The 61964-nt window shown below is 34.1% G+C and overlaps 3 protein-coding genes and 1 long non-coding RNA gene across 4 annotated transcripts; 1 reads left to right on the top strand and 3 right to left on the bottom strand.

The window, feature by feature from the left end:
• Positions 1-19691: 19691 nt before the first annotated feature.
• LOC145638725 (uncharacterized) lies at positions 19692-23322 on the bottom strand. Its single transcript, XR_014114694.1, has 3 exons — positions 23208-23322; positions 20067-20200; positions 19692-19915 (listed from the first exon to the last, which is right to left on the bottom strand). It is a non-coding gene; the product is annotated as an uncharacterized LOC145638725 (long non-coding RNA).
• A 71-nt stretch (positions 23323-23393) lies between these two features.
• On the top strand, positions 23394-25020 carry LOC145638724 (transcription initiation factor TFIID subunit 8-like). Its single transcript, XM_081689722.1, has one exon. The coding sequence runs from the start codon at positions 23581-23583 to the stop codon at positions 24727-24729; it is 1149 nt and encodes a 382-aa protein (XP_081545848.1). The 5' UTR covers positions 23394-23580; the 3' UTR covers positions 24730-25020.
• A 194-nt stretch (positions 25021-25214) lies between these two features.
• Positions 25215-29994, bottom strand: LOC145638723 (membrane magnesium transporter-like). Its single transcript, XM_081689721.1, has 4 exons — positions 29803-29994; positions 29659-29711; positions 29456-29556; positions 25215-25584 (listed from the first exon to the last, which is right to left on the bottom strand). The coding sequence occupies exons 1-4, from the start codon at positions 29873-29875 to the stop codon at positions 25491-25493; spliced, it is 321 nt and encodes a 106-aa protein (XP_081545847.1). The 5' UTR covers positions 29876-29994; the 3' UTR covers positions 25215-25490.
• Positions 29995-43763: 13769 nt separating this feature from the next.
• Positions 43764-48312, bottom strand: LOC145639797 (phosphatidylinositol 4-phosphate 5-kinase 1-like). The gene is made up of 8 exons (XM_081691125.1): positions 46960-48312; positions 46701-46865; positions 46434-46599; positions 46123-46233; positions 45831-46024; positions 45613-45740; positions 45432-45525; positions 43764-44795 (listed from the first exon to the last, which is right to left on the bottom strand). Exons 1-8 carry the CDS (start codon positions 47994-47996, stop codon positions 44486-44488), a joined length of 2205 nt encoding a protein of 734 aa, XP_081547251.1. The 5' UTR covers positions 47997-48312; the 3' UTR covers positions 43764-44485.
• Between the last annotated feature and the right edge of the window lie 13652 nt (positions 48313-61964).

The raw sequence follows: 61964 nt of genomic DNA, 5'->3' as shown, positions 1-61964 counted from the left end.
ATCATTGTATGTTGCCATAAATGTCTGCGGTACCCTCGAGTTTATGAAATCGGTACAACTTGTAAACGGGTAAATTGACAGTTTGAAGGTACATGTGGGATGGTTTTACCCAGCCAAAAGGACTCCCGGGGTGTATTAAGGTCCATGGGAAACATCTTGACAATTTTTGTTTGCGAAACTAGAAAAGTGAAATATTGTCCAAAATTGGTCATTTTTTGAAAATTTTTCAAAAACTGAACAAAATACATTGGGTGACTCCCGGGGTCATATAAGGTGGTTTGAAACCATAACACACCTATAAAGATGTCTATGTAGTACCAAGAATGAGTGATGGTTCTATTTTGAAATTTTGGAATATAATGATGTCACAAACGTACCCATGTCAGACCCTCGACACTCGAACATGGATATTACACTTGGACACTTCACTTTTAGTTCAAAATCATGGAACTTTTTCACAAAATATCCAATTCAGACAATTTGACACATACTCATGTCGGACATGGGTAACCGAGTCCATGTAACATAACCCTCAAGACATGTGCCCATATTCCATAACACTTGCCCTTGTGCTAGCCGCATCACTCACACCAAATTTCTTAGTCTGCTCCATAACCCTATGTGCTCGAGTTCATCTTCTTTTCCCTAATTCCATTTCATATTTTCTTATGTATGAAGCCCCAAATCTAAGAGGGTTGCTATAAACTCCACAACCCTCTTCTCATTTCTTTGAATAAGGCTGCTCCCATCATTCGATCACTCCTTTCTACTCTCCTTTTCCTAGCAATCTATCATACATTCTTGAAGTACTATCTACATTAGAGTATACTATGATGTTGTTTGGACCCATATACAGGATGCATCCCGAGGTCATATGATGTTGTTTAGACCCATATACAACCATAAGTCGACTACATAAAGGTCCTGTGGAAGCCTATAGTCAATAAAAGAGGCGTGCACGGAAACTGGTAAATTGGATGCTTAAAGGCAAATTGGATAATTCCATCCACCCAATTGGACTCCCGGATGGTATTAGGGTCTATCGGTATCTTCTCGGAAAATTTTGTTTTCGGGTCAAAAAAATTCAAAAATTAGCAAAATTAAAGACTATAATACACGCTTTTTAGCCAAATTCAGAGGTTTCGTGACCCGGTGTCGAAAAGTCTAGAGATACTAGGAGAAATACCATAGGGTCATATAATGTCGTTTGGCACCACAAATGATCATTATATGTTGCCATAAATGTCCGTTGTAGCCTCGAGTTTATGAAATCTGTGCAAGTTGTAAACGGGTAAATTGATAGTTTGAAGGTATATTGGATGATTTTACCCAACCAAAAGGACTCCCGGGGTGTTCTAGGGTCCATGGGAAGCATCTCGACAGTTTTTGTTTCCGGGTCTAATCAAGTGAAAGATTAACCAAAATTGAAGGCTATAATACACGATTTCGGGTTATTTTTTGACAATTTTTCAAAAAGTTAACCAAATATGTGGGGTGACTCTCGAGGTCATATAATGTGGTTTGAAACCATAACACACATATAAAGATGTTTATGAAGTACCAAGAATGAATTATGTTTCTATTTTGAAATTTTGGAATATAATGATGTCACAAAAGTACCCATGTCGTACCCTCGACTCTCGAACATGGATATGACCCTTGGACATTTCACTTTTAGTTCAAAATCATGGAACCTTTTCACAAAATAGACCAGTCAGACAATTGGACACGTACCCATGTTGGATATGGGTAACCGAGTCCATTTAACATGCTCTTTCCCGGACATCCAACTATCCAAGTTTCCTTTCCAAATAATTTCTTTTGTAGGCGTAGCCCTATTTTGGGGTAATGTTGTTACTCTGTAACGTATATACTGTAATTAATAGTCTTCGGCACTGTGCGATAATAGGAATAGTAAAAACATTTAATCAAACATTCAAACCCCATTTCTGTCCAAAAAAAAAACATTCAAACCCCATTATTGCGTTGACTCTTTGCTAAGTCCACATCACATAATGCTAATCCAGTAATCCTAATTCTTTCATTCTTAATTAGTGCTTACCAGTTTGACAGTTTCACATATTTGGGAGTATTTTTCTTCATATAATATGATACAAAGCTAAGGCTCATTTAGCGATTGACGGATTTTCTCTTGCTCAAAACTAATATATGTATTGGGATTAAATATTAGAGAATATATTTGATATCTTTGATATAGTCTAAGGACTCTAAGCTAGGATATTAGCATATCTTTTCCCTATCTTAGGCTCTGTTTGATTTACCTTAATTTTGCTGAACTTAAATTATTTTACTGAACTAAACTTATTTTTACTGAACTGAACTTAATTTTACTGAACTGAAATTATTTTTACTGATTTTCTATTATAATTCTTCTTTATGAAAACTGAATTTTACTGAACTGAACTTATTTTTACTGAACTGAACTTATTTTTACTGAACTGAAATTAATTTTACTGAACTGAACTTATTTTTACTAAACTGAAATTATCTTTACTTAATATTATTTTTTAAGGTGAAAAAAACAGGGCCTCAGTTGTATAATTGAGGCCATATTTTTATTTTTAATCATTTGTTGATCGACCCTTTTAAGGAATTTGGCTTGAGATTCATGTAATGCTAATTCCTAATGCCTTTTTACTCTCATCTCGTGTAGCCAGTAAGGTAGACCACTTGTAGAGTTGTAGTGTAGGCGTGTAGCATCACACTCCAGCAAATGGGGTTATGCAGGTCAAGCACCTATAGATAATATTATTGAATCAAATACCCGAAACCCGGTAGCTGATTATCAATAATTTTATATGTATTAATATTCGATTATCCAACATGATTCAAATTAAAAAAAAAAAAAAAAATTACGAATTTTAAATTTACAATATTAACATCAAATCCTTATTATTACTGTCAATAGCACATAATCACAAGTGTATCACCAACACAAAACCTAAAATTAGTTCAAATTGTGAAATTTTAGTACAAAAAAACTGTTTCAAAAAGAAAGAAAGGTAGGGAAAAAAAAAGAATTAATTGCCCTAAAAGAGCTTGAATTTTCAGCTTTAATTATGAGAAGGATTTTTTGAGTAATAGGGTAGGTTTGTAGTTTGTACAGCCTTACACAAGAGTGCAACTTTTGATTAAAAAATATACGGAGTAAGACCTGTATTCTTTTTTTTTTTTTTTTTTTTTTTTTTTTTTGACACAACACCTAGCTTAGCTTTATTAATTCATCAAAAGTTCAATATCCTTACAAACCTGTATTCGTATCTTTTAGGCTTGGTAACTTGGTGAAGTGAGCACAAGATTTTACAATATCCCTATGATTAATCTACTGGATTAGAGTAGGACCAGCTTTTAGGGTTCCACAAATAGTGATAACAAAGCACTTCACCAATCACCATGTACTTTCTTTCCCTGTTTTTGCTTTGCTTTATTTACTCTTTTATATAGATACACAAAATTACCCTATCATTCTTAGCCCCAACCTACATGTGTGAAATAGTGCAATATTTTCACATATTTTACATGCATCGAAAACTACAGTTTCATAAAGAATACTATCATAATCCCCATAAAACATTTTTTTTTTTTTTTGAAGAACCCATAAAACATTAATTAGCATAAACTAGAGTATAAGACAAAAATACAGTAGATATTTCCCAGTTATCCTAGAGTTAGATAAACCTCAGGATGGAATCCCTAAAGGAAGAAACTTCAAAGTCCAATCATGTTAGATTGGGATCCAAAATGTTTTGGGTTTCAACCAAATTTATACTGCTTGAATGTGACTTTACCCACCTCATGCTAAACCTAACTGGAGCTTCATATCAGCATTATCTAGTTTCCATAAACACGATATAATCACCAGCCTACTTAACATCGTGAAAACCTTTCAAGGTTGAATTGATGCTACCCTTGGGCCTTAGTATTCGCCTGCTCGGTTACTAGGTGAATTAGCTAGTAGGGCAAGGGGAGGTTATACTCCCCCCCCCCCCCCCCTCCCCAACACACACGCGCAAATCAATTTACAATTTTAATTAATCCCGTTAATTGAAAGCAGGAGGGTGTACACCATATTCCTTTACCTAAAACTTTGTTTGGATAGCAAGAAGGAATAGAAGGAGAAGAGGAACGGGATGGAAAGGTGAGCTACCCTCTCCCTCTTCTTACCCCCAATCCTTTATCCAAACAAGATTAATTGTCCTCCTCTCTTTTTCTTCTCTTCTTTTCCTTCCATGCCCTTCTATCCAAAGTGTTTAAAAAAAAAAAATAAAAAAAATAAAACTTTCAACATTAATGTGTTTTATTCAAACTACATCATTTCCATCTTAACTCCTTCATAATTCTTCATGCTAACCTAATCAGCCCTTAAAAATCTAAATACATGTAGCATTTCAAACTAAAACACAACAATATCCATAGGTCAACATGGATTTTGCCCTTCCAATTTTCCTAAAATCAAAATGCACCCCCAGAAAAGTTAACCTTAAATCATGCATCTATGTATAAGTGCGAGTAGTTCTAGTAGATGAAAATGTACTAATCAACAAAAAATGTTTAAGGGTTGAAAGAAAGCTAAACCTTTACCATTGAAATCAGATTCTCACTTGCTTCACCTCAAATTTTGACTTTTTGACATAGGGTAACTTCAAGTGGACTAAATTTAGATGCTTATTATTATGTTTATGTGTATCAATATAACATAATAATATATGCTAAGCTACCACAATGCTCAGCACACTTCCTAATAAGCATGGTTATAAACTAAAGATAGTCCAAGGATAGTGATGGCAAGACTTATGGAAAGGAGAGGATTAGGGGTTTAACTTTCATCCTTGCCAAGTACCTTGACTCACTACTTACAACTCTAATGACTTTTATCTAGGCTAGAAGCTACAAAAGGTAAGCAGGATTACTTCTGAAGTAAAGATGGATAGCAAATGTTTTAAGACTTAAATTCTAGGGAAGAAATATAGAAGTTCAAAAACATTGTACTACTCCATAGCAATAAATAAACATACAATACAAAATTCCTAGTACTTTTCACCTGAGAAGCTTGAAAAAGTGTCAATAACACAAATAGAAAAAATTGCAACAGAAAACCCTAAAAGAAACTACCTAATATACCAGTCATGTATACACCACAGATTTTGTTTTTTTTTAAAACAAATGTATGCTTTGTTTTGGTTTAATATCAATATTTACAAGGTCGAAACTAAGCCATGGCTCATCTATACTTAGGAAGCTGCATGAACAAATAAAAAGTTGAATCAACTAGTAGCCTTAAAAGTCCATCAAAGACACATTTGCATCAATAACATAGGAAATCAGAGTTGAAACATTTACTGCGTACAAAAAGCAAAAATCTCATATGATTAACTTTATCCTATGCATCTTCCAATTTTCATAACTATCTTAAACTCTATGCGAAATAGTAGATGTTCACACCTTTATGGGACAGAAGAAGTAATTTAACATTTACAGATATACACTAGCACACCCTTCTTGTTTATCATATACTCAATTACTCACTCACCATAGGTATATGAAAGATCCATTATATTAAACATACTTGAGAAATTAACATGCAAAAAATAGTTCAGCAATAAACAACATTCAAAAGCTTGTTCCAACTTTTCTTGATGTGGTATTAACCAAGAGATAAGTGAATAATCCCATTCTTCCGATCAAGTATAACTCACTAAACAAGCCCTCAACTTACACAAAACAAGTTGAACAACACACAACAAGAAAATACCACTTGATAGATGTGAGCTTTAAGTAGAACAATCACTAAAAGATCCAGCACAAGTTGATTGTGACGATTACACCGTTTTATCCAGAAAACTACACAGGTACACAACACAAGCACAGGTTACAAATTCATATTACACTGTCATATCTAACCTAAACTACAGGCTACAGCCAGGACACCCGGAAAATTTGGCTTATCTTTAACCCCATGTTTCCATTTCACCCAAGGCCAGATGGATCTCAGCCGTAGGGAGAGAATGAAAACATAGGACGTCCACTTATTAAAGAACAAACTAATTTTAGGAAAGAGTACTGAGTAGTATAGTACTACCACTACAATTCATACAACACTGACATTTAAAACACAACAAGCATAAACTTTCTTTAGGCATTTTGGTAATGACTAATGAGTGAGTGGGAAGATCAGTGACTTAGCCGTGGTGGAATGGCAGCTACAGGCCTCCACATTTTGTATTTCACAGAGACCCATCTACCAATAGTAGTCATCTTGCAATCACCACCATTAAATCCATTTCGAGGCGGCGAGAATTCAACAGGCAGAAAGTCCTCTGAAGGGCAGTGGAAACGGGAATCCTTAAAATGTTTCTTACACATTTCAATCCCCTAATATTATCCAATTAAACCCAGATTAAAATTGTCTATTAACAACATTTTATTCAAAGACTAAAAGACAAAAGGGGTAGCTTTACCTGCACTTTGGCAGGAGTAATTTGGCGGATTTTAGTAGAAACACTCCAACCCTTTCCATTCCAGGATATACCCAATGTTGAGGCTCCTTCTTCAGTTGTAAAATTCACAAAACCATAACCCAGATTCTTTTTCTGTCTGGTTTTTTTTTTAAAAAAAAAAAATTAAAATGAATTTAGATTAAAAAAAATTAACACAATCAAACATGAAATAAAAATAAATAAATAAAATTATAAAAAGATTACTTAAAATCAAAGGGAAGGTAGAGGAAATCATAAGCTGCTTTGCGATTCTGCTTCCGGCAATGGTAGTCCAGCATTTGAATCATGGTTCCTCTACTGTTAATAGATGATCCAATTTTACAATCATTAATAACAAAACATCCAAAAATAGTCACAATATATAATCTCATGAAGTTGCCATTTTTACATGCACAAAAACGCATCTTTTTTAGCCATTAATATACTGCATTTATTTATTTTAAAAAGCAAATTTAATGTGGGATGCTTTTTTATTGAAAAGATTAAAAAAAAAACGAGAAAAAAACAAAAAGGCGGAATGTAAAAAGACCTGATGAAATTGGGAATGTTCTTAACCATAACAGTAGTACAGTTAGCCAAATGGCCGGAATATGGTGGCGGAGGCTGACGAACAGAGTGGATCCCACAACCATTTGCATGTTGCCTGGGTTTCCACTCCTTTTTAATCCTTTTTCCTCCTTTATTATTATTATTATTATTATTTTTAATCCACTTAGGTTTCCGGTTACTAAACCCTTTTTCTCCGGCAGGAGCTGGTGGTTCAAGAACAACGCCGCCATCGTTAGTGTTAGGAACGACGGAGTTGGTCAGTACTACTAACTGAGAACCGCCGTGACAGGGTGGTGGAGGAGGAGGATGGAGAGAGAAAGTGATTGGAGAAGGGTAAAAGTAGTAAGAAGGTATTTGATATGGAAAAGGGTTATAATAGTAGTATAATAGGGGGGAAGAAAAAATGGGTTCCTGGAAATGGAAAATGGTGAAAGAGGTTGAAGATGGAGGTGGAGGTGGAAGTGGGTATAGAAGATAAGGCAGTAAAATGGGTAAATTTGGAGAAAGAGGTGAAGTTGGGGAAGATGAAGGGCCGCTGGAATGTTCAGAATTATGGTGATCGTGATTTGGAATTGAAATTAGTTGTAAATCCACCATTGTTGCTGCTTGCTTCAAGGAAGAGAATTTCAGTATGGTGTTTTTTGGGGGTGATGAAGAATACAACAAAGGAGGAGAGAGAAAGACAGACAACTCAAGTTTTTATGCGCCTTTTTTTTTTTTTTTTTTTTTGAGAAAACTTTGCTTCCTAAATTTGTTTTGCACACGTACTAATTTTAGTTATTTTACATTAATCTAGTGCCTTAGACTTAGAGGAGTGATTGGCCATGGTGTCCCTATTTAATTTTAAATGAACACTTCCAAAGTCCATTTTTCCCTACTAAGACCAAATTAAATAAATAAAATGCTTTATTTTGGTAACAATAAGTTAATTAAAAATATCTTCTCATAAAAAATATTACCTCCAATTTTTATTACGTATATGTAACTTTGGGTATTAATTGTGAGATATAAAATAAAGTTACAAATAATAAAAATTGGGGGTAGTAAGTTAATAAAGGGCATGTTTTCTACTGTTTAATTTTCGCTCCCATCAGTTCAGCTCAGTAAATCAGAACATGCCCAAAGTATATATGACAAGAATTCAGGTAACTTCATATACTTCGAAATTATATTGAGTTCAATTTTCTTTTAAATATAAAAGGAGATTAAGCCTTAAGAAATGTACTTTGCATAAACTTTGTTTTCAGTTCGTCCTTTTAAAAATCACAATAAGGAAATTTTTTTCTTAAAGAACAAGTATTAGTTAAGCATTTCTAAAAAAAAAAAAAGAGTCTTGTCAAAAAAAAAAGAGAGAAGGTATTGTATTAGTTAAGCACATTGATCAAAGGACATAAATCTAAAAACTTAGACGATCTAACTTATCATGAAGTGAGACCAACAAAACCACATGACCTAAATATTTTTTTAAAAAATTATTACATTTATATTCTATACGAAAAAAAGACAATGAAACCCGATGGGGTAATACAAATTTCCTTAGGCCTTATTTCAATTTATCGACAACAACTGAATTGAACTGAATTGAAATGAATTGAGCTGAAATAAATTGTTTACGAGATAAGGAAATAGAAACTAAACTGAACTGAACTAAACTAATTAGATCTGAATTGAAACTAAATTAAAATTAAGCTGAACATAAGAGACCCTTACTCCTCACATTCGTTGAATCACACCATGCCAAAATCATTCGCTAAAAAACTTTTATTAAATACCCCAAGTGAAATTTAATACCATGTCTCAAAATCATCCCTTACTCAACAAAACCACACTAGCCACAACACTCTATAAACTGTACTGTAGTTATTAGTTGTACAAGTATATAATTAATTGTTATTTCGGATCAATTGTACATGAGGTTGTATAATCATAAACTCATGTTGATATAGTTAGGATTACTTCAAATTAATTTCAAATAATGTTATGTCTACCTAGAGAAGTATTCATAACAAAATACGATAAAATAAAGTAGATGGATGATATGTAAATGGAGTTTGATTTGGTTAGATTTCAAATAGAAACTTCAAAAAAAAAAAAAAAAAAAAAAAAAGAAACTTCAAATCGAATTATCGATTAGGTGAGTAAATCAAAAGTGTACGGATCTACTAGAGCCCCAAGCACCTAAATTAGCATATTGGAAGTAGAAGCTGGATGTATCTCAATTCTGAAACAGTGTGGATTTTATGTTTCACCCGTGGTTCTTGTTCGAGGATTAGTTGATGAGGCAGATAACGAAATCTAATTAAACTGAATAAACAAACATTGCATCTGATAAATGTTAGTTACTCCGTATATTTTATTTTTTTTTTGACAAGTTATTAACAGTAGATAAAATTCATTTCATTGAATGTTTCCGTATTACTCGTATTTGGCTTAGATAGGGCACAATATTCCCAAAAACCATGTTCTTTTTTTAAAAAAAAACAAGAGCATTAAAAAATAGAAAGAAATGATAAAGGCAAAACGTAGATTGTAGTCCCAAGAGCGGCTATAAAAAGGCAGGGAGTTGGTGTAAAAATCATCACCTCACATAAAGTCTCTCTCATCTCACAGTCTCACTCTCACTCTCACTCCCCATCAACTCCTCTTTTAACTCTCAACAAGCTCATCTGAAACAACAATGGCAACTTCCTCAAAAAAGCTCCTGAACCCTAAAGCTGTTGAATATAGACCCTTATCATCAGTAGCAGTATCAAACCCTCATTTGTTCCCAACTTCATCTGTATTTCATCATCTTCCTACCTTTGCACCACCACAACTACAACAAGTTACTGGTTTCTATATTGAAGACCCCAATCAGCAAATTTATAACCATCACTTTATTTATCCACAAAAAATAATGCATCCCACTCCCAATTACTTTTACTTTCCAAAATCAGATCTGTTGTCACCACTTGTTGATGATGGTATTGGCTTAATAACTTCCCCGACATCTCCGACTTCGCCTTTTGAGTTTGTGTCTCACCCTAAGAAAACCACCCGGAAGGGGAAGACCCATTCGGGTCGGGTCCGTCGTCGCAAGTCTCCTGGAACTGAAACTGCTACATCTTCCTCCTCTCATAAGGCTAAAGTATGGGTTAAAAAATCTGAAATTACTGGTGATGGTGATGGTGATGGTGCACTTCCACTTGCTACTTACCCGTTTCGCGACTGCACTTCTCTGATGATCCGTAACATCCCTGTTCGCCTAAGGTAATATTGCATCTCTTTATTTTTATTCAATTAATTATAGATTAATTAAAGGGAATAAATGCAGTCGGGGTGAGCTGCTATGGATGTTAGACGAGCATTGTCGAGAGGAGAATGAGAAGCGTCGGAGTGATGCTGAGGCTCGTTCGGAGTTTGACTTCGTTTACCTTCCTATTGATTTCAAGTGCGTCTTAATTATTTGTCTTTTACTGGTTTTATTTCCTTTAATTAATGATTAATTGAATTTGGTTAATTAATATAGAAGGAGAGGTAATCTGGGATATGCCTTTGTCAACTTTACGACGTGGGAAGGAGCTTCAAGGCTTTATAATTCTTGGAAAGGAACCACTTGGAAGAATTGCTTCTACAACTCAAAGAAGATATGCCAGGTTGATCCAGCTAAATTTCAGGTACTTTGTTGTTATTGGTGATTATATACAGTATATGTTTGAGGCGATGATTTAATGCTGGACTCGGTAGTAGTAAATGAATTGTTTAAATGGAAATAGGGGATGGAGTTGAAGAAGCATTTGGAGAATTCAAAGTATGAGTGTGAAAGCGACGAGTATTTGGCAGTGGAATTAAATCCTCCGAGAGATGGGTCCAACGCAGAGGCTACAAAAATGACAACACTTGGGACCCGTGTGTTGCAATTTCAGGTTCAAACCTTAACCCTAGGGTTATGATCATCCCTATCTATCTAAGTGTTGATTTGAAGTTGTACTGTTAGTTTGTTTAATTAAATTAAATTAATCAATAAAGTTTGTAGGGAGTAGCCCTTGTTAAATCTGTAGGTTTAGGGTTACTGTGGAGTGAATTAATGGAATTAAGATTTTGTTTTGGAAGTGATTTAAACACTCCAGGAAGAATGAAGATGAATGAAAGGGCAGTTGGGGTTTTAAGGGCCAGCCAGGAGTGCAAAAATCATTTCCCCCTGATTTTACGTGTTGCAAAATCTGGGATTCATGTTTAGTTCATCATATGTTGTGTTGTAAACTTGTAATCTAATGTAGTAGGAGTACTGTAGTAAGGGTGTAGTGGTTGTTACCACTAAACAGTACTGTACTAGTGTTACTGATGGAGTGTAAACTTAACCCAAATCCTTCTCCATTCCATCTACTCTTATGTGTATCTCCTAGTTTCTTTGTATTTCATCAATCAACTATCATCATTAACCACTTTGCTTTGCATTTTTATTTACCTTTATTTTTTTCATTATTATTATTATTTCTCACCCTTTTGTTACTTCTGTAACACTAGATCACTACATACTTTATTATTTTTGTTCATTCTCTTGATATAGCAAATTAATTTGTATTCCATTTTACATAAATACGGAGTACAAAATTAATACTCCATTTTACATTTTACTATACCATTAATGTGCTCCATAATTGATAATTAATTTGTTCATGTCTACTGCATTTATTTATTATGATCATAGTACATTGATCAAGCAATGACTAGCTAAGTTTGTCACTCAGTTGAAAGCAACTGTAGTAGTGACCTAAAGAAAGTACTCGTTAGACTTACTACACAATGTGTGATAGTAATCCTGTAATGTAATGATCTAGTCTATAAAATAAAACTTCATTGATGTGGTGGTACCTCTATTAAACACTAAAAAATAAATTGATTCCTTGGTTACCTGAGGTTTACCAATATTAACAAAACAAGAATTTAAAAATTCTACTCACAAGTAATAATCCTAGGTAACCTTTTACAGTGTAGGGGTTTAATTGACTACAAGAAGGTGTAGACAAAATTAGAATGAGTAAACAGCAGAGGTGATTTTAATTGAAAGTGAAGTAAACGTCTTGACTTAGCTATAAAAGTGATATTTTTGAATTTAGATATTGAGCTAAGAAGAAAGAAAAAGAAAGTCAGAAAGCAGAAAGTACTGCAGTGGAGAGGACAAAACAAATCTTTCCAAAACAGTGGACTGTGTGATAACATGGCTATGCGAAAGCTGAACCTAAAACAAGGGTGTTTTATTTCCTTATTTATGCAAACCATTTCACGGAACCTTTGCTCACATCAACCTCCTTAATACTCCACACTTCACGCTAGATAGATATTTCAGACATTCAATTCAATTATCACTTGATCATCAAATCATTTGCTTCATTCACTATATTAAATGAAGCCTTTTAAGTTTGAAAATTGACATTTTCCTAAGTTATTCAATGTATATTTTCCTAAGTTATTCAATGTATCAAGGAGTGTCACTACTTCCTTTTCCCTCCGTTGTATGAGGTTCAAATGGATTCACAATGAAGGGAGGGCTAGGACCTTTATTCTACGCCTCTACGAATTGGAAAAGTTATATAGGAGTAAATGTAAAATCTTATACGCAACAGGACTACGTAATTAACATTAAACTTATACTCTAGTAGAATGAAAAGTGAATTATACTCTATAACGTCAGATTATATCTGCCCAATCTATTTGACTTATTACAAATTCATTATGTTGTTAATTATACTAAATGGGGAAGAACCCTTCCACATATATATAGTTCAATGCTTGTATAAATTCAGAATTTGACACTAAATATATAAATTTGAAACATCTATTGACCGAATGCCTAATCGATGGCTCTATAATGTGAAAGTAAATCAAGAAAATAAACAATTAAAAACTTGTATTTGATATTAGGTGTTAAATATAATTTGAAAGTAAATCAAGAAAATAAACAATTAAAAACTTGTATAGTTGTATTCGAGATAAGATGTAAATCCATATGTATTGTAATTAATTACTCCGTATAAATATAAATATAAATATATACTCCCTCCGTTTCTATTTGATAGTCACTTATTTCATTTTTTATGTCCCAAAATATTACTCCGTAGTCACATTTGTTCTTTTTCAAATACCATTAATATTAATTTTTTATTAAAATTCTCTCCAATTTGCAAAAATATTTGTACAAAATTAACTTTTTCATGTAAATTTTGCTTTCCCACTATAATTACTCTTTCTCTATACTTTTGTGCATACTTAATGTAAATTTACTTTTTCAATACACTTTTGCTACTTGTTATTCATGTTTATTAACTACTGCGTAAATTGCCCAAAAGTGACATTAAAGTAGAGACGGAGAGAGTATTTTTTTAAATACATGAAACAGAAATGGAGTGTGCAAGTATATTTTGAAGATATCATAAACACTATTGAAATTTGGGGAAAATATAAAGAATGAATTCGAAAAAAAGAGAAGAGGTAAAAAAAAAATGAATCTGGAAAAAAGAAAAAAAGTTACTCCTAAGAAAAATAGGGGAGTAATGATTACAAATATGGAAAAATGGAGAAAATGAGTACATTCTCATTAAATGCATTGCCAACCCAAAGAAGACAAACCAATCTTCTTTCCTCTGGCGGCGCATCTCTGTGACAGGGATAGAGGGATTCAAATATTTCTTTTTTTAATTTAATATTACAAAAACTCCTTTTTCCTTTTTTTATATACACGGGTAGAGAGATGACACGCATCTCTATACTACATTGTGACATTTTTAGGAATTTCCCGTTTCATGCAACCGTGCAATCCTTTTACGAGTAACGCTTAAATTTAATTGCTTTTTTGTGTTACTACTCCTTTTAATACTACTCCCTCTTTTGCTTTTTTATGCCAATATTAAAAAAGACTATGAGTATGCAAAATGAAAATATTTATTTTGAGAAATAAGTAAATATATTGGTTAATTTCTTCAAAAAATATGTATATAGGTAAATATAAATATATTATTTGATAATTGCTTTAAGGAATATGTAGGTAAATAAAAATAGTACTTCATATATTGAAAGTTGGTAGTATTAGGGTAAAGATTAAAGAGTATTGAGGGAGTGAGATAATAAAGGTAAAGTTTATTTGAGGATAATTAAGAAATAAAAGTCTATTCACAAATTGAAAGTTGATAATATTAGGGTAAAGAACTAAAGACTAAGGAGTATTTTCTTTTATTCAACTTCAGGTTAATGGAACAACACAAATGGCAACACTTATTTTTACGGAGTAACAAGCATACAACTCAAATCTTGGACATCTTTCTCCCAATATGTAAGAATGACAATTCTCGAGAATGAAACATATAAAATAAAATACTACCTCCGTTAATTTTTATGTGCAACTTTGGAATATTTTATATCTCACAAATAATACCCCAATGTTGCACATAAAAATTAATAGAGGTAGTAGATTAAGGGATAGAGTCATAAAGAGACTAGCATTAGCAGTATCCCTTTTCAAGGCATCATGATTAGCTTGAACAATACTCCGTGTTTTTGTTTTCAGGCTTGGACAAAGTAGTTTTTCTCTCGAGTAGTGAGGTCTCTAAACACAAATAAATGAAAATTTGAGGATCAAGTTTCTCCAGGTTTCTCAGGGGGGCACTCCTTGTATCTTATCATATTAAAAAAAAAATACACATACAACTCAAATAAATTGACACATGTTGATGCATTTTTTTTTAAAAAAATAAAATTAATATCGTTATCTTTATTAACGACCTTCATAATACCTACTGTATTTTTTTAAAGTACTTCATATATACATATATTTTGTAAAGTTATATGTGCAATATAATTCATCCATCATTTTCTTACGACATATGAGTAACAAAATATTTACCTACTTTAAAAAAAACTTAACGTAATGACTTACGACTTAGGGCATGTTCATATTTACTCAATTTCAGTTCAGTTCAGTTCAGCTCCAACTAGCTTAGTTCAGCTCCTAATTTCCCTCTATTAAAAAATATTCATTTTAACTCAATTCAGTTCAGCTCCAATCAGTTTAGTTTAGTTCAGCTCAGTTTAATAAATGTGAACAGGCCCTTAACGTTTTATTGCTAGTTTTCACCTTAAGGATAATATCATGAAGAATATTAATTACGGAGTGTAATTAAAATGAATAAATTACCTACACTTGAAATAATAAAAAAAATTAATGTCACAGGTTTAAAAGAATTGATAGGTGAGGGCCCTGGCCCCTGACGGGTAATTAATATCCTTAAATAATACTCATAATAATAATAATAATAATAATAATAATAATAATAATAATAATAATAATAAAAATAATAAAATAAATAAATAAAAGGAGGTGAGGGGAAAGTCAGTAGTAGGATAATTTCAATGAGTGTATTAAGGTAGTTGGTAGTACTAGTACTGTATGGCTTGATAATTTCTTTTCTTTTGTTTGTAATCTTGTTTATGACGATCTGTCTTTGATTAATGAGTAAGTCCTCCTTTGTGGGTTGTTTCAAGGAAAAAAAAAAGGGACAGTATGATCCTTTGGAGTGATCACATGATGCCTTGATGTACGCCTTGGAAGTTGGGATCGCTATGCTTATGATTATAATTCTGTATACGGGAGTAATGCTGTATGAGTCCAGTAGGTATTTTATACGAGGCTGACTCGAACCAGATTCAATGTTTTTAATAATCATAGGTTTACAATTGGACACAATGAAGACCACAGATTCCAACCAAATGCTGTTTTCATTCTGTGTACTCTCGTCGTATCTTATTTTTTGCACCATAAATAACTTTGTAATACTTTTTTAGTTTTTTTATATTTACAACACACACTTTATCACGATATTTAAGAAAAAGTGGATCTCACATAATGTAATACACTTAAAATGGGGTTAATAGGTTGATAAGAGTAAAATCAAGTAATCATGTTAAAGATGGGCATGGGCCGTGCCGGCACGCGGGCGGCACGGGCCCAGCACGATTCCGGCACGGCCCGGCACGGCACGATCGCCGGCACGGCACGGCACGGCGGCCCACCTGTGGGCCGTGGGCCGTGCCGTGAACAAAAATCTGGGAATCGGCACGAGCACGGCACGAGGCACGTTGGCCGGCCCGTGGGTCGGCACGCCGGCACGGCACGCCGGCACGACACGTGGCACGGTCTGGCACGGTAGTGGTAATTTAATTTTTATTATATGTATTGTTGTTTTTTGCTAAATTAATAAAATTATTTATATAAACTTAAACATAATTAGATAAATAATTTTTATAACCTTAATTAAAATAAAGTTTGTTTAAAACAAAATATATTAAGATTATTAACATTAACATAAACATAAATTAATAACATTATTTATATAAAATTAAGTTGTACTAAAAAATATTTATATATCGTTTTTTTTACGTTCATTTAAAAAAAAAAAAGTGGCACGATTTGGCCCGCGGCCCGGCACGGCACGGCCCGCCAGGCACGTGGGCCGTGCCGTGCCGTGGGCTGGGGTGTGCCAAATTTAGGCACGGCACGGCACGGCCCGCCGCGAAGCCGGCACGGCACGGCACGGCACGCCCACCACCGCGGCACGGCCAGGCACGGCCCGCGGCGGCACGGCACGGCCCGTTGCCCATGTTTAAATCATGTGCTTTTTATAAAGGTAATAGTAAAATTACCACCATAAAACCTTCCTTTTATGGTGCGTTGCAACTACTATAACATTTTCATTTTAGGGAAGTGTTGCAATTATAAAGAAACAGAGAAATAATATTTTATACAATAATTTTTAGTTGATAAAATATAATGTGAGAGAAAAGTGGTAATGAGAGTAAAGGTATGGTCCAGTCCCACATGTTTAAAAATAAAATAGGGCAAAATTAAAGAAACGAACTAAAATGACAAGTAGGGCAAAAAATACTACGGACTTACGGAGTACTTGTTTTTCTAATTGGCTCGTTTTGACTTTATCACTATTCACACACTTCCCTTTAACCATATTTTGTGCTTTATACGTAAAGACAAATATAATCACGTGGGATTTTGTTAGATTCGTCACAATACGTATTTTCAAAATATCATATTTTATAATTTTTGCTTATTGATAATAAAAAATATTAATGGTTGAAGTTGTATATTGACAAACGTGACTAAAAAAGCGTGTCAACTAAGAAACGAAAAAAAATAATTACTAGTTAAGTATAAATTGATTAAAATACGTTTTCGACATTACCTCTTGAAACATTATTCTCCGTAACATTTTATGAGTATCTTTTAAAGGTAAGATTAAGGATCCTATTAAACCCTATTACCTTTAAGGGGCGCTTGGAATAAGGGTAATAAATTAAGGGGGTAATAAAAGTCAAACGAGATATTATATTTGATTAGAGGTATTATTGTAGGGAGATAAGGTGTTTTTGAATGAATAAAAGTTGTAGTGACATAAGGAAAAGAGAAGAGAGGAGGAATTATTACCCTCAAAATGAGGGTATTAGGTTACCCACCCTCCCCCCAAGTGTAACCTATTACCCTCAAAATAATGGTAATAGTCCCTTTCTTTACGACTTTACCTATCACCACACCATCACTGTATAAATTTTCTTACAATCACATCATCACTAGCTCTCCCTCTCCTATGTTTATTTTAATTTTATTTGGTTTGATTTTTATTACCCCTTAATTTAATACTCCCAATCCAAGCACTCCATCTATACTTTTAGTATTTAAAAACTCAAACCACCATCATTCATATGCCACATGTCCTCACAACTTATTCATATGCCACATGTCCTTACAACTCAATTATATGTCACATGTTACTTCCCTTACCTTTTTAATATTAAAAAATTAAATTAAAAATATTACATAATGTTAAAATCTTTATGCATAACTTGCACATTTAAGTAAGAAAATGAAATGTTTCATTTCTACCATGATAGAATAAATTAGAATTAACTATTATATAAACATATATATGAAGTATAATAAAAATAGTCTTTTTATCTCTTAAACATAAAATATAGCTTAAACTAATACGAAGTATGTCATTTCATATTCTACAATATTCATGTATATATACTTGACTAATTTCCTTCATATTCTTCCACAATTCCACCCTCATTTTTTTTATAAGTTTTCATAACATTCACCTCAAAAGTCATGTAACAATAACTTCGTAGTTTCAACTATTGAAAAACATACATTTATATAAAAATAACATAAGTTATAACTCGTGTATTGAACGGGCCAAAATGCTAGTTAAATGGTTAAACAACTCAGCTCCGCCTGTCAACGCTTAAGAATAGAGGGGAAAAGTTAGAGAATCTCTACTCTCAAGTCTCAAACAAATGTAGTTGATGAGGCTCGAACTTATGACCTCAAAAATTATGACCCAAAATAACAAAATGAGTTCCCCACCAACCTTCACCAAACTTTGCTTGGTAACATTTTATTTGTATTGGCTTAGCCAAAACACAACTTCCATTACATACAACTGGCATTATATAGAGTACATTGCATTTCTCTTTCTATATCTAACCTAAAACAACCAATATAAATTTCACCAACAATTTATTTTAAATTGGGATTCAAAATTAAAGCGAAGAGATTTTGGAAAGAAAAAATAAAATTACTCGGTAAAATAAGGGTAAATTCAAGTTGATCTCTGAGATAAATGATGTGAATAAATCTCCTCTCACAATTTATTCATTTTCTTTTATTTTTTAAATGATAAAAGTAAAAAAAAAAAAGTGGCACAGATTTTAACACATAAAATTGTGAGATGAGATAAATTAGATTGTTAATCTCTCAGAACTTGGGCTCCCTCGTAAAATAAAACAAGAAATACCATAGACAAGAGGGGATAGACAGGGCAACAAATAAGAGTGTGGGACTGTGGGTATATGTGTCACACCAATAAGGCAAAAATCAGGTGAGATAACATAGAGCACAGCATACGATTGCATTTGAAGAAGAGATAGAAAAGTTTGGCAGGAAGAGAAATTCAGACATCAGTATGACTTCTAAGGTATAAATTGTCTGTAACTTGTCTCTTCCAACTAACCATCACTAATGAGGGAAGGAAGGGAGACATCTTTATTTGATTCAATTTTTTTTTCAAAAAAAAAATAAAAAAAAATACAATTGTTTTTTAAAAGCTACCATCAGTCCATCAGCAAGCAGTATGTACACATAGCAATTGACAATGACAATTTTCATTGGCCCACTCTTTTGTACCTCTATACAAGTATTTATTTAGCCCTTTACCATTTTAATCATCAAACCTCACTTTACTTTTTTTATCTTATATGCGTGTCATTTTAATAAAATCATACCAAGACTAGAAATGTCATTTTCCTATGTTTATTTTTAGACTACTATTTTGCTACACAATTACACTACTCCGTTCTTAATTTAAGCATTACACGCAACTTATCCACTTGAATGAAAATACACATTAACGTTAGGTCGTTAGTTTTCCACTGGTCATAATTAAACACTACATCCCGGAATCCATGAACATAAAACTTTTAAACTTGTCAAAGGGTGCAAAGTATTTGTAAAGAAGAAGACCAGGGAGTGTGCAAATGGCATACTAAATGATCTAAACCATAGAATAATGTGAATCGTAATACCTTGGATCAACATTTAACAACCATAGAAAGCATATAAAGCTACAATGACAGTGTTCAAGTAGCAGGCAAAGTGTAAAACTAAAAATTTACCATATTCAAATTGCATGAAAGAGGTACCTAATGAATCGGTGCAATCTTGAAGTAAATGGTCATAAAATAGTCCCGGTGTGTATAACGGGATCACGAACTGCATCTGCTTCTTTGGGTCATTTGTATAGCTGCCAAGTTATACTTGTTACAGGAATTACATGATCAATGGCCATATTATTGGCTTACTTAATAAGGAAATGTGTTGAATGCTGTAACACAAGTAATGGAATGCCAACCATGTTTATTGAGTAATGGACTTTGTGGGAGCAAATACTTCACCTTTTGACTACCATTTCTGCTTATGAGACATCCTTCTCATCAACGTGGTATGGTCTATGATATTAACTCACTTGCCATCTCCAATCACCCAGTTAAAGAGTTAAGCTCTTTTAAAACTTTCCATTCCCAGGAACCTGTTGAAATTTTCTACTTCAGTTCCCGCATTATATAATCCCATAAGAAAACTGTTGTATTAATTTCTTATAACGTCATGTAAGAAATGCATCTAGATGTTGGTTGACTTGGTTCTAGTCAAGTGTGTGTTAGGTTAATACAAGCATAAATAAGAATGGGAAGTACAAATTACATGGAACTAGAGAAACATTGACTTCTTTAACCGGCTAAAAATGGAAAGTTGCAGATCCAAGGAATTCTACTTCCTATATGAATTACAAGGGAAAAAATCTTCATGGGAAATATTACTTCTCATGTTTAATAAAACAATCACTTAGAAAGCACTGTTATTCGTTATTATAAGGTGAATTAAGGACAAAACGAAGACCATTCATGATCCTTTACAAAAAAAAGCAGCAAAGTTAAGAAAGAACAAGCAAAATCATTGACAACATCTACTGGTTTGCTAGAAGGGTGGCAAATCTGGGCTAATCAAAGGTGGCATGTTCAGCAGTTCAGATATAGCCTAACTTGTGTTCTAGCTCTGCAGCACCAATCCTATTGCAGAAAAAAAAAAAAAGAGCCCACAAAGGTTTAAACTTCACCAATGAATATCTGCTCACTAAATACAGTGAAAGAAACTCAATAAAGCTTCAACTTGGTGGTGATTAACTGTCTATTAAAGGCTGCTAGAGGTTTTTTTTTATTTCAGAAGTAATTTTGGAAAGGGGGAGAATTGAAAGAATTATTGATCATTCAATAAAAACAGAAGACACATGTCACCGCCTAAAAACACCAAGTCACCAACTGCACATCCATTTCGAAACTGTAGAGGATCCAGTCCCGTCCCTGTGGATAAATCATAATAATGGAACATGATATTAGGTCCAAATTGCTGATCTCTTAAGTGTTCTTAAACTAGTTTTTTGTCTCCTACTTTCAGTAATTAAATATTAGTTACTATACACACTGTCTAAAGTTTCTAGAGTTGTTAATGGGTATTTGAACAGGGGATTACATTTTGAAGTTCTCAATGATTCCTGATAGATGAATCAACTACAGCAGCCACTAAATGATACATAAAATATCCATAAATTATACACACATATAGCAGCAAAATCAGCAGCTCTAAACCTGCGGAATTACAACTCTAAAAGCATATATTTCGTTTTTTGATTGAGAAGAACCATCTGCATTATCTGTGACCAGGACAACATGTATCTGAAGCCTAATCAAATGATACTGTAGCTAGTAATACATTGAACTTCAATAACAATTGAATATCATAATGGAAATTATCATAACAATCAATTTTATGTTTAAAAAAAAAAACTGATTGCTGTGCCACATACAAAAATCAACTTTAAAAAGCAAATTCCATTGACAAAGATGCAGCACCAAACATAAAGCCAAATCATCAAACCAAAGAAAATTCACTTCTTTAGACCTTTCTCTCTCTCTCTTTTTTTTTTTTTCCTTTTTTCAGTCACAAATTCTTTCATAGACTTGGCATTTAAACGATAAGAAAAGAGGCAGGAGGAAAACAAGAGTAAATATGTAACTATCTTAGAGACAGCTTAATCTGGTGAGGTAAATTAGCACTGCAAAAGTAAAGTTTAATCATCGCTAATTTGCTATGATCATTATACCACCAAGCAGCAAAAATATAGTTATCATCTGATATAATAGGCAATTTGATTTTTTAGTCAAACTGCACTAAAAAAATAATCCAAGCAGAAACTAAACATAGCTGTAAATCACCATTTTGACCTCTTACCAACAGCTCTTTTCTAAGATTTAAACCAATTCAAAGATATCAAACGTGCTTAGTTGGAATCAAGATAGCAACTAGCGGATAAGCTTCCATAAAAGAGCCATAAAAAATAACACGCAATAAATGGAGCCTCGGCAAACTACTTACTAGGCTTGTATGCTATATCTTGTTCACATCTAGAGCTGTCTACGGCAAATTACCTTTATACAAAGAAAAATGGAGTTGAGTTTAGGAAAAACCAATCATCTAATTTTGATCTCTCTTAATTGCCACAACAAATTACTCAAAAAGGCATAAAATGATCAAGCTAATTACAAAACCTAGACATTTTAAATGCATCAAACAATAAATTAAAGTTTGGCAAGTTTAAGCTATTTCAAGTTGACGTTATAAAAAATGCTTAGCAATAATTTTCAAAGAACTTAAGAAATTGAATCTCAGTTTCATCTTTCATGTACAAAGCCATGCACATCCATGATATTTTTCTTAACAACATCTTCTCTATAACTCTCAAATCTTATAACTAATTTGTCGCTAAAGGTGACTTCAGACTGGACAACAATTGATTGTAGAAGTTGAACCTTGAAAGCTTTTCCCAGATGAAAATTCAGTGACTCATCAAAAGTAACACTTAATTCCTTGAATTATATTACTAAATCTCATCAATAACTCCTATCGTTCCAAGTCATTAAGGAAACCCCAAGCTGCCCCACCCTTCTTCCCAAACCATTCACAATAGATTCAATGAAACCTTGTAGATTTTTGCTCATATCACATTCTTTTCACACTTCATTAAGAAACTTCCACCTTACCCGTAATCCTATTATATCACCAAAATCGTAGCTTTTCTCACCATTAACAATGTCTTCATCATTAAAATTAGAGTAAATCACCAAAAAAAATCCTACATTTTGATCATTTTATAGGAAAAACTGCCGTCTTTGTATTTTATGAGTTATTAGTATGGTGGAAGATTTTAAGGCAGGTGTTAACATTTGCGCAGAAATCTACAAGCCTCTTCTCCTATGCTATTATCGATGCTGCAAGAATTTGCTATTGTGAATAGAAAACTAGGGTTATACAATGCTAAATTGATGAGCAGAAGATTATAGTGAATTATTAAGTAATTTAGTGTTAATCAGGAAATCAAACTTTCAATTTTTACAAAATTAAAGATCACAATTGGATGCTTGCAAATTGGCATAATTTGTGGTTAAATTAAACTCATCAAAGTAAAATACTTAGCAACTTACCGCCACCGTCATATTGCGGCGTCAGAAATACGCAATTCGCCGGATAGTGGTGGTTCCGGTGGAGATTGTGCAGGTTCCGCCAACATGTCGCCGTAGTTGGGAAGAGGAAACGATTGCAATTCAATTTTGGGCGGAAATATCATATAACCCATCAAGAAATCAAATTAATTACAATGGGACCCACTTTCATGTTTATTTATATAATCATCTAAAAGACATTTATACCCCTATTTTTGGGCATATATTCCCAGTATGCCATAGTACCGGAGAGGGGAGTTTATTTCATGTTCTGAGCACTCTTTCAAATTGCAAACCCTTGACTTGAATTTTCTGGAAAAAATAAAATTGAGAAATTAGGGTTTCCCGATTAAATATGAGCGATGGAGGTGAGAAGATTAAGAGAGAGAACGAAGAAGAAGAAGATGGCAACAGCATAAGAGAAAGAAGAGCAATAATCTCAATCGAAAGAGCCGAACCTGACGATTATGGTCGAGCTGCTTCGAAGATGGCAGTTGCCCAGATTTGCGAAGGGGTTGGTTTTGAAGCCATCAAACAATCTGCTTTGGAAGCAATTTCTGATATTGCGGTTCGATTCATTTGCGACTTAGGCAAATCTGCTTCTTTTTATGCTAATTTAGCTGGTAGATCAGAATCCAGCCTTTTCGACATTGTTAAGGGTTTGCAAGATTTTTCTGGGTTTCCTGAGAATAATATTGTTCATCAGATGACTGATTTTGTGCGCACTGTTGAAGATATTGAAATCCCATTTGCACAACCAATTCCAAGGTTTCCTGTTCCTGTTATGAAAAATTCAAGGAAATGGCAAACTCCAAGCTTCTTGCAAATGGGTGAAACTCCGAGCAGTAAGCATATACCCGATTGGTTGCCGGCTTTTCCAGATCCTCATACTTATATTCAGTCACCTGTTTGGAGTCAAAAGAAGTTGGATCCTCGGATTAGTAAAGGGGAGCAAGCCAGACAGAGAAGAAAGGCTGAGCGATCTTTGTTGAATTTGCAGCAACGTTTGTTATCCAATGGTTTAGCTGGACCTTCAGGGTCAGTCCCTCCTCATGTTAATGATGGGGATAGGAGTATGGGAGTTCCGATGGGGGATAACCCGTTCCTCGCCCCGCCATTGCCACCACCACCTGGGAAGAATGCCTATGAGAATGGTGTTCGTGAGAGGAAGCATGTGTTGGTGAAGGAGACGTTTGCTCCGGCCATTGATGCCCTCAAGGGGAATACCGATGATGGAGGATTGGATGCGGATGCAATGGAGATAGATAAGAGAGTGGTTCCGAATTCGATTCCTGTGAAAAGGAGGCCAGTGGTAAATTTCAAGTTGAAGGCGGGTAAGAAGATGTTAGTAGAGGATTTGGATATACATCTTAGGAGCAAGGTTAATGAAAAGAGGACAACAATGTTGGGAAGGGATGATGATAAGGATGACAAGAAAAGGAGAGCTGAATTCATTCTAAGGCAGTCTTCAATGGATAATCCTCAAGAAGTGTCTCAGATGTAAATTAGATATTTCTGTAATTGGATTCTTTGTAGGTATAGGAAATACCCTCAGTTTCTGAATGGGGTGATTGTGATTTTACACATTGGTACATCATCTTTCTAGCTTTTAGATTGTAGCAGTATTTTTCTCTCTCCCTTAGACAATTTTGGAGAAACTTGTACTACAATTCTTTGAAAATTGAGTCTTCTCTCATCTTTGCAACTTCCTTGTAACCAAAAATACAAATTAATTGTATTACTGTAATTGAGATAGTATTGATGAAAATTTTGTTTGTTTACTTTCTATCGTTAATTTGTTATCCTTAACCAAGTTTTAGGATGTGTTGCAAGTTTTGGATAGAGTACTTCTGAACATGGGAATGACAAAGTAAGGCTATTGCGACCTAAATTGACCAAATGACCACTGATATGTGGTGTCATGTCTACATGACAATAAACACCAGCAGTATCTACTATAATGTTATGACAAAAGAGGACAGTAGGTGATATCTTTACTATATAAAGGTCTCAATTCTAGTAAAGGAACTACTACAAAACTCAATAGTAAGATGGTCAAAATAAAGATCAGTAAGAATGAAATACTAGCAAAAACGTTTGGCTGATGTAGTCAGAATACTACATTTTACAGCAGTAGTATATTCCTAGTACTCAAGAGGACAACACTCGTAGCCAGAGAAAAATTGAAAGTAAAAACAAGATGCCAGCTAGAACACAGTCCCGACTTTCTTGAAGGAAGAACTGAGGTCCTTTCAAATGATAACCTCACTTTTTAAGCTTCATATCAGAATTTGAAAGAGCCACTCTGCCTCGGTGATTGAATATCATGAAGTCCAAGTTCTCAGGTAAAGAAACTATCCTGCAATCATAATCAAATTTCTTAATATCAGTAGAAGTTGAAACACCTATAAGCCTTATCCTAGAACAGCGGAACACCAAATGCATCAGACATCCAAGGAAAGAAGAGGGGGGAAGGGGTGTTGAGTAAGAGATTAAAGGGGCAGAGAAAGAGGAAAACAGATTAGGAACCCAAAATAAAAAAATTGGCTTCTTTCACAAGACATTGACTATGAATGGACACCATACACATCAATGCATCTTCAAATGAAGTTATAAGGTGACAGACAAGCTTGATTTACAAACTAAGATATATACAAGTTTGTGTATTATCCTGAACTTTTCATATACAATGTTCAAGTGAATTGAATTTTTTGAAGAAATATCACATTTACATACTGTCGTCATAAAGCATTCTGCACAAGCAATCATCAGCTGATAAATATATGCCCCTATAGAGCATCAACAACAGAAGCATACTACACAGAAGTATGTTGAGGTGACATCCCACCTGCCCGGAAAACACTGCAACATACGGAGTATCATTTATGCCTTTAATGCTCTCATCACTAATTACTCACAGACAGCAAATTGGTTGGAATAGAAAGTTACCAGCTTTGATTCTCTGCCTATACACTATTACTCTGTATCATGTTCCTGATCATGATCACCTGGAACACCTTGTGTGCACACTTACATTATTTCTTTCCCTTTACTCCCCGTTATCCGTAACACCTCTTACCCACCGCAGCTATAACCTATAAACTTTGCATCATCTAGTATTCACTTTGTGGTTTCCTAAGTTAAATGGCAAATGGTGACAAAAGAAGTAATATTGGTGTATCCACTAAGTAGAGACAGTAAAAGCTAAAAATTGAAAGTTATTGGACAAAGGAAACACCAAGACTAAGAGCAACATAAGAGCTATGGATACAAGTCATAACTGATGACTCATGGGGTTCCAGCCTTGAACAATGATGAGAAAAGAATCCTGAAGAACTAGATAACAGGAAAGACCAGGTGCCTGCTATAGACTACAGAGTTCAACAGAAAGACAAGAACAGAAAACAGAAGGAAAATAGAGAGAAAGCTTGGATCTTTGATTAATACGAAGATAACAGCTACAATGGAAGAAGGCTACTTCACTACAATACAGTACACTACTTACTTTCTCCAATAACCACCTCCTTATTCTTACCCTTCCCTCTCTATTTATACTAGGGACTATTAACCTAGCAAACTAATATTACTAAAATACCCATATTACCCCCCCCCCCCCCCCCCCCTCAGGTTAGTCTATTACAGTGCCACTTAAAAGTCAAGTGATAAAAAGATCCAGGGATGATGAAACAGACACAAGTAGCTTAATGGTTATTCTTCAGTCATCAGACATGATTTAAGCTTCAAAAAATGAACCATAGATCTGGGCGCAAATTTCTTGTGGTCTAGGCTTTTTAGTGAGATCTTGGAGTATAGATAGTGCAAATAGGTGTTCAATGCTTTTGTTCCAGATGTTATAAGACTTGTAAAAAATGCCATGGATGCAGGTCTCAGAATTACATTTTCATTATTCAAGAATGATTAATATTCGCAAGAGTTTAATAGGGAAATTTAAAACCACTACAACAATACCAACAACAAGAAAGCCTTAGTCCCAAAATGATTTGGGGTCGGCTAATATAAAAACCACAACACAAAAAATTCAACAAGTTTAAGTTTCCAAACACATGAATCATGGCACAATTACAAATATACAATACCACTTTAATTTTGGAAATATATTCTGAAATTGGTCCGAAAGCGTGGATTTACCCTTTAATTTTGGACAGTTTTTAAACTTTTCCGAACTCGTAAAACAAAGAAGACAAGGTGAGTTCCATGTACCCCAATAGACTATTTGGGTGATTGAAAACGTCCAATTTGCCTCTTAACAAATAAACTATTACGCTTATACGATTGTAGACAACCTTTTATGACCTTGGGGAACATCCCTCCACCATCACTTGAATTTTGAAATCGTGATTTGTAATTTTAGAAAATAGCCTGATATTGTGTCAAAAATTTAGCATGTGGAGAACATTTTACATGGATAGGTTAAGCACCAATGTGCTTCACGAGGGTCCCAAGACCATGCCTTAGCCCATGACTGTAATCGTAACCACGTCTTACCTACATTGGCCATGCCTACCTTGTGTCCATGCCCCATGCCTAGGCTTTGCCTTGGCTCATACAACGGCAATAGTAGCGCCCGTGCTTCAACAATTATTAGCTCTACATGGCCACCAAATAGCCAACACAATAAACTAAATAGTCCTTAATACCTGCACTTCCTTTTGTCCTTCACTCCCACATCAGCCATCTTAGGGGTAACTAGAAATTTACAACTTTAACTTCTTCATTATCATTATTAATAAATAGAGATAGAAAACTAGAATCCCAAAGGGTAATATGAAATTTCCTTTGTTACTGCATATTCAATATGACATTACAATGGTGTACCAAATTTTAATGTGTTTAGAGCTTCCCTCCCGATTCCAAGAGATCTTGGGATTGATTCTCACCCCGCCCTTGTGGCTCTCTAAACACCAAAAAAAATTTTAATGTGTTTTTCTTCTAGGAAGCAAGATGGTTTTAAATGTCTGAAAGTAGTTTCCAAAACCAAAAATAAAAATGAAAAAAAAAAACCAACACTCCTTTTCAGAATATCCTAGAATAATAATAACTAACATAAAAGGATTACTGCCATAACTCATTCGGGATTGCCCACAATTCCACAAACATCTTCAAAAACACATCAACCACTTTCAAATTTCAATTTTGTACTAAAATAATTTATGAGCTTCTAATATAATTCTTAAAATTCCAATTAAACATAGATATCCTACGACCAAACTGGAAACATGAAACAAAATCCTTCCAAAACTTAATACTCAAACAAAAATGGACATTACTTGTACATCAATTGACAAAAAGTTGAATTTCCAAATGTACAACCATTTTAAGACCCTAGGAACAGTGAAATATGAAGAGCCATAGTAATACAGATCTTAGCAACGGATATGAGGATATGCGGAAAGATATGGGGATGAATTTTAGCAATGGAATGGAAAGCACGCTTTAGTTGCATAGCTAAAAGGAAGAAAGAAACAGTCACCCAATTGAGCAATATAGCCTAAATTTTGCACTTGGAGAAAGTTAGATGAATGGTTTCCAACTTTTATCAAATTGTAGTTAAATCATTTCAAGGAGTATCAACAAGAATAGATTTGATAAAAACTTTCCTATTATCCCATAGAATTAACACAAACCAACCACCTAGTTCACAGATCTAATATGAGGGAAATCTAGTAATGCCAAAAGAGATTCCCTCGGGACTATAGTCTCAAGATCACAATGGGATATTTGGGAATGTTGGGAAGTATACCAGGACTATTAGACAATTGGTGCTATCATAAAGGAGATAAATAGAAAGTCCTCATTTCACTCTACACTTGCATACTGTTCCTACTCATAAGCTAATGGTATAATTGTGATAGTCTTGGAAGTTAGAATAGTGTATCTTAACATATCTATTTATGGGGGGGATGTTGAATATTCTCAAGCTAGATTGATCCATATAAACACATAAAGAATTTAGTACAATCCCCTATTGTTTGTCAAAATTAGAAAAGAAACAATAGATAATGATCAAATCCACCTAAAACAACAGAAGCAGCAACAAAAGGCACAATTTTCACATAAAAATTGGTGCAATCTATATTCACAATATTAACATTAGAAGTGCATTTAGTCAAATTACAGATTTTGAACACATAGATCGAAATACTTATCAAAGGCGTAAAGATTGTATACGATTAGAACTGAAAACAACAAAAAGAGGGAGAAACTTGGACCTGTTTTCCTCAGAAGCTGGATGAATGGAGTGGAAATTGCCAGGAACAGTTAGGCCAGCGTACATACACAACAGAAACCCTAAAATTAATTCAAATACTACCTGCATCATCATCATCAAAGAGCAAACCCAAATTAAAATTCCAGATCAATCAATCAACAAATTGAATCATAAATGAAATCCAGAAATAAATTAAGGACTAACATTGATAGGAGGTCCAGTAAACTCATCCTCAGTAATCTTCAAGAATCCTCTATCTGACGAAAACGAATGAAACACAAAGAGATGAGTTGAGTTTGCATCTGAAAAACCTAGAAAAAAGTGAGAAGAGAAGAGAGAGAAAAATACATTGAATGGTGGAGTAGGCGGCATGAGAGAGAATAAGAACTCCGAGAAGACCCACTGTAAATCCTAAACCCATCTTTTCTTCTGATTTCACCTTCTCAGATGTTCGCTTGACTCAAGGAGGAGGAACACCGCTGTCAATGTTTTTTCGCTCACTTTGTCTTCTGTTGTTTTTTCTTTGTAATTTTGTATACGGAGTTAAACGGAGAATTAAGTATACATAAAAATCACAAATACGCCTTTTGTAATTCATAAGTCTACTAAAATATATGCTACATATTAGGTTAATATTAATTTTGTGTAATTTTTACTTATCGCTAATTGATTTATATCAGGTTAATATTAATTTTGAGAGAAGGATCGGGCATCGTTTGTTTTATACACCATAAAGCAATATTCGAGGAACCATGCACGTAATGCTCCGTAAAGAAGTACGTAATATAGACAGCACATTGAAGATTTCATTTCAAATTTTATGAAGTAATTAATTAGGAGATCAACTTTAATTTTGTAGTAAAGGTAAAAATATGTTAATGGTGGACAGACGAATATTAGTAATACGAATGTATCAGATAATGTTGAGAAGGGTATAACGTGATGCATGACCATTGATGAGTGTTGGATTACAAATGGTAACATAATTAGTTGCGTTAGATTCCCAGAAGCATAAGCACCAGTGAACTGTAACTGTAGTGAAAGTGTGTCATCTTAATCATCAATCTTTTGGTAATTTAATTTCATTTAATTATATTTGTCTTCTAAAAGTTCGTTACATCTGTCTACTATCCTCATACGATCTCAGTCTGCGGCTTTAGAGCAAGATGAATGCACTAAATCTTCAAGTCTAATTAACCAATATATTTGATCAATTCGTATTATCTATCATCTACTCCATCTATCAGCTTTAGAGCTAGATGATATCATTTATCATCTGCTACTTTCCATCTACTAGTAGATTTTTATATCTTGTGAATCCACATTCAACTTTGAGTGCTTTTTTTTTTTTTTTTTTTTTTTGATGACCAAATAGCGTTTTGTATGAGTCAATAATCATCACTACAACTTAGACATTTAAAAATTTCACAATAGCATTATTATTGGTAGAATATATAGTTGTATGACTATGAATGTAGAACAGGATTCTGGTTGTTTTTAGTTTGAAGATAAAAAAATGTGTATACAGCCCAAGGTTAAGCCCAAAATCAAGCCCAGATTACTATGTTGGGTTGAGTTTGAGATATAGCTTATATATAGGCCCAACTAGTTTGCCCAACTCTGAGGCTGCAACTGCAAGCTCCTTGTCTAACCTTTTGCTACATTGAATACACTCCATTCTTTCTCCAAGTAAGGGCTGCAGTGTAAAGTTAAACGATCCTTTTTAAAACTAAAAACAAATTAATATAGATGCTCCAGCCTGAACTCTAGTCCACAAACTCAGGCAAATATAGGAATAAATAAAGAAATAGTTGGCAAATTAAACAAAAAAAAAGGGGGGGAATTTTTTCAAGTGAAATCCTTTTCAGATATATATTTGGGCCACCATTATTTGTCAAATTTCAAAGGACCATATCATATATTCATATGTACTTGTAGAAGCTAGTGATCATATAAAGCCTGGTTGGAAATTTCATACATTTAGAATATGAATATGAATTTTGTCTAATGTGGAATTTGTTAGGTTATGTTATGTGGAACAAGTTTTTTTTTTATTCATGTGCTACATCCATGGTATAGATTTCATTGAGTGCTATTGCTCTTGCTTATATTCCAATTTCAATTTCAATTCTAAATTATGAAATTGTAAATGTCACAATCAAATAATAATAACTAAAAAATATAGAGGATTATGATAACTTACCAATCATAACAAGTTGAGCATCCAAAGGTCCCCTAATATAATATCGTCCCCTATATCCATGTTAAAAAAAAAACTTGGTTAGCATTGCAAAACTCATTTATTTTTCTGTTACAACATAAACTTCCTCGTGGCACATCCACCATCTACCAATTTAGACCACGTAGAGTGCTAAGATATCTACGATGAATGGCCAATTCATTGCATTTCATTTTCTATTGCTAATGCAACACATGCCTTCTTGATATTTTCCTCTTATTATTAGTGGGCACATCACTTCAATTTCCTAGCTTCTTTGTTGGCTAACTACTTTTTTTCTTTTCCTAAAACCATCATTGTCTTGAATTATGTCATTTTAACTGTTAATATGCCAATACGGATAATATATGATAGAATATAAAACATATTCCTGGGCCTCAACCATAACCTTAAGCTTTTGGTAAGATGATCCTCTAACATGGTATCAAAGCCAGCGTGACACAGAAGATCACGGGTTCGAATCTCATCCGCCCCTCCTTCAAAGTGGAATTAATTCGCACCAAGTATGGGTGAGCCTGTGTTCCATCCACATTTCAAACCCAAAGGGTCTTTCATGTGAGGGGGAGTGATAGAATATAAAACATATTCTTGGACTTCAACCATAAGCTTAAGCTTTTGGTTAAGATGGTTCTCTAATAATATAACCTTATAATTTTCATTTTTTATTTTATACCGGTACAAATTGATCGGAGCTAGTAGGCTCCCTTTGAAAGTAGAGTTTGCTTATTTACATCAAAGAAAACAACTTGTAACTGGACCAAAGAACATAATAGTATAAACTTAGCAAAAGCAAAATTATGGTTTATCCTTAAAATAAAAACAATGAATGGTTTATGTTTGTAATTGGTCTGGTTAGGTGTATCGACGCATCAATTTTGCCAGCGGAGTAAGTTGGGCCATGTTGGATCAAGAAGTGGCTCGAATGGCCCACTCGTCTAATATTGGGCCTGGATTGCAAAAGTAATAAAATATCAAAGATTGCGACAAGCACAAGGATTGTACGCCCACCCAACCAAAAAGGTATCATCTTGACAAGGAAAGGAGCTCTACATTTCTTCCACTAATTTCAACCATAGCTTACTTTTTTTTTCTTCTTCTTAATTTTATAGTTTGTATCTGTCTTTTTGTCTGCCATTTTTTATTTATAGAAGCACATTATCACCCATATTAAAAATAATACCACAGCATTAACATAATAGTGTTTGTTTTATATATATATAAAAATACTGAATACATCTAATTCAATATTGATGATATAAAGTTGAAAATATCTAAATAATGAAGAGAATAAAAATGATCAGAGGATTCATATAAAATAAAAGGCAAATTAAAGGTTGGGTGATGAATCAAAATAATAATTGTGATGAAATAATTTAGGGGTCCAGGTCCTTTGATGTAATGACATGTATATATGATGATTGATGAATATAAATATAATAAGATTAAATTATCTGCAGTATGATGAGATGGAATACGAATTCTGTCCATATATACATGCAAGTATACAACTGTCTGATGATCTTCTCAATTTTATAATTGAACACATATATAATGCATTTGATTTGTGGTCGCTAGGCAATTAATTCTCCAATGACTTCCTTTTTATAATAACATACAAGTATGAATATTGGTAATTGGTAGAATACTACTCCGTAGCTAGGAGTATGAAACATTGAGATGGAATAATAATGAAAAATTGGTTAAAAGAGAAGCTAGCTTAGCTTAAAGAGGCACACCGCACACGTATGGGTTGTACAAATTATAAATATTATGATGGTTTATTTTGTTGTAGACAGAATTATTGAACACGTACAGCTAGCTTTAGCTATACCAGACAATCTGCATGATCATCATGCTCTTCTTATATATTAATCATATCATTCTGGTGAAATTTCATTTCATTTTTGTCTTTCTCCTTGAATGGAATTTGCCATATATGTCTTAAATTAATTTATCTTAATTAACTGATGGTATAATAGAAGTTGGCGTAGAAAAAGAAGGATGAAAAATAAATAGTACGTAAGTGGGAAAATTAAAAATGCTCCCCACAGGAGGAACCTGGTGTAGGAGTAAGTGGGACAAGCTAAGTACCTCGCTTTATTGAATTGTAGACAAAGGAGGCCACCATTAATCACCCGCCCAATGCTCTACATACATTCTGATACTTGTATTACACATATCACTTTCTTCACACTAACCTACTATTTCCTTTCACCATTACTATTTACTATATTTATTATGTATACAACATAACCTTTGTTTATTATATTTATATTTACATCCACGACTATATTTGTTTCTCTTCATGAGAAAGGTCTTCTAATATTTTCGTTGTTTCATATAATGCTTAACATTTACCGACTAGTAAGGATATACGGTGTAGTAGCAATAAATACTGCATAGAAGTTTTTATGTTTTGTGTTCCCTCTTTTGAAGGTAACTAGTAGTAGAAGCTAGAGTCAATTACTTGCGACAAAAGGCGCTTGGGCAAAATCATCCACATACTCAAATGAAAGATGAGATCAACTACAATCGTAAGAGGGAGTTGCAAAACATGTTAATTTGAAGGGTTAATAAGGATGGTTTTTGATTATTTTCTTACACGGTACGAAGTAACTTTTTAGGACACTATAATTAGGATGGCCATATATGTGATGCATACACTTATGACCTAACTAACCGTAATCTAAACTTATTTAATAGCAAGAATACTACAATTGAAAATAGCTTAGGTATGAAAGCACTTAAAAATAATCTATAGAAAAACAAATGCCTTTGTCCCCTAGTAAACAATCCTAATGTTGGAAATGGTTCACACTTTTCCCTAACATACAAATTAATTAAAGAGAAACAATTACAAAATTTTCTACGTGGTCCCTTGACTTATATGGTACGAAACCATACATATCACCATCATCAATTTGATTCAACCACCATAAAAATTTGGATCCCTAAAATGTTGATGAACATATGAGTTCTACCTCAAATTCCCACGTAAATGATGATTGATTATCAAAAAGGTTTACCTAAAAGGCTAAAAGGACTCTGTTTAGTAGTTATACTTCTACATGCATTAAAGTCAAAAAAAAAATTAAAACAAGTCCAAGATCAACAAATTGGTGTAATTTTAGGCTTTAAAGTTCAACTTAAAGATTTGGATAGATTAATCCAAAAGACTTTAAGTAAAGGACATCTTTTATAAGAAGCTTGTTGCAAAATGCGCATTGATTGTTAATTAATTTGTATGGTGTGAAGGGAAAGTACATTTAGTTGTCCAAATTTTTTCAAAAAAAAAAAAGGGTACATTAAAGAAATTTAAGTATTCCGTATTAAAAATGAACGATAAATAGATCTAATAATAATACAAGGATAATGGTTATCCTAATGTGAAAAAGACATTTGAGTTAATATAAATGCAACAAGTGCCTATGAATCCAAACCGTCCTAGCGAGACAAGTTCATTGGACTTACATAGGTGAACTAATTGTATTTCCATACCTTGCCAAACGGTAAAAACTCCCACCAAAAACCAAAATTAATAAAGAAAAGTGTTGGCCTTGCCAGTTTATTATTTTTGGATGTAAGACTAGTTCAACAGTGCATGAGTCACGTTGGTCATTAATTAATTTATTTAATTTTAAATAGAATGTTGTAAACAATTCAATATCCTACTACAAATCGGTGTTTATTTAATGATGGGGTTTTAATTTCTGGATTTTAATGATCTTATTTGACTCTTATATTACACGCATTTGTAGTGATGAAGAGCATAAAGCTATACTTATAAAATTTGATGATAAATCGTCCAGTTTATACAAGTGGCTGTGTATTGAAAAAACATGTATTGAACATTTGTCTTTAAATCTAAAATATAAAGGTCAATAACATTTTTCTGTCGGTAGAATATGGGTTCTTCATGGATTGGAGTTAAATGATGAGAATTTTAGATGATAATATTATTTAAAGGATGTACCAAGTTCAATATAAGAGGGTAAGATCCTCATGAAAACGAAGGCTACTCAAATAATTCAAGTACCAAATATATTGTGCTATGGACTTATTTTCATGCCATTTTTTTTTTTTTTTTTTTCCTGTGTTTAAATTTCGGCAGTGTAAAAATCTTTCATAGTTTTTGGTGTCTAGAGTTGTTTTAAATTTATCCAATTTTTACTTATGTGAAATAATTTGAGTTTATTAAACTCATCATAACTCATAACTTGTTATAGTTCAATTTTTAGCATGGGCTGTCTATCATATTAGTAATTTGGTCCCATTTATAAAAAAAAAATAAAAAAAAAACAACAACTTAAGAAAATTAGTAATGTACTGATAATAATCATTAATATCCAAAATAAATTAAACTCAACAAAGTAGACGTACATCCTTAATTTAGGGTGACAGAGCACTGGACAAACTGTAGTGGGCATTGGCGAAAAACACTAAAATAAGATATACTGTATATTATACTTGAGATATTGTCTTTCTCACCCAATAAATAAACAAGGGAAAACTAAACAAACAAGTTTTATTTTTGTCTTTATACATAATTAAGCTATCATAGTTATAATAGTAGCTAGGACAGTTATATAATGAAGTAAAACCTTAATACAAGTATGGATTAAGATTTAAGACGCATCCTCAAAAGTTTAAACGTGTAAAATAATGAAGTATGGAGAATACAGTACATTTTTACGTTGTTGGTTGTTCCTAAATACTCCTTTGCATATTTAGAGTACTAGGGAGTAAGATTAGAGTACTACAGAGTTTGTTTGTTTGTTTGTTTTTTTTTTTTTTTTTATGTTGATAGATAGTCAAATGTAGTGGGGTTTTGGGGTTACTATCTGATCAATTTTGTCCTACACTTAATTTATTTGATTAATAAAAAGATTACCAATAATTCTACTATAGCATTTGTGGAATTGGGACCTTATTGGCATATCATAAACTGTCATTATTTGTCAAATTTAGCTACAAGATCAAATATCCATCTACTATGGATGATTGTTGATTGAGAAGTAAAAACCACGCACAATATAAAAGATACTCCATATATCGTAAATTGTAAAAAAATTATATACGTACTATAAAGGATGTGTTACGACGTGTACTTTTTATCTGTACTTATGCATTTAGCTGCAAATTTATTATCGCATATTAAATTTAAGAGTGCTTTTATTTGGTACGAAATATAATCTACCCAAAATTTTTACTTACTTAAAGGACTTTCAGTTCAGTTCAGCTCATTTCAATGAAGTTTCACTATATTGCAAATAATCTTCAAAATTTAATCACTGCCACAAATAAAGTGGTATAATCAACCGGATATTTGATTTTGTAGTCATGTACTTGTTTTTGTTTAAGAAAACTATGAACAGTCTACATGATCAAAACCTATGGTGAAAAAATTGGAGGATCAACCATGAATATCACCCAGCAAATTGATTAATACTTCATACTTAACTTTATTCCTCCAAGCTTAGCTTAGCAGCAAGGTTTGAGCAGAGATTAGAATTAATATATTGGAAAATCAGATAAGTTTCCTTACTATGCATCAATCATGCTCCCATTTAGGATACTTAAAAGTTAAAAGACCATCGATCCTCAGATCCTCTCCACTTTTGTGATGGTCATTTATTAAAGCATTAAAATCCTTTTACTCATTTATTCGGGAAAAAAAAAAAAAATCAAAAATCCTTTTACTCATATGCAAAAATATCTCAAATCTTTTTTCTTCATTACAAGACAACCTTAGTACCAAAAATAACTGTGGAGTGTGGACCATCTTAAGTCTGTATATCTTTAATAGGAATGCACATAAAATAGATAATTGCCAAATAGATTATTACTTGTATGTATAGTATCATAGTATGTATATCTTTAATAGCTAACACCAATGTGAATCAAGACTATAGATAATTATAGCCTCTTATGTTCAGCTTTATTTCAGTTCAGTTTAGCTCCAATATTAGGTCAATTCAGGTTAGTTCTAATTAGTTCAGTTCTTAATTTCCTTCTCTCATAAACAATTCATTTTTGATCTATTCAGTTAGTTTAGTTCAATTCAGCTCCAATCAGTTCAGTTCAGTTTAGCCCCAATCAGTTCAGTTTAATTCCAAACAACTCACTTCAATTCAATTAATTTTAGTAAATTGGAACAGACCCTTACTCCCTTTGTACCATATAAGAAATACTTCGTACAAAGTAAAGTACCTTAAAAAAAATTGAAAGAAAACATATACTCCGTACTACGTATATATCAGAATGAAAAGTATGGAGATAATCAGTACAAAATAATCAATTTAATAACTCTTAACCTCCCTCTATAAGCTCTAATAATCATTATTATATACTTGGTATTAAATTGTTTGTACTATAGTAATAGTATTTTTAGGAGAAAGATGGTATTTTTTGCAAAGGATACCAATAAGTTGGTATCTAAATTTAGCAACTTCAAAAGAAAGTTGCTAAAGTTTAGATACTCAACTTTGAGTCTTATTTGACAAAAAATATGAGCCCTTGTCAATATTTTAATATATTTTTTAATTTATTTAAGTTTTATCTTTTTTATTTTTTAATCTTATAATATTTGATATTATAAAAGAATTGAATTTGATGGGCCATAAATTAAAAGTGACATTTGTATACTTTAGATAGTCTCACCATTGAGAAATTAGATTTCACATGAATTGTTAATTTGAGAAGTGAATATGGTATCATTATTGAATGTTAAAAAAACTCATTTTGTATTTTAATACTCAAACTTGAATCTTACCATTAGAGATGGTCATACACTCCTACTATATTTACAATTTGGTACACGTACCCCTGATCTCTTATCTTAATTAAGGTCATCAGTCATCACCTTTTAGTTTTGAATAAGGTCACCTAGAAAGATAGAAATATACAAAGTCAATTACGGAAACTATGGTTAGTAATGGAATAAACTTGTCCTTTAATACTCCGTAATTAATATGATATGATTGATGATTCCACCATCTACATTTAGTTATAGACGTATTGCATACTTGCTAATTATACTACATATGCATAGCGTAAGAGTTCCTAATTGAATATGCCTTTAAAAATAGAAATTATGTCATACAATTATACACAGTATGTAAGTTTTAGTTGTTGTTGTTGTCGTCGTCCTCGCCGCCGCCCAAAGAAGCAGAGGCATAGAAATGAATAAATGATGCGCTGTCACATAACAGTATGAAGAACAATTGAGGCATCTTATCTATCAACGCATGCATGCATTTGGCCATTGGCCATACGATTGAGATAATGTTAATGTGGATTAGCATTTTAGAAGTGACACTCGATACAAACAAAATACATCATAACATTTTTCAGAGATCCGATTATTGTAATGTTAGTGTTGCTTATAGCTTCAAATTATATGCATTATTATATATACTGGTCACGAAAAGAGGAAATAAAGATGAAGAAAGGATGAGCACGCTTGAACTAATACATGTACAAATAAAATTATTACAGAGTTATATTATTATTCACATTATATAGTTTTTAGTTACAACTAAAAATTAACAAAGGAAGTATAGTAACTAGGTCAGGTAAAAAGTTTATATACATGTTTACTTCTTATAAAAATTGTGTTGTGGACTTGTATATACTACTTATTAGGTTATTTAGTACTCCGTACTAAGTAAGCTAAGATAGAATTGGATGTAGAAAAAAAAAGGAGATAAAATTAATAATATTTATATCCAAATTCCACCAATTCGAAAGAAATAAGGAAGTGAAACAATCATATGATATCAACAATTGTGACTACTCATCCTTTCATTGTTATAAAGTATCATTTTCCTTACAATTTATTAATAAGTCATAAGTCATAAACTGTTTAATAAAATCCAATTCAATTCCTCTATGATTGACTAAACAGCTATACAAACTAATCCTATCAAGTATCAACTTAATTATATATTACCAAGTAAACTAATAAATCATAGGAACTCTATTCCCTTTCTTATTGGTTTTCTTCGGTTGTTATCATTTCCTTTCTAATCATCTTTATAGAATCAAACAAATTGTTGGTAAATTGTATCCATGTTTGACAAAGTGATTACATAAATTTTTATAGGTGTATGTTTTTGTTATTATTTTTATTTTAATTTTAGTTTTAAGGGAAAGTATTATATACTATGTAGAAGTAGTTCATATAAACTTGTTATACACAAGAAACAGAGTGTTTGATACACGGTGTACAAACTCCATATATCACTTTTCCAATGTAAATATTTTTTTGTTAATCGTAGAATCTGATTTCCACAAATCCGCATAAGAAAAAACATGACAGGTATAGGATATGGTATTATAGAAATAGAGGCATATACTTGTAAAAGAAAAGTTTATAGACAGACAAGTTGACAAAAATAGATAATCCATTAAATAGGTAGCAACTGTAAAAGCTGGAAAAGAAAAACAAAAAGTGCAATGAAGAGGAGGATCTAAGGAAGAAGATGAAAGAGGGAAATGCAGAAGATGTATGTATAATGTACTGCATTCAATTCAATTCAATTCAAAGTTGAATTAAATGAATTACTGAATTCTTATAAATTTAGTTAAGGCTCGCTCGCTGTTAGACGTACGTAAACCTGAGTAAATGCAAAAGTCTGCCACCGACGGCGACTCTGTCTCTATATACCAAGACAAACTATACTTTTTTCATACGTTATTATTTCTTACGGAAAAATTAGAAAAAATAATCCCAATTTTCTTCAATTGTCGTAGAATAATCCCAACTTTCATTTATTCTAGAATAATCTGAACTTTGGGGGGTCTTCTTTTTCTTCAATCCCAAACACCGGTTACCGGTTGAATGGGTTTCCTGGTTTTTTTTTTAATTTAAAGTGACACGTGTCACGCGTTAATTGGTTAAAAAATATAAAAACAAAAAAATTAAAAAAAAAAACAAAAAAAAAAATCAGCAAAACCCCAAATCCGGCCACCCTGCGCTGGTGATTCGAGCCATCTCCGGCGGCTGCTGCTACTCCCCTCCCCTACCCAAACCCCGATGCTGGTTTCCCCCCACCCCTGCGCCGGTTTCCTTCCCCCCTCCCCTGCGCCAGTTTCCCCCTCCCCCAACGCTGGTGATGCGACCCAATCTCCTCCTCTCCATTTCCGCCGCCACCACCAATCGCAACTCCTTTTCCAGCCACCACAAGCACTCGAAACTTCCTTTAAATGTCTCCCCAACTCCCGAAAACCTCTAAACACCCTTCCCCCACCATCGAAAATCCTAGCCGCTAGGGTTTTCGACGGTGAGGAAGTGGTTGTTGGGGGTTTTCGGGAGGGGTTTCGAATGGAAAAGGAGGAGATTGGGGGTGGAGGTGGGTCGAAACGCCGGCACAGAGGGATTGGGGGGAAAGGGGCGCACATTTTGGGCAGGGGAAGGGAGGGGTTGGCGCGGCTGGCGGTGGCAGTTGGTGGTGGTGGTGGGGTTACGGTGGCAGGCAGGGTATTAAGGGTTTTTTGGTTTTTTTTTTTTAAAAAAAATTTTTTTTTAAAAAAATTAAATTATTTGTTTTTGGACCAATTGCAGCTTGACACGTGGCACATAACCTATTACAGCAGGTCATTGACTTTCGTTGACCGGTTTGAGATTGAAGAAAAAGAAGACCCCCCAAAGTTCGGATTATTCCAGAATAAATGAAAGTTGGGATTATTCTACGAAAATTGAAGAAAGTTGAGATTATTTTTTCTAATTTTTCCATTTCTTACATTGTTTTTTTCTTTCCTCATTTTTTTCATAATTGTTACTCCAATATAAAGAGTACGCCCCTTATTATGCGTATTTGTAGTACGTAGTAAATGTAATCATGTAAATATTTCCTCCATTATTGTTGAATGTTGGGTTTTTTGTTTTTGGTTTAAAGTTTAGTCATTGTTTAAGGGACTAGCTAGCTTTGATGCTTTTAAGATGGACAGCAAACTCAGCGATGACAATTCCCATGCTACTTTGGATGTTGTTTATTAACTGACCTATTACATTATTATTATACTATGTCTTATACAAGTCAATCCCATCCATTTCAAGATTTTCTCTATTTTATCGATTTTAAGGCCTTACTTTATCCTATTCCACATTACTTATTACTCGGTAATAAACTAGTTACATATCCAAGTCTCTAAGTTGGGTGTTGGCATCATTTGTTTAATTAAGTTGAGAAAGTATCATCATAGATATTCATTTTCATCTACTCGTACTAAGGAAGTTGAGAATTTAAAATCTTTACAGAATAAAATTAAATAAAAAGTAAGGGTCTGTTCATATTTACTTATTTTCAGTTCAGCTCTTAATTTCCCTCTCTCATAAAATATTCATTTCAGCTTAGTTCAGTTCAGTTCAGCTTCAATCAGTTCAGTTCAATTCAGCTCAGTTCAGTAAATATGAACAGATCCTAAAATCAAAGTGCTATAGAGTATTACTTACGGATAACATAGTAACTCAAAAACTATTTTGAATAAAATAAGATGAGTAAAATGAGAAACGAAGAGTAACACAAAGAAAGGATGGCCCCATAGTCCTAATTCAAACATTGGTCAATCTGGTGCCCCAATTGGGAGTATATACAGTTAATAGAGTACTCGTAGGAAGTACTCGTAGGAGAGACGGTAATTGAAAAGTTGAAAACTACTCCTAATTCCTAAATGGCTACGTAAATAGGTAGTTACTACAATTAACATATGGTAATATAGTTGTAAAGTATCAAACATTCACGTTAGTTGAAGAAATAACAGCATTCATCTATATTCTTCTATAAGAGTAAAAAAAAATGAGGGAGATAGTAAAAAAAAGGAAAGGGGGGTATATCGAAAAAGAAAAAGGGAAGAAGAAGTGGTCCAAAAAGAGACAATGAGCATGGGCCTAACCCCTGTCACAGACTTTGACCCTTGCAGTCCCTACTCCCTACTAGTTTATGGACTTTCCCTATTTCACATTCTTATTTCAATTGTTCCAACTCCCAACTCCCAATACCAAAACGATTCATTTTAAACTTTGTAAATTACATCTATGCCCTCAAAAGATCAAACAACCATTTCCATTGTAGACTAGATTCCACCAAATACACAAGCGCCACATGGGCAGAAGAGTCATTCACATGTGACTATAAAATGATGTCATTTTGTTTAATTTATGGTCAAAATCAAATGGGGCGTACTCTTCGACTACATTGTTTCTTGTTCCTTGTTTAGTTTGGCTGCTTTTGAATACTCTATTTATTTCTCCCTCCCTAGGAGTAATATATATTATTATTATTATTATTATTATTATTATTCTGTTAAAAACAATACAACTCCGATCCTATTGTAAGATTGGTGATTGTGCATAAATGAAAAACAGTTTTTAAAAAATAATAAATAAATAAAATCAAAGAGAGGAAGAGAGATCCTCTTCATCTCAAATCACAATCGCAACTTTCTCTGCTTTTTATAAACAAAAATAACATCTAATCTCTGTTTAAGTGAACCCCCTCCTCCACATCCAATGACCAATGCCTCCGCTTTAAGTGTAAAAGTCTCCCCACCACCATCACCACCTCCATTTCGAGGCCTTCCAAAGGGAGGTTAGTTATGTATAAGTAAATACATAACGAGGGGCATAGGGGTCATTACACGTAAATGCATTTCTGAATTTAGAGTAGTGCCATTGGGTGATCAATTGTATCACTAGATGATTAAATGATATCATTAAACAATTCAGTGGTACTATTTATGTATGTAGTGGTATTATATATTCATTCAGTGGTACTCACTACGGTAAAAATAGTATCACTACATAGTCAATGGTACTATCTAAGCTACTATCTAAGCTTTCAACGGTACATTTAAAAAATGGCCCCACTTACCCATCTCTCTCCTCCTTTCTCTCATCCCCATGTGCTTTTTAATATTCTAGTGTTTGTTATGCATTTGCAAATGCATAACTAACCTCCCTTACTACTTCCTCCTCCATTTCTCATTTCCCAAATCACTCTTTCTTTTTTTTCTTTTTTTTAAAAAAATTCTTTTTGAGATTGAGCTTAAAAAATAATGGGGTCCTTCCTTGCAACAAAAGTCACGTAAATTATGCAACATTTCTCATCATCTATCCTTAACTACCTTCTAATCACTAACTTAACTATACTATTAAACTAATATTCACTATCTAAATAGTACGTACAAAAGATGATTTGAGATAAATTATCTTCTATATTCCCAATTTAACCCTGTACAATTGTTATTCCCATACACATCCTTCCCATTTTCTTTTTCTTTTTTTCTTTTTTTTTTTTGGGAAAAAAATAAACACATTTCCCCTTTTCACTCTATACCTATCTTTCAATTCCCTCTTACTTGAATCGCTACAAAATTCTACCCCCATTACACAGGAATAATTCAATAAGAATATTACCCACCTATCCAATTTACGATTTTACCTCCACCCACTTCAATGTACAAGAATATAATCCCATTGGCTGATCAACAAAACTCGGCCAAGGCTGTAATCATTCATCCACTCATCGCGAATCTAATTCACCATCTCTAGTGATTGCCATTGCTGCGTTAACCGCCCATTTTCTCCCACCTACCAAGTGAGTATGTAGGAGCCTTCTTGGTCCCAATGTTGTGAACATTACTATCAACAATATTGTTGAATAGTTCTTGACTTATGATTCATTCCACATGGAGGGGGACCCTAGCACCGATGGGAACTTCCTTTTTCCAATGGAACAGTGCCACCATTCTAGGCTGTGTTCTAGATTTTCTCTCTCCCTTTCTCCACTGCTATCTGTCTTCAACAAATATTCTTCCGATGAAGTCACGATATCTCTTTGAATATAGCTTAGGATCCACCGCTGATATCGACGTTGGATCAGCTTGCAGAGATTTATAGGCATGCTCTAATCTCTTGCTGATATCATAATCTTGCAAAATGTCAATTATCCCAAAGTAAAGTATTACTTCATAGATTTCACCATTTCTAGCAGGGGCCAGATTTCCGTAGCCCCCAGGAATGTACTGATCAAAATCACTTCTCCTGGCAAGCCGCTCTGCTCTGGCTGGCATGTTAGCCCCTAGTCTGATCAACGGTTTCCTGATCAAAAAAATTTTACAACATTAATACCTTAAACTTGTCTACAGGTATAATACAGGTAAAAGGACTCAAAACTCGTCTACAGACGAAGGATTCTAAGAGCCATGTCTAATGACAGAAATAACCATGGCATCCCATACCTAATTTCAGGTGGTCAGACTAGAAACAACAAACTACGTGATCCTTATCCATTGCAGTAATAGGACCATATCCATATCCAAACCTAACTAAAGATGCAAGTCTACTAAGCTACCCACACCAGATCACACACAGCCAATGTCACTTCCAATTATGCATTCCAGCAAGGCCATATTCAATATATGATATAATTGAGTATCCTAATCCGAAAGATGAAGTCACCATATCCTAAAACTGATTATGAGGCATACATGTAAAAAAAAGTACAGCAAAATATTCTAAAAATTTTCTGGTTATGAAGTGTCTACAGATACCAATTACATGACTTGCCCAATCAGCTCAAGAAGACATGCATACATCTCCAATCAAGTTTTGACATAGAAAGATAGATTTTCTTTAAAAGCCAACAACTAATCAACCACAATGCAAAATCTTTCACATAAATTATAGTTTAAATTTTCAATGATAGCAGTTCAATTTCGGGAGCAGAAAGCACACCTGCCAGCAAGAACACGGTCCATGTCCTGTAGTTCAGCTTCGAGGAAGCGATGCCCACGCAAGTACTTCTCATTCCGATATGAATCCCGTTTTCCTGGAAAAGCAATGGACATAATTTACTTAGCTTTTATAATCTGAGTACAATACAATTTGAATGCAGAGAGAAGGATGGGGTTAGTACCACGAAGGACGAAAGGGGATAGGCCCATCTTATCCCCTGTATTATCATCACGAAAGTGAACACCCACTAAAAGACTGTAATCCATAATTTTCTCTGCTTCAAGGAACTCACAATCCCGTTCAACTTGCCTGATAACAGATAAATTTACAATCAATTTAAGCTGCACAATGATAGTATATAGAGGTTTTATATGAAAATAATCATGTCCAATCACTCACTTCATCAATTCCTGATACCAATTCCTTTGAAGGCGGAAGACAAAGTCAAGATCAAGATCCTTGAGGGTAGTGGTTTCATCAATCTCAACCTCGGGCTTTTCTGTAGTGCGGCCATGTCGAGATCCTTTCAAGTCAAATCTTCTATGAATACGGTACTCAGAGCAAAACAAATTGCCCATGACAATGAAGCGCGTCTGGTTGAAATTAACAAAACAGAATTGAGTTATTTGAATACAAGTGATGAAGATGAGCACAACACAACATTGGTAGTCACATGAAACAAGGGTTGTACCTTAGGTCCACCAGCTGGTTTGACACAATGCACACCATAAAATCGAGTCACGAGTGAATTTTCATAGCGGCAAACGTGTTGGTAGTAACTTGGAAGCATCCTAAGGAGAACCTGAACGGTAGAATCACCCAATTAGGACACGCCTAAATATAATAATAACAAGTTTGATTATTATAGATTATAACTAACACTAGAGCTTGAAAACAAAGGAATCACCGAATAGGCAGGCAGCCAGCCTAACAGCAGAAACATTTGGTAGAAAAGAAAAATTAAAATTAAAAAGCACAGGTCAAAAGAAATGGCAAACAAACCTTGACTTCAGATTTCTTGACAGTTTTGATCATGTATCGATCATCCTGGGTAAGGTAGAAAAAACTACCACTCTTCCCAGGTGAAGAGAGTTCTCGGAGAGCATCATTTCCACAAATTGCCAGCATATAATCAGCCGGATCTATTTGAAACAGCTCCCTCAAATGCCTAAATCAACCAAATAAAATATATTATCAGAATTCATTCATTCAAACTTGAGTATATAATAAGAGTACAACTGATATCATCACTCGATCCGATTCACTGACCTGAACACCATTGGACAATAATCCTTCCATCGAAACTCGGTGGATTTATGCGTTGGTGTTAGTTTTGTACCTTCTGGTGGAAACCTTGTCCAGAACTTCTCCTTTGGATCAAAATCACTTGTTTTCAGATCCCTTAATATTGAAGCATGTTTACCAACTGAATATCTACAATATTCATAATATTAAAACAATCCATCATTAAAAAACACAACAATAGCATAACAAATTCAGAAAAATCATTTTAAAAAAATATATATACCTAATACCGAGTTGAAGATTAAGCATCAAATCATAATTCTTATGACCCTTGGAAATGGTTTGGCCAGGCTTCTTAGCTTCTTTAATAAAACAACAGGGACTCTTAGCAAGTTGGCGATCTAATCGTACAAATCCATCGCCATAAATCATAGAAGCAGCTTCAACATTATCAATAATATCACAAGTTATATCACCTGCTTCTCCTTCACTTTCCCATATACAAATCCTGGGGAATACCCTCTCTCCTCCTCCAATACCACTATCCATGGAAACCCTTTTCTTAGGATTAAAATTGTTGTTGTTGGTCACGAATAATTCATTCCCATTCGTAATCCCGTTCCAGGACGATGGTGGCAGTGGTGGCGGTGTTGGCGGCGGTGGGTAAGAAAAAGTCCCATTCCCTTTGACAGCCCCATTATCCCAGCAACCTTCAAATTTGTTACCATTGGCCCAAATCAGACGGCCTTTTCCACAAATCAAGCCATTCTTCCATTCGCCGTGGTATTGATTTCCATTCCTCCAAACATACCTTCCAGTGCCATCCTGTAAATTCCTTCTCCATGAACCCTCATAGAAATCGCCATTAGCATACCTTTTCTCACCATAACCGTGTTTTTTATCGGACACCCAAGTACCCTTGTAAGTATCACCTTCGGCGCCGGTAAAAGTACCTTGTCCTTCCATCCTACCGCCTTTGAACTCACCCTCGTAGGTTGCTCCCGACGGCCATGAAAACTTTCCTTTTCCGTTGGCTTTACCTTTCTTCCACTCTCCTTCGTACATACACCCGTCTGACCAGAGATACTTTCCGACACCGTGTGGGACATTCCCGAGGAATGTTCCTTTGTAGAGATCTCCGTTTGGGAGGTGCTTTTCTACTATTGGAGGGGCTAGCACGCCGTCGTTTTGGTGGTTGGTGGGTGTTACTCTTCGAGTCGTTGCCTGAGACCTGCTTCTGATTAACGGGTTTTTAGAAGATTCCTTTTCCGGTGTTTCTGGGAGTGGTATTATTTCCAATTCCAACATCGATTCAAACATTTCTGCTGATGGGTATTTGGTAAGATTGATAAGGAGGTGAGAATGGGAGTTTAAATTATTTATTTATTAAATTTGGAAAGGCTAAATAGGGGTTAGGTTTAGAGGGAAGTTTTCCGGTCGAATCTGCAGCATTTTCCGGTGAAGAGAGAGAAAGTAACACAATGTAGCAGAAAAAGAAGAAGAGAGAAAAAGAGAGAGAGAGAGAGTAAAAGTTGTGTGGAGAAGGAAGAAGCAGAGAGAATAGGGAAGAGAGGAGAGAGAGAGCGATAAACAAAAAAATAAAAGTGAAATTTGGGGGATGGTTTGGTGAAGAGGGAGAAGCAAAATCCCTAAGAGAGAGAAACAGGTATGATTTGTCGGTTATACCCCTGGGACCCTTGTGTTTGCAATAAGGGATTCTATTCTCCCTCCTAATTATGTTTATCTTGACGTGACGGAGTCGTGTACACATAGGATTGGGGCGTATATGTACTCCGTATCATTTTTTTTAATACCGTATAGTCTACGTATTACGTCTTTGCTTAGGTTGTATACCCTCAATCTCGTCTTTTAACTTCAATTTTCCCACTTCTACATTACGGAGTACTACGCTTGAACCCCGCTAACTCTTATTGATTTCAAAGTACAAGTAATTAGCCTTTTTTTTTTTTTTTTAATTCTTTTTTTTTTTTTATCTCACTAATAATATACCTCTATCTCTCTCTTCTTCCACTTTGAATTTTGTCTCCTTCAATTCTTTATTCTATATCTTTCACTCCCCACCATTTAACGTTTTACCGGCCACATTTTAAAAATGTCAAAGTACCAATGTCGACTTACAAATTACCATTATGAAATACTATTGATTAAATAGGATGGATGACGACAAAGAAAAGAGTTGCAAAGTATCTAACGCAATTTTCCATGTTTAACATCCAAGAAAAGGTTGCAGGACGAATTTTGAGTTTAATTCATTGATCAAACTCATTTTAATTTAGTTAAATATATGGAGTCATGCATTATGCTCTTTTAGACGTAAGGTTCATCAAACGTTTTGAGGGAGTTAATTATTTCTTATATTTCAAGATCCAACCAACACTATAAGGCCAATTGACCCCTTTTTCTTTTATATTTTGGGATTGTTCTGATTTATTGAATTGAACTAAATATTTTACGAGAGAAGAAAATTAAGACTAAACTAAATTGAACTTATTGGAGCTGAAATGAACTAAACTGAACTGAATTGAATATTTTATGAGAGAAGAAAATTAAGAACTGAAATGAACTTATTGGAACTGGACTGAATTGAACTGAACTGAACAGAACATAAGCTGAAGACCCTAAGTCGTGTATGTGATAATTTAGTGGTTAAAGTCTTAAGACTCTTAGGTAGTGTTAAAAATTTGAGATTAAATTTAATATACATCATTGTTCTAGTAACTTTCTTTATAGCAAAATAAATTTTGGGTTTTTCTAAGCTATGCCCCTAAATATTTCGGTTTCTAAGCTGTACTCATGTTTTTTCAAAGTTATAAGCCGTGCCCTTCACCTCACGATATTTTATCAACAATACCCTTTGATTGTCATATCCATTAACGAAAGTTAAGTTATTTTATCAACAATGGTGTCATGGCTTTGTTAATTTGACAAGTGTCCCGTTCTAATTGGTTTAACAAATTAAAAAAAATAGAAAATGAAATAATAATTTTAAAAAAAAAAAGGTATTGTTAATAAAAATTAGTGAGGTTGAGGGCACAGATTAGGCGTTTGAAAAAGCATGGGCACAATTTAGAAACCGAAGAAGTTTGGGGCATAACTTAGAAAAACCCATATATATTTTTTTTATTGACAAAAAGATAAAATATTACAGAGTATATTGTACAAAAATGATGATAGCGGAGCTACTTTTAATAACGTGAACACCTCATTAGTTAAAATGTTCTTCTTCCCTTAGTCGTATAAAGTTATTAACTCTTTTTTTTTCAATCAATGTGGAATACTTATACGTAGTGAATGGTGATACTTAGAAAGTCTATTTTTCAACGCATTAATATAACTATATATACTCGTAAAAACATACTTAGTAGAAAAGAATGGAAAATGGTTATTAATTACGGATATATACATAATTACATACATAATAATACGTACTAGTACAAAGTAAGACCCTGTTTGATTCACCTTAATTTTGCTGAACTGAAATTATTTTTACTGAATTGAACTTATTTTTACTGAATTGAACTTATTTTTACTGAATTGAATTTAATTTTACTAAACTGAAATTATTTTTACTGATTTTCTATTATAATTCTTCTTTAAGAAAACTGAATTTTACTGAACTGAAATTATTTTTATTGAACTGAAATTATTTTTACTGAACTGAAATTAATTTTAATTTTTACTTAATTATTTTTTAAGAAGGGCCTAAGTAAGTAACAATCAAATAGACCAAAGAAAACAAAGATACTCTGTATATTGTTTGATATCTCCAATATATTCTTGCCATAAATGATTTATAATAATTGAGTATATTAAGTATGAAACGTAGGTATTGTCTGGTGATTGACCTAAACGAACAAAAGAATGCAATCAAGTTAATCCACTTTGATTTCTCTTATCTTGGACGGTAAGGAAGTCTGATGATTTAATATTAATAGGTTGCATAATCAAGCTGGTTTAAGCTACTCCTATATTAAATTAATCAGATGACAATATAACATGATAAAATGTGTTGTTTACAGGATTTATAAATCTGTTTTTTTTTTGGTTGAGCTTCAAGCCTGCAAGAAAAACCGTGGTCAGTGAATTTCTCCAAATTCCTTGGATCCACACAATTAACCTAATTACTTCCTAAGTATACAGAGTATATAGACTTTCTTGTATTAAACAAATTTAAATAACAGGATTAATACGCTGTATATGTCTTTAGTGGAGGAAGGGCATATTAAACCCTGGCCTTATAATCAGAATATTCACTATTTAATAATTAAGGTAATTAATTAGATAAGATACGTATCAACTATGATAACATTTGCTGATGAGTGGTGACTGATTGAGATCAAGTTCCCAGTATTAATCAAATAAAGATTTTATTTCTGTGTTAGTTTATTTGGATAAAATGGAATCATCAGCACTATACATAGTAACAATTAACAAACAGACTACTTTTTTTTTTGGGTTTGACATGCGATTAAATTGTTCTTGAAGTTTTACATGTGCTTATATGGCAACTTGTTAAGTAATGGCTTTTTGGAATACTTTGTTTTTGGTATAAGTTTATAAAAAGTGTTTTCTTTTTGTTTATGCTTAAAACATTAACATATCAATGGAGTGGTACAGAAATTTTCATCGTAATAGATTGAATTGATTTAAGGATTTATGTGGATGACTTGGATTATCTTATACCTAAAGATTATAAGTTTATAACTATTAGAATAATGCATGCTTATTGGCCAAAAAAAGGTGTAAAGCCATGATTTATTTCCAATCTGCATACAATGCATATTAATATACTCATCAAATTATCTGACTTATAAAAGTGTACATATCCAAGATATATTCCCCTAAATGATCTAATCATAGCTCAAGCATGACATGCGATTCACTAATCATGTAACTGTTTTGTTGCAAATAAATATATTACTACGTAGTTAGAGATGGAAGTAATAAGTTAATTAGACTAAACATGTTTGGTTTATACCACGTATTATGAATGAGTATATACACCGTACAAAACTGTCTTATGAACTCCAATATATGGGGTAACTTTTACCCGTTTAGGAACTTAAAGAATTACCACTGCACTTGCAACAATTTACCTTAGGATTACGATAACTAGACTTCCGATCCAAACAGTAGAGATTAGGAAGTATATTCTAACGGAGCTAGTTGCAACTTAGAAGTAACTTTATGACGAGGGGTTGGAAAATGCATGAATCATAAAGCAACGCACCCATCTCAAGCTTGCGTGGCCTTAATACGTCTGTATTCTTAAATTGGGAGTATTGCAGTATGACATGAAGTTGAGAGGGATTAACTCCCAATGTCCTAATGGAGAAAATTCTAAACTAATGGTTTGGTAGCTACGGGTTATCCATTATTATCTCATGAATCTACTAAGCAACATTGACCATATTCCACCTCACTACATTCTTTAGTATACAAAGTTTTGATGACATCAACCCGTGTCTTGCCTAGTTTTAAGTTTCATACACAATACTTAACTTTTCTTACCTGCGTCACTTCTTTATGTTTCGTATATATATAGTTATGTGAATTATAGTACTATACTCATAATTCAATAATTGGTGTGAAAATTATTAAGTATCCAATTTAAGTCTACTATGTAAATTTTAATTTGTCTAACCAAGTCATTTTTTATAGTGTCATATAATATTATCGCTAAAATAATAGTGTAATTAAAGAATAACATACTCGATTTGTATATAATTACTTTGTTGAATTTTGTTTCACTATACTTAGAATATGACAATGAAAAGTAAAATCCATTTTAATAAAATAATAATATTTCAAAAAAGTGGAAAATGGTACAATATCATCAAAATTGTTGGATTGGTTGATGAATTTATTAACAAATTGATTTTTTAGCATAGCTAGATAGTCATACACTTGCATGCAATAACATACGTAAAAAGTAAAAAAGACAGATATATAAAGCCAAAAATAATCTTACTGATAGATATTATAGGATTATTATAATATTTGTCACAGAGTAGGATATATTTGTAAATATTTGTGATATAGTTTGTATTCTTATCGTACTAGGTTTCCTAACAAGATTAGGACTAGTATTGTAACTCTATATATATTATTCAATGGTACACACTCCAACCCAAGGAGTTTTCCCGAAATCTAACATGGTATCACAGCCGAGATTTTTTAGGGTTCCACAAAATTAATTTTTTCTAAAAAATCCGATCCTCTTCTTTCTTCCGCTATCTCTAATTTCTCGTGGTAATTTCATCACCTAATATTGCTACTTTTTGGTCCACTTTGCTGCTGCATCAAATCTTTAATTAGCAATTTGGTTTACAGTAGCGCTTTTGTTCGTTTCTCTTAGCAATGGCCAAGGATGATGATCAACCTCCCACGCCTCCTCCTCCTCCTCCGTCAAACGACTACCACCCTGCAAACTCCATCAGCAACATCCGGAACGAAGTTCCAGAAATTCTTAACCGTGACAAAGGGAATTATGGTAGTTGGGTTGAACTCTTCGAAATTCATTGTCATTCCTGCAATGTTATCGATCATATAGATCCCAAATCACCTCGTCTTACGGACCTCACCTCGGCGCAGTGGAACCGCCTTGACTCAATTGTGAAAAAGTGGATTTATAATACAATTTCTGCAGACCTACGGAGCACGGTGTTATACAAGAACGCTACGGCACAGGAAACTTGGGATAGACTCGCCAATATATTCCAAGATAATGGTGAAATTCGTGCTATTTATCTTGAAAATCAATTTAACAATCTCTTTGTTGAAAATTTTCCGGATGTATCCTCCTACTGTCAGAAATTGAAGGAATTAAAAGACCAACTAGCTAATGTCGGTCAGCCTGTGTCCGAAAGAACCTTAGTTCTTCGTCTCTGTGCCGGTTTAATCGACTTCGACTATGATGGGGTGGCTCAATCCATCACTCAAATTCGACCTCTTCCCGGGTTCGATGAAGCACGATCAAGAATCTTGCTAGAGGAGTCCCGCAAATCTGCCAAGGACAATTCGGGCCAAGCGTTTGTCGCTCAGGCAAACAACACCACCACCACCACCGCGGCAGCCGCTCAGCAACAACAGCAGCCGTCGCAGCAACAGGGCAGGGGTGGTGGTGGCGGTGGGCGCAGCAACAAGGGCCGGGGTGGAAAGTCCAAGCCAAAGGGCAGGGGCCGTGGCCAGCAGCAGACCCAACAGCAAGCCCAGGTCCAATCCGCCACTCCACATCAATCTGGCCCAACGCAGCAGCAACTCTGGGCCAGCTTCCAGCAGTGGGCTCAGCAAGCCACATGGGCTAGGTCCCCTGCGCCATTCCCTGTTCAGCAGCAACAACAATCAATCTTGGGCCAGCCCAAGTCTCAGCAGGCCTATGCAGCCCAATTCGGTCAGCCCATGACCCCTACGGACTTGGCAGCTTCGTTCTCAACAATGACTCTTCCAAATCCCGACAATCAGTGGTACGTGGATTCGGGTGCCACATCTCACATGACGAATAATGCTGGTAACCTCTTACCCTTGTTTAATTTAAGCACTAAACATCATATTTTAGTTGGTAATGGTCATCGTATTCCAGTAACAGGTTATGGTCATAGCACCCTTCCCCATACTAAATCACCTCTTGTCCTTCGTGATGTCCTCCTAGCACCTAAACTCATAAAGAACCTTATTTCAGTTCGTAAATTTACCTCTAATAATTCTGTGTCTATTGAGTTTGATCCTTTTGGTTTTTCTGTGAAGGATCTTCGTACGGGGAACATAATAACGAGATGTGATAGTTCGGGAGACTTATATCCAGTCAAAACAACCAAGTCCACTCCGTCAACCTATCTTGCTACCTCTCTCAGTGCTGTTTCTCCATCTACTTGGCATAGTCGTCTAGGACACCCTGGAGCTCATATTTTTAGCTATCTTAAGTCTAAAAATCATATTTATTGTAATAAGGAGCAAGACTCCATTTTTTGCAATTCATGTCAATTAGGAAAACATACTCGTCTCCCCTTTGACAATTCTAATAATACTACTATTTGTGCTTTTGATATTATACATGCCGATTTATGGACTTCTCCTATTCGTAGTGCTCAAGGTCACAAATATTATCTAGTTTTATTAGATGATCATACTCATTTTGTGTGGACAATTCCCCTAAAATACAAGTCACAAGCTTTTCAATCATTTATCAATTTCCGAAAATATGTTGAAACCCAATTTGAACGTCAAATTAAATGTTTTCAATGTGATCATGGTAGGGAATTTGACAATGACCCTTTTAAGCAAAAATGTATTGACCATGGAATGCTTTTCCGCTTTTCTTGTCCACACACTTCCTCACAAAACGGCAAAGCCGAGCGCATGATTCGTACACTTAATAATATTAAGCGTACAATTCTCTTTCATGCGTCTCTTCCCCCTTCGTATTGGTTTTATGCTCTTGAAACGGCCACTTATATTCTAAATATTTTGCCAACTAAAGCTCTCAAAAACAATACTCCTGCCTTTGCCTTGTTTGGAAAAACTCCTTCGTATGGTCATATCCGTGTCTTTGGGTGTCTTTGTTTTCCTAATTTGTCTGCAACAGCTCCACATAAATTAGCTCCTCGATCAACACCGTGTGTTTTCTTGGGTTATCCCATTGATCATAGAGGGTATAGGTGTCTTGATCTCACCACAAATAAAATAATCATATCGCGTCATGTCACTTTTGATGAAGCGACTTTCCCATTCCGAAATCTAGCTAAGTTTCGTTCCCATGATTATGATTTTTTAGGTGATGATGATCCCCCACCTCACTTGTTGCATCCCACAGCCCACACTCCTCAAAATGCAACGCACCCTCCTTCACCACAAAACAACCCACAACACTTTTCCCCTCCTGGCAGCCCACAAAGCCCACAAATGAGCAGCCCACAAGCCTCACAACTCAGCAGCCCACACCTCGCATCACCCCACACTCCAAATCCGCATCTCACACCCTCACTCCAGCCCACTCCGCAACGTGGCTGTGGAAGCCCAGCTCCAGCCGCGGGTGGGCTGCGGCCTTCACTGCCCACGCCAACTCCGGACAGCAGCCCAGCCACGCATAGTCCACCCTATACACCGCCACCTTTACGTGGCATTCCACCCATACAACCCACTCGGCCACCACCCCCCTCACCCCGAGTCACCCGTAGTCAACGGGGCATATTTAAGCCTAACCCGAAATATTGTAACCTCACCGTTCAACCTTCGGGTCCCCCTCACCATAAATCACCGCTTCCAAAGTCCTATAAACAAGCTTTAAATGACCATAATTGGAATGCGGCGATGAATGATGGATATAGTGCTTTAATTAAAACAGGGACATGGGAATTGGTACCTAGGCCTGCGGGGGTGAATATTGTTAATTGTATGTGGCTTTTCAAGCATAAATACAAGTCTAATGGTGACCTTGAAAGGCACAAAGCTCGTCTTGTATGTGATGGCAGGTCGCAGGAAGTTGGTGTGGATTGTGATGAGACTTTCAGTCCGGTAGTTAAACCGGCCACTATTCGCACTTTTCTCAGCTTAGCTTTGGCTAAAAAGTGGTCGATACATCAATTAGATGTCAAAAATGCCTTTTTACATGGTGACTTACAGGAAACTGTTTATATGCATCAACCTCCGGGTTTTCTTGATCAGAGAACACCTACTTATGTCTGTCGACTTCGCAAGGCTCTCTATGGTTTGAAGCAAGCTCCCAGAGCTTGGTATCAACGCTTCGCGAATTTTCTTATTAAGTTGGGTTTTGTCATTTCTAAGAGTGACACCTCTCTCTTTACTTTCCGGCAGGGTGATGATATGGCATATTTGCTTCTTTATGTTGATGATATTATATTAGCTACCTCGTCTGACAGGTTGCGTGCAGGGATCATATCTCAGTTACAAACTGAGTTTCCTATGACTGATTTGGGTCTGTTGAGTTATTTTTTAGGGATTGCTGTTACTCGCACCCCTTCTTATTTGCTACTTTCACAGGAAAAGTATGCACAGGAGATTTTAGAGCGTGCAGGTATGGGCTCATGTAAACCTGCAACCACTCCAGTTGACACTAAGTCAAAACTTAGTGCAGATGCAGGACCACCGTTTCGAGATCCTACATTGTATCGCAGTTTAGCAGGTGCTCTTCAGTATCTCACCTTCACTAGGCCAGATATAGCCTATGCGGTACAACAGGTGTGTCTATTTATGCATGATCCCCGGGAACCTCACTATGAGGCATTGAAACGCATTCTGCGTTATGTTCAGGGTACCATTGATCACGGCTTACATTTATATCCGACTGTTTCTCATCGACTTATTACTTACACTGACGCTGACTGGGGAGGTTGTCCCGATACCCGGCGTTCCACATCGGGCTATTGTTGTTTCCTTGGGGACAACCTCGTTTCTTGGTCATCTAAGCGTCAGCATACTTTGTCTAAGTCGAGTTCGGAAGCAGAATATCGAGGCGTCGCAAATGTTGTCTCAGAGGCATGTTGGCTACGTAATCTTTTACTTGAGTTACATTGTCCTCTACGGCAGGCTACTATTGTTTATTGTGATAATGTCAGTGCAATCTACCTTTCTGGCAACCTGGTACAACACCAACGCACCAAACATGTGGAGATGGATATACATTTTGTTCGAGAAAAGGTTGCGTTGGGAGAAGTTCGGGTTCTGCATGTTCCTTCTAGATATCAGTTTGCAGACATTTTCACTAAAGGCCTACCACGAGATTTATTTCTGGATTTTAGGTCCAGTCTTAGCGTACGCCCTCCTCCCGCTACGACTGCGGGGGTGTGATAGATATTATAGGATTATTATAATATTTGTCACAGAGTAGGATATATTTGTAAATATTTGTGATATAGTTTGTATTCTTATCGTACTAGGTTTCCTAACAAGATTAGGACTAGTATTGTAACTCTATATATATTATTCAATGGTACACACTCCAACCCAAGGAGTTTTCCCGAAATCTAACACTTACATACAAAAGAAGTGGATGATGAGTACGAGTACTAGAAAATCCTGATCCCGATCAAGAAGGAAGTTGATAATGCATGCAAAACCCATAAATGCATCCAATCCTAGATTTGGATAGAAAAAACTAACTTGTACTGGCCAATTATACAACTATTACATACATACTTGATACTTTTGTCAAGTTGATGAATTCGATTTTTGTTGCAAGTTATCTGATCTTCTACTATAAAGTGCAAGCATGAAATGTCAAATACACCACTTGGTATCATTCAACTACCAACTTTAACTAAATCATAAACATAAGAATATAAGATATGATAGAAGATAATGTAGGCTGTATGCATATATGTAGCTCACAATGAATGCCAAGTAAGAAGCGACTAATAACCTTATCAGCTTTCTATATATGCTTGCCAAAAGTGGAGCATCACCATTTTCGGATTTTTTTTAACTTATATATATATATATATATATATATATATATATATATATATATATATATATATATATATATATATATATATATATATATATAAACATGCTTTTATTTAAGGATAATGTTATATGTAGCCCTAAGAACTATATATAAGCATTAAATATACTATTGAAAATTGTATAAATTAGGAATTCATGACAAAAACACGCGTAAATCAGTGTTATTAGTGTTTATATTTTTTCTTTATTTAATACTTGTATATTGCAATATGCCTTATTTATATATTGAGTGCGGCTTTTTTTTTTCTTGAAGATTATGTATAAAAGTAAATGAGTGAAAATTGTATGCCATGCGCGCAACAATACTATTATATAAATCAATCAGTGATATATAATAAAATTATTAATTAAGATGGAAGGGCTTTTAAACCATAAAATGTTACTCCGTATTGTAAAATCCTAATAGTAGCATTATTAAATAAAAAAGAAAAAAGTAAAGTAAATAATGCATGAAGACAAACATGGGCTTGGTTTTGTGTGTGTTTCCTTCATTGATACAGTAGTGATTTTCACAAGAAAATCTTATGAGTATAAATTAAATAAAGTTTGGTTAAAAAGGAGACAAGTTGATGATATTATTACACAATATCACGTTAACAGTGTTAAACCAACAAATTAAAACTTACTAGTCATGCATTACTCTGTATTATATCCATACATAATTATTAATATAATGCATGAGAAACAAACCTAATTAGTTACGGAGTATATATATTATAAATTATAAATAAATAAAATTGTTAATTATTATTCCTAACGCAAGCAACCATCTGATGATTGAATGTTGACGATGACCCTCGACTAGTTGTCATGTTGCCATACCCTCAATCATATTTCAATTCATACTTTAATTTGCTTCTATTATCGCAATTCATCTCTTATATATTATCTGTTTATCTATTAGCTATCAATATAATCTTGGTTTTTCTTTATTTTTTTTGGCCGGTGCAATAACATGATGTAATAGTCAGCGATAGAAAACTAGAAATTAATGATAAATATATATACCTCTTCATTATAGTACAAGCTACATATAACCTGGCCTTTTGTTTCAAAATCTAAGCGAGTAAATAATATGTAGTACAAACTACAAAGTAATTTGTATTACAACATATAAGAGGTTGAATATAATAAGCAATATCCTCTATCAATTAGATAGAAGTATAGATCAGCTCCTATAATTGAGTGTTTTAACAACAACCAATATCAATTAGACATTCGGTTTTAAAATTCATAAATTAATCTACTCAAGCCAACCCCTGCCCCCCATATAATAAAGGAAATGAAATTATAATCTTGACTTTTGTTTATAAAAAATAAAAATAAAATTATAAATCATCTGACTTGGATAATTAATTGCATTTTGTATTCATCAATATACTCATCAGTATATGTAGGAGCATCCATTAGGGAAAATAAAAGATAATCGAAGACGGTTGGTATGGAGGGTTATCAATTATACTTGTAATTTGTAGGAGCAGCTATATATTAATGCTATAATTATACGTAGATGATAGAGTATAAAACATATTCTTGGGCCTCAACCATAAGCTTAAACTTTTGGTTGAGATTGTTCGTTAACTTGGTATCGGAGCCATGGGCCCAGGAATATGTTTTATACTCTATCAGTAGACTTGTATGTAATGATACACACAAACTACATATTATTAATCAAGTAGGCTTTGATGGTGTGATATTTAAATAAAAGTTGAATAAAATTGGAGATGTAATATTAGGAAAGCTACTGCATTTGACATAAGCTATTATGAATATCCAAACATTTTTTTTTTTAAATTGTAAATAAAAATCTTGAAAGCAGCAGCAACGCATGGCATGAAGTAAATCGATATGATATGGACAAAGTTGTAAAAGTACTCATAAAATATATATTTTGGCCACGTACATAGACATGAGCTATAGTTTTAATTTGTTGAACGAGATCCTAAAAGATTGTGGCATACTCAATGGTACGTAGTATTTGTTTCAAAAAATCTTGGGTGTAAGTAAGTGGTTGATTGGTTGTATGCAAGTCTAATACTCGTTGCAATTTGCTCCTATAATAATACTAGTAGCAAATGTCCAAAGTAACTACCCACTCTAACAAGTAAGACAACACTAAGCATGTCAATCTCTTACAAAATAAAGATTAACTTCATATCAGTAATATCTCAAATGCCACATATTCATCCAATCAATCATCCTTTACAAACATTTTTTTTAAAAACAGAAGGTGGAGTAATTTGTACGAGTATATTGCTACATTTTATTTTATTTTTGTTAAGTAAGATGAAAGACTATTAAATCGGAATTTTTGAGATCAACCTAATTTGGGTGAGGGCTAGACAAATTAGAAGGGTAGAGAGAACAATGAAAGAAAATCCCCTTCTTTAAATTGTCTTTAATGGGAGATAAAACTTGACATCTGATTGAAAATGCTATCTTTTTAACTACACTAAACTTAGCTTGATATTGTAACATTTTTAATTGGATGATTTGAATATGAAAGTTTTTATTCCATGCACTACTAGTACTAGTAGTAAAATAATTAAAAAAAAAAAAAATATTGTTTGAATATTGCAGGCTGTATGAAGATGAGGCCCATTAAAATAAAGCATCTACCAAGTGACTTGAGCCATCTCTGCAAACATGGCTCCAGTTGGGCTCGAGAAGATCTAGTTTTGTCCCCGAACCTGTCGTATTTGGTGACGTATTTTAACTTGTTCCCAAAAATTGTGTCATTTCTTCTGCGATTCTGTTGTTATACCAATCACTAATCGGCCTTTCTACATCACCAAAACATGCCTTCAAGTCCTTTCACTGTCTTTAAATTATTATTTAATGGACCCAAATATCAAATCTGAACACAAATTCTCCAAGTTTTTACAGCATGTTACATTTTTATTACATGGAATATATTTCTACATATGGAGTATACCTGAACAAGATATTAAGTTGGCATAAGTTCTCTGTTAACACGAGTCATTAACACAGTAGCGCGAGAATCACGGTAAGTAAGCAACTGGTTTGACGATGTTGCTGTGATGAAGAGAATTGGTGTTCAAGGATGGAAATGCATGCTCTTCAAATAATGTTGCATTGGTAATGTGAAAGTAGATTTATATATACATTATACTCCAGTGTTGATGTTGCAGATACTGTCACTGACTGAGTGATAGGTCATTCATTGATAGACAGGATGACAAACTGATGTCTTAATAAAAAGAAGAGTATTTAAATCAAGTGAAGAAGATTTTATAAACTTTGATTGCGTCATACAGGCAAGGGTGATGCAGAGTTTGATGAATCAAATCTAGGCCTGCTTGCTATATTTTGGGAGGGAGAAACTGATACTGTCATACTGAAAAGTGAGATAGATAGAATAAAGAAAATGGCTGTAAACTGGAAAAGACCAAACATCAGAGAGCAGAGAGCAGAGAGCAGAGAGTTAAGCGAAGAAAGCATTCAAAGTTGGCATCTCAATTCTCAAATTCCATGGACCCTGGATACCATAAAAGCCTCGCAATACGATTATAAAAGACTACTTGTACCTTCCACCTATTCTTTCAAATTACCCATAACATTTTTATTGCTATATACACAAATTTTACAAACCAAATTAAGCTTTAAAAAACTACTCGTAGCTACTTAGCACGTAGGCGGTCTAAATTTAAGTTTATTACCAGTTTGTCCAACTCTTGATAGAAACAGTTGAGATTGTTTTGTCATAATTACAAATGAAAACAGTAAATATTGGTCGCAAAATGTTTGGAATCCAGATATCCC

This window comes from Chenopodium album, chromosome 7 (genome assembly GCF_948465745.1).
Source record: "Chenopodium album chromosome 7, dcCheAlbu1.1, whole genome shotgun sequence".
NCBI classification, from domain to species: Eukaryota; Viridiplantae; Streptophyta; class Magnoliopsida; order Caryophyllales; family Amaranthaceae; genus Chenopodium; species Chenopodium album.
Note: the sequence above shows the minus strand (reverse complement) of the source record. Positions and strands in the feature narration are given on the sequence as shown.

What these genes read in the sequence shown, in the direction of transcription:
- LOC145638724 (XM_081689722.1), top strand. Translation starts at nt 23,581, where the DNA reads ATGAGCGATGGAGGTGAGAAGATTAAGAGAGAGAACGAAGAAGAAGAA.
- LOC145638723 (XM_081689721.1), bottom strand. Translation starts at nt 29,875, where the DNA reads ATGGGTTTAGGATTTACAGTGGGTCTTCTCGGAGTTCTTATTCTCTCT. An exon ending in CGCCTACTCCACCATTCAAT is followed by an intron (nt 29,712 to 29,802) that starts GTATTTTTCTCT and finishes CGTTTTCGTCAG; the next exon opens with ATAGAGGATTCTTGAAGATT. An exon ending in CCAGCTTCTGAGGAAAACAG is followed by an intron (nt 25,585 to 29,455) that starts GTCCAAGTTTCT and finishes TTATGATTGCAG; the next exon opens with GATAGTTTCTTTACCTGAGA.
- LOC145639797 (XM_081691125.1), bottom strand. Translation starts at nt 47,996, where the DNA reads ATGTTTGAATCGATGTTGGAATTGGAAATAATACCACTCCCAGAAACA. An exon ending in TATTGTCCAATGGTGTTCAG is followed by an intron (nt 46,600 to 46,700) that starts GTCAGTGAATCG and finishes TGGTTGATTTAG; the next exon opens with GCATTTGAGGGAGCTGTTTC. An exon ending in GACCGTGTTCTTGCTGGCAG is followed by an intron (nt 44,796 to 45,431) that starts GTGTGCTTTCTG and finishes TTTTTTGATCAG; the next exon opens with GAAACCGTTGATCAGACTAG.